Here is a 72,089-nt window from a genome sequence, read left to right on the forward strand (position 1 = left end):
GTACTTTTAGTTGTGACGCCTCTCGTTCAGCGTCCTCTAATTTCTCCGTTTGAATCCTCCACGCCGTAGCACAGACCCACATGCGTCGTTGGACCCCTCCCAACAATGCTTCAGCCGGGATCCCTACGGACGACAATACCTTTTTAACATCATGCGCAGTACTGTCCCCTAGCGAATCCTTCCATGGTTCGGGGCGACCACCGCATTCGCTCAAACACGACGCGATTCCGTTCCACGGTTCTTTTTCCCAACCAGGAGTTACTACCGTTCCATCGATAGACTCCTCGGATTCTTCCACAATAAATTTTCGCAGCTTCCTAGACATCGTTCTTCGCAATTTCTTAAACATCGCCAATCTGTTACGTCTCACTCAGTATTATTTTAAGCAAAATACTTTGATCCTGCCGACAACGCCAAAATGTTTTACGAAAATGTTTTACGAAATTTCCGGGTCGCCAAAATGCCTCAAAACAACCCTGACACTGCTTATGATCAATCACAGTATCAACGAAAATGAACAGCAGCGAGGCTGATACCCAATCACCAGGCTACAACGGGTTACTCTGTTATATCCAATCAGACAAGCATTCTTTGAGTAGACACTGCTTATAATCAATTACAGTATCAAATAATGTCGGCGACTTACAGGGAAATTTCGTAGCGGGTTTCGTATAATCAGTTTTTTATACGAAGTGATCGAGATCACACTTTCATGGAAGATGAAAGAAACTTCGTAACAGGTTCGCAGTGAGTAGAATAACAGGCACACTTTTGCTATAATAGACAATGTTTATTGAATAGAAATTGTAAATAGATGAATAAATGAAGAAAACAAAAGAGCTACACAAAGCAGTTAACTACGCAAAGCAGTTAACGGTTACAAAGCTTCAATTAACGGAATCAAGAATAACTCTTAATTGATTACAGTCCCACAAAAGCAAGCAAAGACAAACTCGAGAATAACTACAACGCTAGGTCTGAATTGTCAAAATGAATTGTCAAAAACCCTTACGAAGCAGTTAACAGAAACAAATCACAACACACATTACAATGGCGCTAGATAATTATTTGTCGAAGCTACAATATCTTAGCACCAAAGCACAATGAGTTCCTTTATGATATTGAAATCAAGCTCTTACCTTGTCGACAATGAACGGAGGGCCACACAACGTTCCTGGTTTGAGCAGAGGAAACTCCGGGCGAGCGACTACGCGTGAAGTCCTACAACCGACCCCCAAAGTGCCCTAAAGTGTGCCCAGAAAAGTCCGCTCTTATATGCCTAGGTCACGTGAGAACAGAGGGGCCAACCCCTGATCTCAGGAGACACACTGCCTGTCCAATCATAGTTAGGCTCTTTATTGTCGTGTCCAATCATGGTTAGGCGCTTTATTGTTGTGTAACAATGATGGAATAAGGAAGGAACCCATGGTGCTTTAGTACACAGTCGTACTTTGTTATATATATACTTTGTTATATATACGTGCATTAAATAATGGTGGAACCAGTGTGGGTCACACAAAGGTCACAGGGGTTTTTCCCCGTACATCTTATTAATGTCCCGTCCCCAGCAAAAAGTGTACCTACATGCAGGTTATGCTGTTATATCGTCCCTACAGATGTTGAGACCAAACCTATGCTCTTCCAAAGTAACGGCGGTTGTTGTGGTGAAGGACAGGCGCAAGACCACAAACAGTTTTCATTTCAATCTTATAAAAAAAAAAATTAAAAAAAGAGCTTAGACTAAGAAAAATACAATAGAATATTTAAAAACTAAATTTTGGCCTTAAATAAAATATTGTTTTTCTTTTCACACTTTTTGTTTAGCAATCTGTAATAAATTGATTAAAGTATCAGAATTACAAGTTTTAAAAACAACTGAATATTTCACTAAAGGTCAGAATAGAATTCTGTGGTTTTGTACACCACTCTTTACTCTCATTTATGTTGCATGAATTATCGCAAATGCATGTTATTTTCTTACTTTTACGTATCGATAATATGTACCGTGTGTGCGTGTTTTGTGAAGAATGCTGATGAGATATGAAATAACCAGTAGCCAATTGAATAAGCTACCCTTTTTGGTTTATATATTTGGAAATCTGACACTAAAGGAGTCAGTGCCTCACCAACCATGAACCTCACCGCACGTCACTGGGGTTGACACTGTTGTACCCTCGGACTGCAGGACAGCTTGAACTTGTTTGGATGTTAGTCGAGGTTCTTTATCCACCATCACAGTCTTTCATTGAAATGTCTTGTCAATTTTTCTTTTGCATCCACACCTAGGGAGGTTAGCCACGGTGCCATGGGCTTTACACATATTGATGGCACTGCGCATGGTAGACACAGGAACATTCAGGTCTTGGGGGATGGACTTGTAGCCTTGAGATTGCTCATACTCCGTCACAATTTTGCTTCTCAAGTCCTCAGACAGTTCTTTGGTCTTTTTTCTTTTCTCCATGCTCAATGTAGTACACACAAAGACACAGGACAGAGGTTGAGTCAACTTTAATCCATTTTAACTGGCTGCAAGTGTGATTTAGTTATTGCCACCACCTGTTAGTGCCACAAGTAAGTAACAAGTGTTGTTAATTACACAAATTAGAGAAGCATCACATGATTTTTCAAAGGGTGTCAATTAGGCTCGAGCGTATGACGTGGCACTCGCGAGGTTTCCGCCGCTATCGCCATTTTGGAAGCGGGAAACATAAACAGTGAGGCATTTCAACACAGGTCGCTCTTTTAAAATGGTTGGAAATTATTGTGCGGTAAAGAGTTGCAACAACCGACCGATTAGAAAGTAGAATGTACAGCTCGACAGAACACCATTGAGTTTCTTCCGGATCCCTACATGGAGAAAAGGCGAGGGAAAGGTCATATCTGAACTTACCAAACGTCGAAGAATGGCACGGGTGGCCTCGATCAGAAGGAAGGGCATAACGTTCGATTCTCCAGTTACACACAGAGTTTGCTCTATGCACTTCCACTCCGGTAAGTTAATTTAGTTTGTTTACGCAAATTTCTGTAACTTTATGCCCTAAGTCGGCCTGTTGTTAGCTATAGCTACAGCTAAACAACTAGCATGTATACATGTGCATTGTCTTCATAAGACACAATTCCTGTCGTTGCTAAATGAAAAAGCTCAAATATTTTGACGTGAGTGAGTGGCAAAGAATTTGTACACAGGCTACATTTTTTGCAACAAAAAATTTGTACATCCAGGGTCACAGACTAATGTAAACACACATTGCCTACCTTTGCTAGAAAGATGGTGTTGCCGTTTGCTATGGTCATAATGTGCAGATCCTGCACCCATCCGCAGCAAAACTGTTCGTAGCTTTGTAGTGATTTGTAGTTTCGGAATTGCTGATGAGTGTAGTAACTTACACCAAACACTAAATATAGCATGATGTCCATTTCGCGTAGTGGTGGAAGCTTGTCGACATCTTTATTCCATTTGTGTTCGGCTTGCTCGTAAGGGTCAACATTGTTCACATCCTTAAAATTGCTAACATATCTGTCCTTCGCCGTGGTAACAAGTTTGTCTTTGTATCGAACTGACAAGTTTTCCAGCTTCCTTCCATGGTCTACGGTTTCTTTCAGTTGTCTGTATGCACTCCTTTAGCACTCTGTTAAATCTTTCAACAGCGCCATTTGCTTTAGGATAGTACACACTAGATCTCAGGTGTTTTATCTCTCTTCCTTACTTTTTTTCCATCTTTGGCACTCGTAGTTGAATTGTATTTGCCGTTAAGTTTAAATGTCCTGTGATGCAGACGTGCTTCCGAAATGGCTGCGTTGTCGCAAATCTCGCATGATCCCGTGCTGCTGTGACGTAAACGCTTGAGCATAATACTTTTGTCCGGCCCATTTTTGTAGTTTTGTGTAAAATGATAATGATTTTTTTTTTTTTCATGTCTCTTTTGTGTTTTTTCATTGCAAGCAAAATAAATTAAGGTATAACTACCAAAGCATTTGTAATTGCGATCATTTTCTAGGAGAAATTGAGCATTATCTGCCAATACTTTTGGCCAGCAGTGTATTGGTATTGTTGGTTTTTTTGCTGGTTTTTTGCTGGTGGTGTACCTTGAGAATTTTATAATGAAAAAAATATTGCCTTAGCTCAAAAAGGCTGAAAAACCCTTCTTAAAATCGTGTAGACGTGGTACTTCTACAGAGTTGAGAGCACATTCTTCCACTACAGCGAAACGAGATGAGTCGTTGGCTAAAGGCTGGGTTTATCCCGCCCATTGGACGCCGTGCGTCTCTGGGGGTCTATAAACAGTGGGTGGTGCTCGGCTGGCCCGGACGTCTAGCTCTGTATGAAGATTGGATTATCTGTGTCAGGCTGAATCCCTTTTTTATTGACAGTGAGAATGAGTGAATCAGTGATTTTGTCATATTAACCTCCGCGGGAGGCGTTTTTCAATTTTCGTTCCATTGTTCTGAATTGACCTATTTATTATCCTAGCAACAATTGCTTTGTTAAAAACGACTAGCAAAAAATCGAATTTATTTCAGTTGCTGCCTGTGTTTGGAGACTTGATATCGGCACTGATGTTTCTTTCCCTACAGAGCAGCGAGTGCCGCTTAGCCCGTCCACCGTCACAAAGCACTCACAGGCAGACACACCTTGTGCTTCCCCTCATTGAAAGACAAGCATCTGGAATTCCTGGTGTAACTCTGGTTAGTTGGCATTTGAAAAAACTAACAAAACAAAAATCAGTCAGAATATTAAGTGGATGTTTGTGGCCTGCTTCCAACACCATACTAGAAATGACAGTAATTTGCCTGCGGCCTTATGATTTTAGAAACAAAATTGAATGGCTACACCTCTGAGGATAGAGCGAAACGCAAACGTCCTTGGCGACACTCTCCCTTGCTCCCGAAAGCGGCAACAAATTATCGTTGAAAATAGCAGAGGTAAGATTATTCCTCTCGCCAATTTCCCCAAGGTAAAGTTGATTGTGTTTAAGTGTATCTTGTGCCATGGCAACACAGATGAAGATCATTTATTTATCGGTTCGGGAACAAATTGGGCGGTGTCCGTGCAATCCATGCCTGCTTAGCCTTCACTGTGGGACGGACAAGCTTTAGGAGGTATTTCTTTGTCCTCTTTTGATTCCGAATGGCACACGGTGAGCTGCCCTCGTAATTAGCTGTCAGCTTTTTTAAGGCGCAGCTCATTGATTTGGTCGTGACTGCTAATAGGACGTGAAAGGTGGTTCTCTTCTCTATAGACCGGATTTAAATTGCTTGCTGTTAAGTAGTTGAATACGCAAATATATAATGACACTGTTGATTTTTATAGAGTCATTTTAACATGCTGTTTTTAATCAAACGTGTTGATTTGTGTCAGTTAGTCAGACATTTGTGAAGGAAACCAAGTCTTGTTTGTTTAATAATTTTACTCAAACCTGAATTAATAAGGTGAATGGAATAAAAATAGTAATTAGCAATGTATTTTTAATACAAGAAATATTAGAATAAAATATCTATTCTTCTTGATGTAAAAATGGATAATTGAATCATTATTATTATTATAAATAACAATATAATAATATAATATAATAATTAGTATATACTTAAAGTGCGTATGACACCAAAAAGCATGTTTATTTCGTATTTCACGCAGTGTTTTATGCTCCTGAATGAAATGAACCGCTTGGATGTGTGTGGAAGCGATCGTTTTATGTATTAAATTTTTATGTCCCGCGCCATGAAAATGGGTTACTTCCGGTTCCAGTTTCGGGTTTAAGACGAATGCGAATGTGACGTCACCCGGGTAAGCGTCGTACAATACAGCATTGCTTTATAGCATGCAGATGGACTGCGGATTCATCTGATTTTGCGGATTAATTTGTTTATTTTTCGCATCACGCCAGCCAAAAGGCTGCAAAAAAATGTTGCTGCACCAGGGAGAGGCGTGTGAGCCTTTTTGGGGTGTCAAAAGGTTCCCATTCACCGGCTGATATTGGCCAAAACAAGCCCTACAACTGTGGGACCATTGGACTTACGAGGAAGTGAGTAAACATCGTGTTTTGTATGTCAAATACTGGGATCATTTTAATACGGAGGTGGCTTGCACATTGTGGCTGACATGCTCCTTGTCCACTCGGCCGACAACCAGCAGCTTGTCGCACATCGCCCCGCCAGGAGAGCACAATACTCGGCTTATTGCCCTCTTCGTGTGCCCGCTGTTCTGTCAAATTTTCCACCCGATCAGAAATGGCAACTTTGTGCTAAAAATGGCTGCGGATACAGCGATTACAAAGTAAGCACTATAAACTTTCTTTAAATAAAGGACTATTTACTTACGTTTGATCATGGATGGGCATGTAGAAAAGCTCTTCTCAGACACATTCTGCCATGTTAGCTGCACAACAACTGCAGCAGCTCTCCTATGACTCCCTCGCTGTTTACGTCTTCGCTGTGTAGTAAAGTATTATTTTGCCATATTCGTGTTGATCATGTGGCAGCTACGCGCTCCTCTGACATCGGCCGGTTTGTCTGGTGGTCATTGTCCAGCTGCTTCCCTGCAAACGAGCCCTCTGCCCTCAACAGGGGAAAGATAAGCTCTAACTTGCTCGCCAGTCGACAACCCCGCCACCGTGTGAAATGATATGGGCTAGTTATGTGTGATTTTTCGCTTCGAAGACTTTGAAACATTACTCGGTTCGGGTTAGCATGTCGGCTAGCTGTCACGCCTCTTTGTTTGTTTACATTCTCCAAAGACAGGGCAGGGAAATGACAAAAGCCGGACTAACTCCGGTGGCATAAAATATCGTTCGGGAGGTGCAAGAAGTTGAAAGTTTTAACCGTTATGGAGTAATTTTGCCATGTCGTACTGAATAAATGCATTTTTATTGTTTCATATTGTTATATGTCGTATTGTATCGTATTGTAGTCAAATACTTAGGGTGAGTTTATGTGATTGTTATTGATGATGTGCGGACGCTAACTTATACATGCTAATCGTTTGTTATTGCTTTATCAGTAGCTAGTTGTCACAGCAAATTTGAATTGCTGTTATTGAAGATGAAACTGATTTAATTTCATTTTTGTTTTCGTTTCATTCTGTGAGGGTTTATGTCATGTGCAGCTGAATGCAGTCAGCAAACCAAATGGAGGTCTGACATCGTCATTTCAGAGCTTAGCTCGCTGTCTAGTTATGAATTAGCTCCAACGTCTAGGCGAGGACAGTATAATGACGTATAATATACGTTTTTGGATATTTTTTTTAGATTTGGGGGTATATAGGGGTACTTATAAGGTTAATTCCAACTTACGCGGAAATTCGTGTTATGTCGCCAGCGTTGGAACGGCACTCGTTTGTAACCCGGGGACTACCTATACTTTTTACAGCTACGGTGCTCTCAGGGTCCCCTCAGCAATAACATTTACGCAAACGATCATTCCAAATATAATGTGGAAATACAAATGAAATTGACAGAACACCAAAAACAATATAGCTAGTGAAAATAAAGTCTGCAAAGAAGAACAAGAAAACAAATGATCATCATTTTGATCATGCTTTTTACCCAAGCGTCATTTAAACTTCTTATCTCTGTCAGACTGAGATAATAAGGTGGACTCATCTGCGGAGTTCTGGCAAAAAAAAACTTTATTAAGAAAACAAAGGTTCTTCCGCTGGCATGTGGGGATAAGGAAAAGTACAAGCATAAAACACTCCAAACGGAGGAATAAACCAAGACAACTATGATCACAATTTCCAACACAAAGCACTCCAAAAGTACAAACATAAAACACTCCAAACAGAGGATAATATCTAGACAACTATGATTGCTACCAAACAAGGCTGACGTCATCTACATGGGTATTAAGACATTTCTGCACAAGACAAGGGAAACTCAGGCAATATATACACATAAGGTAATAGGGAACAGTTAGAAACAATAGGCGACTAGGCGACATGACGAAGGGCAAGTACATAGACACGAGGAGGGTGAAGCCTTCAAAATAAAACAGTAAATGACGTGACATGACAATCTCCCACACTCTATGTTGTGTCGTCAAGGCTAGTGACAGGACTTTGACCAATGAGATGAGTGGGATTTCGTATTTTCATTGCTCTGTTAGCTCATTGGTCCAAAAATAGAAGAGGTGGGTACCTTGACATACAAACGCATCGACATACAATCCTTTCGACATCCGACGTAGAATTTGACTCGTCATTTGTCTTGACAATTGACGACTTGCTCGAAATTCGATGATTTATGGCAGCCTCGCAATTTAATTGATTTCCCGCAAGACGGACGCACAGTGGATTTTCTTGGGAGAGAAATCAGCATGGGTCCCAAGAAGGCCAATTAGTGCAGGTGGTGAAAAAGGGAAGTTAATGTAGCTTAGCATTTAAATTAAGACGGAAATGTTAGAAAAATTTGAGCGTGGTGTGCACGTCAGTAATAAGGCTTGACAATACGGGCGTAATATGTCTTTGAGCTCGACGTTCCTCCGCCTATCTTCCTTTGACAGTCTTTGTGAGTTAAGGTGACAGTTATTTTATTGTAACATTGGCAAAGAAATTGCCCGCTTCGCCATGTTTTTAATAATTTATTTCAGATCTTGTGCAACACAACATGGCTACTGTTTGAGGTAACAACATGAAAAGAGTATGTAAAAACTGACCTTTCTCACTCTGTAATCAGTCACACTGTGCTTGCATAAACAGCATGCAAAACACAACCACCACATTAGAACCTGATTCTTTACATTCTCATTAATATTATTATAAATATTATTATTATTCCGATTTATATTTATAATGTATTTATTTTGCTATGTGTACTTGCCATTTTTAATTGTTCAAGCAATATTTATTAAGGATTTAGCATAGGTTTTTGGGCTGCGAAATCTTCGTTCAACAGTCTTTGTAAGTTAAGGTGACAATTATTTATTGTAACATTGGCAAAGAAATTGCCCGCTTCGCCATGTTTTTAATCATTTATTTCAGATCTTGTGCAACACAACATGGCTACTGTTTGAGGTAACAACATGAAAAGAGAATATAAAAACTGACCTTTCTCACTCTGTTGTCAGTCACACTGTGCGTGCAGAAACAGCATGCAAAACACAACCACCACATTAGAACCCGGTTCTTTACATTCTCATTAATATTATTATAAATATTATTATTATTCCGATTTTTATTTATAATGTATTTATTTTGCCATGTGTACTTGCTATTTCTAATTGTTCAAGCAATATTTATTAAGGATTTAGGGTAAGTTTTTGGGCTGCGGAATTATAATGCATTCTTATGTGAAAATCTCGCTCATCATACGACCATTTCGACTTACAAACCAGGTCCTGGAACAAATCAAATTCGTATGTAGAGGTACCACTGTATAATTTTGTTAAGCACCATATCAGTATTCGTTCGTTCTGCAAATAGGACACTATTTTCGAGTTTCATGATAATACAGCACACCGAGTCCCTTGAAAACTCAATATGGGACGCGTACTTTTGTATCTGAATACGGAAAATTCAATTTTTCATGGGACAGTTGGCAACCCTAATTTATACATTCGAGATGTGCACCATTTTAAAGAAGCGGGGGGTGTGGATCCAAATGCAATTTAAGTTTTTAATCATGCTATGTGGTCATTCATGTGGGTTTCTAAACCATTCACCTACCTTTGAGAAGTTGTCGAGTCTCTCATGTCTGGGAGGGGGTTGCTGAAATGTCTAAATCAGCCTAAAGTACAAAAAAGTATCTGAAGCTTTTGGAATTTCTCATATTTCTGCATCAAATCACCATCAAATGAGATTGGATTTTCACACAAATGAAGAAACAGTGTCTGCTTTAACTAAAACCACCCAAATCCAAACATTTATATAGTATGCAAACAATGACAGAAGGGGGAAAAATAGGTAAGTTAATCATCATTTTGTGGCCGCCCCTTTGGCAGCAAAAACTTCAACCAGAAGCTTTCTGTAGCTGCAGATCAGTCTGGCACATTGATCAGGACGAATCTTGGCCCTTTCTTCTCTACAAAACTGCTGTAGTTCAGCTTCAGATTCCTGGGATATCTGGCATAAATCGCTGTCTTTAGGTCATGCCACGGCCTCTCAATGGGGTTCAAGTCTGAAATTTGACTTGGCCACTCCAGAACGTGTATTTTGTTCTTCTGAAACCATTCCGAAGTTGATTTACTTCTGTGTTTTGGATCATTGTCTTGTTGCAGCATCTATCGTCTTTTTAGCTTCAACTGACAGACAGACAGCTTCAGGTTTTCCTGCAAAACATGCTGATAAACTTTTGAATTCATTCTTCCATTAATGATTGCAAGTTGTCCAGGCCCTAGGGTAGCAGAAACAGCCCCAAATCATGATGGTCCCTCCACAATGCTTCACAGTGGGGATGAGGTGTTGATGTTGGTGAGCTGTTCCATTTTTCCTCCACACATGACGTTGTGTGTTACTCCCAAACAATTCAACTTTGGTTTCATCAGTCCACAAAATATTTTGCCAAAACCTCTGTGGAGTGTCCAAGTGCCATTTTGCGAACATTAAATGAGCAACCATGTTTTTTTTTTTTAAACAGCAGTGGCTTTCTCTGTGGAGTCCTCCCATGAACACCATTCTTGGCCATAGTTTTACATTTAGTTGATGTGTGCACAGAGATATTGGACTCTGCCAGTGATTTCTGTCAGTCTTTAGCAGACACTCTAGGGTTCTTTTGACCTTTTTGAGTATTCTGCGCTGAAGTCTTGGCATCATCTTTGGTGGACGGCCACCAAAGAAGCAACAGTGCCAAACTTTCTGCATTTGTAGACAACTTCTCTGACTGTCGATTAGTAAACATCCAGACTTTTAGAGATGTTTTTGTATCCTTTCCCAGCTTTATACAAATCAACAATCCTTGATCGCAGGTCTTCAGACAGCTCTTTTGACCTTTAGTTAAAGTAGACACTGTTTTTTTCAACTGTGTGATTTTGACAAAGATATGATCACATTTGATGGTGATTTTATGCAAAAATGTGAGAAATTCCAAAAGGTTCAGATACTTTTTCATACCACTGTACCTCCACTTCTTTCCCCAAGCTCCTCCTCTGCTCTGATGTGTGTCGCAATGCTGACTGTTGCACTAACGAAAGCGAAGGCTAGTCATTTGACTGAAAGGGGCTTCCCTCTGAGGCCAACAGAATTCTGCTCTTTGCACATTACTTCTGCAAAATCTTTGATTTTCATTTTGGATCAGTGACTGACTACTTGAGGATACCGCTTGCCAAGAATAACTCTACTATTCTCATCATCTGCTACAGTATGTCCCAACTGTGGACAGAAAAAAACACTGTCTATAAGTTTGTATCACCCTGTATGCTCAACCCTGAGGTCTAAAAAAGTAATCCTCCTTGTAGAGTTCAATGCCGAGACTCCTTGACCTGGTGTGGTGTTCCAGGCCATCATTGTGTTGCTCGCTCTGTGCTCTGAACAGCTTGTCGTCACCAACTCGCTTTTACAACAAGAGGAAAAACACAAAATTTACTGTTCTGGCAACATCCACATTCTAAGCAATGGTATTTGTGTGCATATTTACATCACAATCCGTTACAACATTAGTGACATGTTCTCTTGGCCATGCTTGCTGCATGCAACTGCAACACATGATAAAGTTTAAATTCTATTTGACATTTACGTTCTGAAAAAAATCCAAATCTTCTTTGGCTCATGTTGATTTTCTCTCGGGGAATGTGACAAGCATGGATGAACAGGTGGGCCCACGCCTGCAGGCATGTGAACCCAAGGCCTTCGCAGCTCCACTATCCAGACTTTGCACTCGGGAGACTTTTGGCGGACACGCAGAACTACCCTCCCCCTCTCCCCTTCATCGCCACGGCTCCACAAACACAGTTGTTCATGAATATGGATTGCAGGCAAGGCTCCTTGGCAACATTAACGTGCCACAAGCCAGTATAAATCACATCACCATAAAACCTCCAAATGTTCTGATAAAGAAAGTAACACGATAACAACTGGCACAAGTCAAGAAGACAAACACTGCTTGACAGATACATCCTACATTGTTGATTTGTTGCATAGTGTGCTCTTTAATGGAGTCTCTCATAACTCAGAAAGAGGCACGTGACAAATATGTTCCTATGTACCAAAAGTGTAATGGCATTTGTATTCGTCCCGTACCGTCACAGTATGGGCATCAAGGTTCGGTGGATGCAGTCAGTCGAATATGTTTGAGTTAATAAATTTTAGAAAATGAAATGAAACAAATAAAAACCCATGTAAGAGTTAAGTCCTTTAATCCAGGGGGCAGTAGAGGTAATATGCGCCTAAACCAACAACCGACATTATGAGAAATAGAAGATAAACCAAAACGGCTGAAGACGTTATCAATGATCACTGCTAGGCTGAAGTAGTTGAAACACTGAGTATTTATTTTTATACTATTTCAAGAGATTTTCAATTTTCTGCTTTGGAACTATTTGGGCATTTTATTTTATTTTAGCCGATATAAAAATATCTTATGTGGGAGTCTATGTTCACTGGTCATGGTTTCAGGCTGATTTATGCTTCTGCGTTGTGGTGACCCGATTTGGACTCTACACCGTAGACTGACGTGCGCCTCCAAAAAATCCTGACTACGCGTCACGTCAACGCATCGTGATGTGAATGTCAAAGGACTGTGAAGCCCCTTTCAGACATACTCTGAACTCCGGTTAAATCATCCCCGGATTCAAACGAGTAGCCCTTATGTGTGAAAGCAATTTCCCGGGTCGACTGATTCGGAGATGACATGGACATTAACCGGTGTTCGGCCATTCCTTACTACGCGCGAAACGTCCTACTCAATGCTCAGCGCGCTTGCGCAACCATCCACACGCATGCGCACATCAGTTAGAAGCGGAGAGTACTCACTATTTTTGTTTTTATTTAGTTATTTAGAACCTTTTCACTGCCTCAAAGATGCTTTTTGCATGTATTACCCTCTCATACTTTTAACCATTGTGTTTTTTGTGTTACTTCAGATTCAAATATTTTCAAAATCAAAGCTGCTACCGATCTAAAACAGAAACAGGCCTTACTTTACCTTACCCTACCTTAGCCATATATGAGTGTCCATGAGCAGCGTCATAAAAAAGTTCAAAGTCGTTCCCTTATAAAATCCCGATTAATTATTTTTTTATATCAGTATAACACCACTTAAAATGGCTATAAAAGTCTCAAATTTTACACTAGATGCACAAAAATCACCAAAAACAGACAAAATCACCTATATTTTCAGGATCAATAGCAATAATTAACATATCATAGTTTTTGACCAAAATAACAATGTTTTTTTTTTAATTTGCTGCAAGTTTTCAACAGCTAATAAATCACTCAATTTAACATCAAAAACTTAATACTTGAGGAAAACATGCAGAATCAATTATACATAATTTTCAAATAAATTATAAATTCTATATATAATCACAACTTGTTATAGAATACAATAGCCCTTTATAATAATTATGCACGATATACTGTTAGCGAATGAGGCTAGCGGCCGCACCACGTAAACAGAGCTTTTCTGGCGAACATTCTTGTGAATAAATGCTTAAATCCCTGAATTCTTCATAGATATGGACGTAAAATCATCTCGATTCTTGGTTAAAAGCAAAGAAACCATGCAGTTAGCGTTTATCTTACGTATGTTGTCGAAGTACAATGCTACTCTGTTAGCGAATGAGGTTAGCTGCCGCCTGGTGTAAACAGAGCTTTTCTGGCAAAAAATCTTGTGAATAAATTCTTAAATCCCCGAATTCTTCATAGATATGGTCGTAAAACAGTCTCGATTCTTAGTTTAAAGCAAAGAAACCATGCAGTTAGCATTTATTTTACGTAAATATTGCCAACTATGAGGCTAGTCAGTTACGAAAATTAGCCGCCTCCATGTGTAAACAAAGAAGAAAACTCCTGCGAATAAATGCTTTAATCACGCATCCACGGTACGAAAAATATATTATTTACCTTGAATCCTCAAGCAAATCACTCTTGAGACAATCCTTCTTGTTCGTATGCGGTACAGCTTTCGTAGTCCTTCAAAAATCCAAGCTTAAATCCGACATGAGCGTGTGCCGTCTTCTGCACACGCTCATTACGAAATGTAGCTCGGCCCCCTCTGATAAGGCGTTGCGCAAAGAATGACAAAGTGTCACGTCACTAGGTAATGAAGTCTATGGTCAAACTATTAAAAACGCTCCTTTTTTAATGTCTTTTTTTTTTTTTTTTTAAAGAGATCGTTTTTGTTTTTTTAATTGCAGTGCTGTTAAACAGTCTTGGAATACACTCGTGCATTGTTTCCTCCAAAAGACCTTCTAACCATCTGTAATGTTATTGAATGGGAACCTTTATGACTTCGGTTTTATGATACACGTGAACATCCTGTGTATTCTCAAGCCACATATTGAACATGATAGCTCTGCGTCGTAAACTCTTCTATTTAAGCGAGATCTCTGTTGAAGGGGAAATGATCTGGGCCGCGGTCAACTTGCAATGCAGCATCAGCTGGCCGCGCACTAAAAATGCCAATCCAATTAGGCGTTAACACACAAGTCCAGGGCATTTGTAACATCATGCTAATTATTCACTTTATCTCACATCAGTGTCTGATTAGTGGTAAATTTTTAACTCTAATGTCAGTTTAGCTATTTAGCTGTCATTTTGGTAGCCAAATAGAGTTTAAAAACAGTACATTGCTTTAGTTAGCATTTCGCGTGTTGTGTCATGGCAGCATTTAGTAAGAACCACCGGATTTTGCATGTCGTTGGACTGGGGGTTTGGAGGAGGTTTTAGTGAGGCAGATGGTTCATGCTTTGTTTTTTCAAATTCCCACCTAAAAGGACCTCCAAAAATAAAAGCAATAGACAAGTTTCCAAGGTACTTCGGCTTTACTTCCTTATTTTTGCAAGCTATGTCCGTTTTAGAATTTCTCCATTCAAAACAACGGTGGAGTTGGAGTAACATTACTCATCAAATCACTTTAAAAAAACATTTGGAAATATCGCATCCATCTGCCATCATCACGACAGGGGAGGACTATATGTTCATGAAGGCAGATGTGGAACCAAGCTTGTGCCACCACAAAGACCAGGTGTTTTTGTAGCCACGTTGCCACTGTGTTATGGAAGGTATGTCTGCATTTTCATGTGTCCGGTGCTAAAAAAATATTAAAGCTAAAGTCATGCGCATGAAACGACTTGTTGCCTTTGATATTGTTATTACAATGATTGTAATTATGATGATCTTTAATATTATTTACTACAACTACTGTATCTGATGCTAGCCTGTTGCTAATCAGTACGTGTAGTTGGCACACGTATTATAGTTTTTTGTTCATTTGTTTGCATGTGGAAAACATTGTTAGGCAAGGGAAGATAAGTTGAAATGCGTCAATTACTGTACTTTGATGGACATATATCACTACGTGCGTTCTTCCCATGGGCTGCCGGGAGGCTGGGGCTGCTGGAGATGGTGGGTCGCCTCGATCCCGAGTCCAACTACGAGCAGTGCTTAATTTGTAAATCATAAGGTGCCGGAATGCAAAGTACATATGACAGCGCAAAGATGACAAGACGGGCATAGGTCCCAGAACATATACAAAAAATGGTGCTGAAAACAACACACAAATGCCCACTTGCCATGCTCTTGCACTTACAAGCCTCAATTTCAGATAAATACTAAAAATGTTATGGAAACAATTTACAATTATTTAGGCTATACTCTCCACAGCTCGGGCAATTGCCCACATAACCATAGTTGGGACTTACAGTAACGTACAGCCTAACTTGTAAAACATTAAAAAAAAAAAAAAAAAAAAAAATCAAAATTAGAGATTATAATAAATAACACAAATCCATTCTTTTGTGAGTTTCGCCCCCCCCCCCCCCCGTCTCCTCTGGTCCCAAAGTTTCCACCGCCTTGCAAATTGTGCAGCCCAAACCTGAATTTTCCATAATGGTACTGGTGTTTTGCTTTGCCTGTTGGTGGTCCACCTGGCTGACTGCTGGCACTGTAGCTGGCCCCCACTCCGGGTGGTGCTGAACCTGACCAGCTGCTGCCACGGTAGCTGCCTTCTGCCCCGGCTTGGCTGGCTGTCCGTGAACCTGTCTAGCTGCTGCGGCGCTAGCATCCTGCTGTTAGCATGCCTCTTCCGTTAGCATGATCGCTGCAGCTGCCCTCATCGCCGGTTGTTGCTTTTCTGATTCGCTTTGAACCATCTTCCTTCTTTTTGAAAAAAAGGCAGTAAATGCAACTGTCTTTTTGGCATGTTGAAATACCATTTGATACTGGCAGCTTGCTCCCCAGATGCCGCAAATTTCTAAAGTTTAAAAAAAAAATTATTTTATTCACACACCTTTCTTTATTATTATTATTATTATTATTATTTTCTATACACAAGAGGTGCCAGATCTGCCCAAATAAGTCCCGGAACACAGGGAGGCCAGAATCAAGAGGTGCCGGATCTTGTTCCGACAGGATCCCCACAAATTAACCCCTGACTACGAGCTTTTTAACTACAGCAACTTTAAGATACGCTATTCGAGCTGGAATTATCGAGGACAGCGGGAAAACGCCCGTCTGTAGGCCGCCAAGGGTCTGCGTAATGTCGGCTCAAAGTTTGACGAGGCTCTCAAGCCGCTCCGGAGCTCTGCTGACTGATATATCATTATGTATGCTATTTTTTCTTATAATTTTATAAATTGTGATTTATTGACCTGTTTTGCACATGCACCGATTGTTTTAAATAAAACAAGAAATGCAATCACCTTGTCCAAATGTTTAATTGCGATCAATATCTGCAATAACAAAGAAGGACATAGTATTTTTGATTATATATACATACCTTGTAAATATTTCCTTGTAACAAAAAAATCCGTGTCAGCCCGTCTGCATTCGGCAAATGTAATGTAGTTTATACAGTGGGGAGAACAAGTATTTGATACACTGCCAATGGGTTTTCCCATTGACTGTGTATCAAATACTTGTTCTCCCCACTGTACCTATATATACTATACCACACAGGCTGACAGGTTGTTATAATTTTGTCCACAAATGATCAACAGAGTGATAAGAGCAATCATACAATCTAATCTACGATCTGGTGAATCCATTTTTGGAGATTCCAGGGATTTCTCTGGCTTGATTTGGCTGTTTTAACTCCGTCAACACACTGCTGACTTCGACCGCAACTCATGTTTTTTTTCTCTGAACCGAAAGTTCGATGCAGAAATTTTCCAAGATGGTGCCGCCTATGTTTCGCTCAGGAAACTTGTCTTATAGACACCACTCACCAACGTCACACAATGACGTGTCGCTGTATCCGGCCACCATATTGTCCGTCATTGTTTATCCGTATTCTCAATGGTTTCAATTTGTCGTGCAATTTATAGTGCAATTCATGGAAGCCCCGGTGATTTCAGACGCTGTAAACTCATTGGATGCGTTGCATAAAAGGCGTTATGTGGAAAAGCTTCAGTCTATCCATTCGCCAGAGCCATATTTGATGCCTAAATCGATATTTTTCGACCCGCTGTCTTCGCCGTCTCTGCCTGACATCTGCTACCCTGATATCTACAAGCAGCACTCTAAGCAACATTACCCAGTGTGACCCTTTACTTTCAATTTTCTAAAATGGCGACAATCAATAAAAAAAAAAAAGTTGACTGCAATGGCCGACGCTTCAAGGATAGGTGAATATTGGACTATTTCTTCAATACAATATGCAACAACTGTGTCTGCCTCATTTTGAAAGAGACAGTCGCTGTTTTCAAAGAGTTCGATGTGGCGCGATATTACCAAACTAGACACGCTGACATGTATGACAACATTACAAGGAAGATACGCAGCGAGAAATTATAGCAACTTGAACCTAGTTTAATTTCACAGCAGCAGTATTTCGCAAGAGCCCGAGTGTCAAAAGAGAACGCCACAAAGGCGAGATTGTTGAAATTATGAATTTAAAAGAAAAATAATAAAGCAAATGTGACACACAGAAGGGCTTGCTAAAAATTGTTGAAATATGTTGTTCTACGTACATCAGCCAAGGTAGCCCCCCACATTTTTACCACACCAAATCTGGCCCCCTTTGCAAAAAGTTTGGACACCCCTGTTTAACTGATGATCCGTAGACGAGGCCAGCTTCTTTCACTTGGTACCAGCTAAATATTATTCAAAAAATAATGATGGCGGAAGAAATAAACATCTTGAATTTGAAACTGTATGTTGTCGGCGATTAGCCTTGCAATGATCTTAATTGTGGTTGTCAGCCCAAAACTATGTAAATATATATTAAATGCATCTTACCAGGTATAAAATGACTACTACATAGTCTGTGGTGATCGTTTGGTGCCCAGTTTTCTCGTCGAATTGCAGCAGTCCATCTCGCTCTCCTCTCCGGGTCTCTCGGAATACGGTAGAACTTCAAGTCTCTCCGTCTGTCTTCTCTGTTACTGCAACCAACCGCCACACACGCCTTCACCATTTTGATTATTAATGTTAACGAGCAGAAAAACACGCCATTATAGGAGGAATTTACGTAGTGGCAATACGTAAACACGACGAGCTGATGGACAATATGGTGCGGAGGCATGGTTGTGACGTCATTTGAGTGGGGTCTATAGCAGGAAATTAAACTTAGTTTAACTTATTTTTTTTGTTAGCAACCTGTTAATTTCTGTTTTTAAAATTTTTTTTCTCGAATACCTTTTTTTAAACAAAATATCAATTCTTGGCACGAGGATATCATTAACCTTCTGGGATGCAAAGTATCGTGATACATCACTATTTCAATATAGTATTATAGCACTCGAATGATTAAAACTGTCTGTCGCGTCTTCACTGCATGTTATGTTTGTGTTATGTTTATATTCTCACTTGTTCTTTTTTTCATTCCAGCATCTGAAGCCCCTTTACAAACATATCCCGGTAAATTCCCGTGTAAGGTGACACAGTATTTACTCGGATCATTGCTTTCACGCATGTAGAGCAGCCCCGAGAATGACGTGGACACTTTCACAGACTTGTCCGAACATTACGTCATTTTTGGTCGGCATCGGCTGTTGCAATTTTGGTCAAATCGTGTTTTGTTACAGAGCCGGTTGTGGGAGCGTTCCCATACCTGTCAAGTTGTACGGTTTCGGCGTAATTTGTACATTGAACACTGATTTTTAAATGTGTACGCCGTACGTTCAAAATCTGTACGTTTTCCGTGCATTACATTTTTTTTTTCTGTTCGGATTTTGTCACCGTTTCGACAACGAGACAATATGCGTTACGTTGCTTTACTACATTGGTTGAATGACGCGAAAAAAGTCAGAGACATTGAGAGAGAAGAGCGGGAGTGGGAAGGAGGGAAGAGTGTTGTGATGCTGTTGCAAACGTGATAATCGGCTAGGTGGCTCCAATATTTCCTGACTACGCCTAGATATCAAATGCTTATAAAACTACATGCAAAATGACAGACCACGGCGTTAATAAACAGCCACCATTTCGAAGCAGGACACTTCTCAGAAACGCTCTGTTGTAGTGAACCTTCCTAGCGAACTTAAGTAACATTTTATCTAAAATACTTCTAAATCGGCAAAATCTCGACTTGAATCTATCTTTATATGATGAAACAGTTTTAAAACTTTAACATGTTGAAAGTAGACGGAAGGGAACTAATACAAAAACGGTAGCAATTTTAACAACTTTAACAGTTGATTCACAACATAAAACGATTTCAAAACATAGCAAAGGTTACTATCTTTTTTTTCTTTTTCTTTTTTTTTTTTTTAATGAAAAAAAAAACAAACATGAAAGGTAACACCACTTACTTTGCCAAGTAACTAATTACTCTTACCTTCAGGAAACTGACTTACTAACTCAATAACTTTTTGGGAAAGTAATTTGTAACTAATTAATTACTTTTTAGAAGTATGATTAACAACACTGTTCATAAAGATGAAGTCTGCAGAATGAAAAGTGACGAAAGCGGAGATTTCATTCTGCCAATTTGTTGCCGAACACAATTTGCCTGCAACTATTGCTGATCACTTCTCAGAATTAGCAAAAGAAATGTTCCCTGACTCAAAGATTGCATCGGTAAGTTCATTTTATCAATTGACCTTTTTAATTTATAACTGGACACACTAACGAACTACCTTCAAGTCAAAGTGAATTGCGAGCTGAAGTGCCATGAAGTGCAGCCATCAAAAGACATGATAGAAATTGCCAAAAGTGCTACATACAATTATAAAAAAAGTCACTGTTAAATTTTAGTAATCATGATGTAGCTGAAGATATTGATTGTTCTTTGATTGCACCAGGTTATATGTTACAATATCACCAATAAATTCATATTATTTTAAAAATGGAGTTTAAGTTTTGTTTCACATTGCACACTATCTAGAACGTTGTAATATTAGTCACCAATTTGGAAGGGCATACGTCACTACTTGTAAGATTGCCAATGGCCTCGGGTTGACAGGTATGCGTTCTTGACGTCGTAACTGCAGCCAATTCAAGCTCATCAAAACAGTATTTTAAGCCCAGGTGAACCAAGAGAAGGGTGCCGAGATATTAATTTGCTGGGCACCATTCGACACCTCTGCCGCCCTTGTTTCGAAATTCCCTATGTTGTGCTGGTATTTGAGTGTATTTGTTTTGTTGTCTTATTGGCTCTCTACCTACCACTTAGGTGAGTATTATTGATCCCGGTCGACCTACTATCACGGACCCATTGTGTTATTCCCCCTTTTCCGCGATCACTTGTATTTTTATTTGTATTTAATAAACCCTTGAACGCATTCCTCTGTTGTTTTCTCCTTTGAGGTACAATCTTGTTCCCTCAGTTGCGGACCCTAATATCGGCAACAAAATAAGCAGCACATTTCCAAAGATGGATGATGGACTCTCTTCCTCGGCTCTACGACCCATTGATTTAATTTTGTTATGTTTTCAATTTAATTTAGCTATATCCAGCTTGCTATGCTGATAATTGCAATGTTTATTTACCGCTTTTCGTCTTGCAGGGGAGAAAGAGGAAGTGGCAATCGGCCTGGCATGATATTTACATCATCAGCCATTGTGCTTTGGCCTGGGAATTTAATGCCTGCTTTCACATACGCCTCGTCCCGGGACTTTGCCGGACATTATAACAAGACGCGACTCATGAAATGACCGCGTAATCTCCGTGTCGGTCGACCTGGGAAACTGCTTTCACATACAGGTCCATCTCAAAAAATTAGCATATTGTGATAAAGTTCATTATTTTCTGTAATGTACTGATAAACATTATGCTTTCATATATTTTATATTCATTACACACAACTGAAGTAGTTCAAGTCTTTTATAGTTTTAATATTGATGATTTTGGCAAAAAAGTCAAGAAAAAAACGAAAATCCCTATCTCAAAAAATTAGCATATCATGGAAAGGTACTCTAATGAAGCTACTAACCTAATCATCTGAAATAAAGAATGTACTCAAAACCAGTGTTGTTAATAACGGCGTTACAATATAACGGCGTTACTAACGGCGTTATTTTTTTCAGTAGTGGGTAATCTAATTAATTACTTTTCTCATCTTGGCAACGCCGTTACCGTTACTGAGGACGGAAAGGCATGCGTTACTATGCGTTACTATATTGGTCGAAAAGTCTGAGGGAGACGGACTCACCGAGACGACAGAGCAGAGCAGTAGCGGGGAGAAGGCAAGAAAGTTGTGACGCCGAGCAAACGCGATGCTAGGTAGCTCCAATAATACATGTTGTAGCCGATAGCCGGACAAACTACGCCCGCATGTTATGGTAGATATGGTAGACATGGTAGATATCACATGTACTGTATATAGATATAACTAGATGCAAAATGACAGCCGCCATCTTAAAGCAGTAGGCTTTTTAGGACGGCTCTGTTGTAGAGAACCTTCCTCGCGAACCTAAGTAACTTTTTATCTAAAATACTTCTAAATCGGCAAAATCTTGACTTGAATCTATCTTTAAATGATGAAACAGTTTTAAAACTTTCATATGTCGAAAGTAGAGAGAAGGGAACTAATGCAATAATGGGAGCAATTTTAACAACTTTTAACAGTTGATTCAGGGTAAAGGGTAAATTAGGGTAAAGAATTGGGCTCGGGCCAATTGTACCAAAAACCTCCACAAAAAACTTCACATAGTGTGGCCAATGTTTTTTTTTTTTTTTTTTTTTTTTTGAGGGGAAAAAAAAAAAAGTAATTATCACCAATTACTTTGCCAAGTAACTGATTACTCTTACATTCAGGTAATTGAGTTAGTAACGCAATTACTTTTTGGGAGAAGTAATTTGTAACTATAATTAATTACTTTTTTTCAGTAAGATTAACAACACTGCTCAAAACCCCTGCGAAAGATTCCTGAGGCTTTTAAAAACTTCCAGCCTGGTTCATTACTCAAAACCGCAATCATGGGCAAGACTGCCGACCTGACTGCTGTCCAGAAGGCCATCATTGATACCCTCAAGCAAGAGGCTAAGACACAGAAAGAAATTTCTGAGTGAATAGGCTGTTCCCAGAGTGCTGTATCAAGGTTCCTCAGTGGGAAGTCTGTGGGAAGGAAAAAGTGTGGCAGGAAACGCTGCACAACCAGAAGAGGTGACCGCACCAAGAGAAAGATTGTGGAGAAGGGCCGTCCAGACCTTGGGGGACCTGCAGAAACAGTGAACTGAGTCTGGAGTAGAAACATCCAGATCTACCGTGCACAGGCATGTGCTGGAAATTGGCTACAGGTGCCGCATTCCCCAGGTCAAGCTGCTTTTGAACCTGAAACAGCGGCAGAAGCGCCTGACCTGGGCTACAGAGAAGCAGCACTGGACTGTTGCTCAGTGGTCCAAAGTACTTTTTTCAGATGAAAGCAAGTTTTGCATGTCCTTCGGAAGTCAAGGTGCCAGAGTTTGGAGGAAGACTGAGGTGAAGGAAATGCCAAAATGCCCGAAGTCTAGTGTTAAGTACCCACAGTCAGTGATGGTCTGGGGTGCCATGTCAGTGGTCACCATGTGTTGGTCTACAGCAGTACTTCTCAAATAGTGGGGCAAGCAGAGCGATGCCAAGGGTGGCGCGTGTGACCTCGGGGAACATGCTTTTTTTTTTTTTTTGCGCCGTACTAGTATAAAATGTACTTGCACATCCACTCAGTGGGTGGCAGTAGTGCTCTCATTTTCAAAGTGCGCGCAGTATTTTTGAAGTAAGTAAGAGCACACGGAAACGACTCATGAAGAGCTGGAAATTTTAATATAGTTATGGAAAAGAGCTGGAGTTTTCGAAAGCCATTTTCCGGCCGGACTCACGCAGCGACCCACTGTCTTCTCCGGTTCTCACGTGTCCGCCCGAGAAGTGCCATTTTCGGCTTGGGATCGTCACGACGACCGCCCTCACCTACGGTTCTCCCTCGGCCGGCAAGAATGCGCTTTTTTCAGGCCGTTTGCCTTTTGGCTTTGACATTTAATACAGTGGTAGATTAGAAAAGACCACTGTTTACTGTGTCTAAAAATGATTATAGCGGACAGCCGGAAGCCAAATCAATAAGACGCCACTTAAAGACATTAGACCCCATTCTCATTGAAAAGCCGCTTGGTTGTTTTTTAGCGAAAACGTGCCGAATATTGTCAACAATCGTCCCGCTTTGTCAGTGTTATATCAGTAAACCAGTGAGCACTGTTAGCATGCTCAGTGCAAAATAACCCCACACCATTGCAAACTGGAGGTGATACTGTGAGCAGCGAGCAGCGAAAATAAAAACTGTCCTTCTGTCCAAAGACACATTTTTTTTTTTTTTTTTTTTCTATTCAGTTTTGTTTTTACGGTCTTTTTTTTTTTTTTTTTTCGGCATATTGTCCTCATGAGTTCATGTTTCTAATCAATTTGAATTTGTTATTATTTACTGATTTTATTTTTCAGTATCAAATGGTCAAAAATGTACCTTGAGTGTATTTTTACAGTTTGTATGTGACTTTTTTTTTTTTTTTTTAGTTCAGGCAAAATGATGTGCGTTAAGTCTTTTCTGTGACAAACAAAACAATGTTAATAAAGTTATACTTTATAAGTTTATCTCTGTTATTTTCTCTCATAGAAAAAAAGGATACAATGTGAAGCAGAGGCGTACTTATAATCGTACTATTATAGACAAATGATACTATTTACACTGGCGGCAGAGTTGGGGGGGCGCGAAACATTTACGTCTTCCTTGGGGGGGCGTAACAGAAAATAATTGAGAAGCACTGGTCTACAGTGTTTCATCAAGGGCAGGGTCAATGCTATTAGGAGATTTTGGAGCACTTCTTGCTTACATATGGAGATAAAGATTTCATTGTTCAGCACGACCTGGCACCTGCTATCAGTGCCAAAACCACTGCTAAATGGTTTACTGACCATGGCCTTACTGTGCTCAATTGGCCTGCCAACTCTCCTGACCTGAACCCCATAGAGAATCTGTGAGATATTGTGAAGAGGAAGTTGAGAGACACCAGACCCAACACTGTGCATGAGCTTAAGGCCACTATCCAAGCATCCTGGGCCTCCATAACACCTCAGCAGTGTCACTGGCTGATTGCCTCCATGCCACGCCACACTGAAGCAATCCTTTCTGCAAAAGGATTCCCGAGTATTGAGTGCATAGCTGATATCATGAATTGAAGGTAGACCTTTTTTGTATTAAAAAACACTTTTTTTGTAGTGGTTGGATGAAATATGCTAATTTTTTGAGATAGAGATTTTTGGTTTTTCTTGACTTTTTTGCTAAAATCATCAATATTAAGACAATAAAAGGCATGAACTACTTCAGTTGTGTGTAATGAATCTAAAATATATGAAAGTCTAATGTATATCAGTACATTACAGAAAATAATGAACTTTATCACAATATGCAGATTTTTTGAGAAGGACCTTTACAAGGAGTGCCCTTTTAAATCCACGGATTTTAAGAGTGTTATTCGGCATATGTGAAAGGAGCTTGAGTGAGTTGGATGGGCGGGATCATTCTACGCTCCCTTTGTGACGCATTAGGATCGCGCTGTATTTAAGGACGCCTGAGTCTATCAGCTGTGTCGGACGATTGCCTTGCTTACCGCTGTGTGAGCCGTCATCTTCGTGCTTTCCAACGTTTCCTACGGTTGTTCCCTACTTTGAAAATGTTTTTGTTGTTGTTCTATTTTCTATTGGACTTTGTGCTCCCTTAGTTGTACTTTGTTAAATTCACCTATTTCTTGGCGTGCTCCCTTGGTTGTACTTTGTTATATTCGCGTACTTTATGACGTGCTCCCTTTTTATTACTTTTCATTAATTGCAAACCTGTTCGCTATTTCTGGTCTCTGAGTCTGTGATTGAGATCCACATAAACAGCTTGCCGTTCGTCACAGTTTGTGACTTTGCTTTTGCGCTGAAAATATGTCAACTAAATTCCTCCTATAGCAATGCTTTCAAAACGAAAAGGTTCAGTACCGATCAATCAATCGATTGGATTGTCAGATAGGCATGTGAGGGTATGATAACCTAAAGCCAAAATATTACAGTTTCACGGTATTAACAGCTCAACATTATTACTATCAGAAAAAAAAAATTGAATAATTTTCCATAAAAAGCACATTTGTATGACTAAAATCATGTTTGCATTATGCCAGTGCTTCTCAATTATTTTCTGTTACGCCCCCCCAAGGAAGACGTAAATGTTTCGCGCCCCCCCCCCAACTCTCTGCCGCCACTGTAAATAGTATCATTCGTCTATATTACTATTATAAGTACGCCTCAGCCTAACATTGTGTCCTTTTTTTTCTATTAAAGAAAAAAGTAACATAGATCAACTTATAATAAAGTATAACTTTTTTAACATTGTGTTGCTTGTAACAGAAAAGACTTAACGCGCATCAATTTGCCTGAAGTTAAAAAAAAAAAAAAAAAAAAGTCACATCCAAACTGTAAAAATACACTCAAGGTACATTTTTGACCATTTGATACTGAAAAAGAAAATGTAATAAAATCAGTAAATAATAACAAATTCAAATTGATTAGAAACATTTACTCTTCAGGACAACATGCCAAAAAATTTGACCGAAAAAAAACAAAACTGAATAGAATGGGGGGGGAAAGTCTTTGGACAGAAGGAAAGTTTTTATTTTCGCTGATTCACCACAGTGCTCACTGGTTTACTGATATAACACTGACAAAGCGGGACGATTGTGACAATTGGCAATATTCGGCACATTTTCGCTGAAAAACAATCAAGCGGCTTATCAATGAGATTGAGGTCTAATGTCTTTAAGTGGCGTCTTAACTGATTTGGCTTCTCCGCTATAATCATTTTTAGACTCAGTAAACAGTGGTCTTTCCTCATTTCCCACTATATTAAAAGTCAAAGGCAAACGGCCCGAAAAAAGCGCATTCTCGGCGGCCGAGGGAGAACCGTAGGTGAGGGCGGTGGTCGTGACGATCCCAAGCCGAAAACGGCACTTCTCGGCCGGACACGTGAGAACCGAAGAAGACAGTGGGTCGCTGCGTGAGTCCAGCTCTGCATGAGTCTCTTCCGTGTGCTCTTGCTTACTTCAAAAATACTGCACGCACTTTGAAAATGAGAGCGCCACTGCCACCCACGGAGTGGATGTGCAAGTACACTTTATTCTATCTAGTACGGCAAAAAAAAAAAAAAAAGCATGTTCCCCGAGGTCACTCGCGCCCCCCCTGGCATCGCTCTGCGCCCCCCTGGGGGGGCGCGCCCCACCATTTGAGAAGTACTGCATTATGCACACATGCTCTTTCTCACCACAAACAGTTGCCAGAGAGAAAAAAAAACACGTTTTACCACCGCTAGGCACACTAAACACGCTGGAGTTAACTCTCGTACCTAGTGGGAAACGTTCATGATAGTGTTTACTAACCTTTCATTTTGTATAATTGCGAAATCATATTGGAGGTATTGCCTCCTCGGCAGCCACCCTACGCAAACATGTTTTACACGTTGTTTGTCCCTCCTCCTCTAAGCCGCGGCTGTGTAACTTTTCTGTAGCCGAAGTATTCCCATACCAGTATGGGGCGCCATTTGTAAAGCAGAACATGCTGAAAATTACGACAACATTTTCTCAATTTAGCGCCACACAGTGTTAAAAACGTGGTGTGAAATGTTTACAGTCCCTTTTTTTTTTGCACACTTACAACACTTGCAAATTTCAGATAAATATTTAGGATATACACATCAGATTTACATTTACGATTTAAATAAATATTTAGTCCTGGATTTACACATTTAAGTCCAATACTTATTATTTAAAAATAAATATTTAAGTTGCTAAACAATTTTGTAAATGTGCAAAAAAAAAGTGACTGTAAAAATTTCACACCACGTTTTTAACACTGTGTGGGGGCTAAATGTGAGAAAATGTTGTCGTAATTTTCCGCATGTTCTGCTTTACTACGGCGCCCCATATACCAGCGATTATGTTTTTTTCAATGGGGGAAAATGTTCAGGAGTTTCACCTCATCCAGCCATTGTGTAGCACAGCTGACTCACTGACACTGAGCAACAACTGTTGGGGGAGAGTTGAGCCTTACAGTTGCAAGGGAGGGATTTCTCCATGCATTTTTGGGACATGATAAATAGCTAATACCTTAGGAACGGTATGATGGAAAATATTTGCGGTTTTGAAACCTTGACGTTTTCATACCTCGGTATACCTTAAAACTGGTAATCTGCACATGTTTAGTCAGACTGTAATAATTATAGAAACAAAAGGACGGACAATTTAAAATCAGAAAAGGACAACATAAGAAAACACAGTTTTTGTTATATTTTTCTGGTGATGTTCCCATGCAGAAATCAAATAATTTCTGCTATCCCCCCAAAAAGTGGTGCTTTGTTAGATTTTCCCCCCTCTTCTATTTCTGTAGTGTTTGAGCATGGCTTCCCTGAAATCGACACATGAATATGGAGGAGCCAGGCCTCGCCGCGCCGTGCAGGCATCTCCTCTCTTCTTCAGAACGGCTTCAGATGAGCTTCTTTGCAGGGGGTCTGCATGAATTCTGGGGGGCAGCACAGTGCCTTCACTTCCAACGCAAACGTGCCACTTTTGTCTTGAGAGGAGCACTGCAAAATTCATAGTTGCAGACCTCAAAGACGGAATGGATACATATACGCTTATCTGAAGAAAGAGAAGATGCCTTTCAGCGTTGCTGCCAGAAAATTCCCTTTCTTATTTTAATAAGGCCGATGTGAATATATTTCTACATGCGTCAAATTGATGATCACTCACTAAAAAAGTGAAAATAATACGATATTTTCTGCACGATAAGTCGCACCTAAAAGGCTAAAAGTGCGCCTTGTAATCTGATGCTATTTATTAATGGATCAATATTCGTTAATCATGGTGTTACATTCCCTATAGTGCAGCTCAATTTTATTTTCCTCTCCTTCCGATACTTACTTTTTTAATGATGTACTGAACCCAAATGAGGGGGACATACAGTGGTATGAAAAAGTATCTGAACCTTTTGGAATTCCTTACATTTCTGCATAAAATCACCATCAAATGCGATCTAACCTTTGTGAAAATCACACAGATGAAAAAAAAGTGTCTGCTTTAACTGAAACCACCCAAATATTTATAGGTTTTCATATTTTAATGAGGATAGTATGCAAACATACTATAAGTGAGGGGATAAGTGACCCATCACGTTTAATATTTTGTCCCCCCCGGCATCAATACCTACAACCATACACTTCCTGTCACTGCAGATCATTTTGGCACATCGATCAGGACTAATCTTAGCCCCTTCATCTCTACAAAACTGCTGTAGTTCAGTCAGATTCCTGGGATGTTGGGCATGAATCACTGTCTTTAGGTCATGCCACAGCATCTCAATGGGGTTCAAGTCTGGACTTTGACTTGGCCACCCCAGAATGCATACTTTGTTCTTCTGAAACCATTATGAAGTTGATTTACTTGTCTTGTTGCAGCATCCATCCTCTTTTTAGCTTCAACTGTCTGGCAGACGGCCTCAGGTTTCCCTGCAAAACATCCTGATAAAGTTTTGAATTCATTCTTCCATTGATGATTGCAAGTTGTCCAGGCCATGAGAAAGCAAAACAGCCCCAAATCATGATGCTCCCTCCACCATGCTTCACGCACATGACGTTGTGTGTTACTCCCAAACAGTTCAACTTTGGTTTCATCAGTCCACAAAATATTTTGCCAAAACGTATGAGGAGTGTCCAAGTGCCTTTTTGCGAATATTAAACGAGCAACAATGTTTTTTTTCAGATCGCAGTTGCTACCTCTGTGGAGTCCTCCCATGAACACCATTCTTGGCCATAGTTTTACATTTAGTTGATGTGTGCACAGAGATATTGGACTCTGCCAGTGATTTCTGTAAGCCTTTAGCAGACACTCTAGGGTTCTTTTTACCTCTCTGAGTATTCTGCGCTGAACTCTTGGCGTCATCTTTGGTGGACGGCCACTTCTTGGGAGAGAAACAACAGTGCCAAACTCTCTCCATTTGTAGACAAATTCTCTGACTGTCAATTGATGAACATCCAGACTTTTAGAGATGGGTTTATATCCTTTCCCAGCTTTATACAAATCAACAATCTTTGATCGCAGGTCTTCAGACAGCTCTTTTGACCGAGCCATGATGCACATCAGACAATGCTACTCAACAAGACAATTCTTACCATGTGTGTGTTTTATAGTGGGTAGGGCAGCTTTAAATCACTCATCAGTGATTGGGCACACATCTGACTTAAATTGTTTGGTAAAGATGGGTTCCTCTTTAGGTCTCCTTAGGCAGAGGGTCACTTACTTATTTTTCCCCCTTCTGTCATTGTTTGCATGCTATCTTCAATAAAGTATAAAAACCTATAAATGTTTGGGTGGTTTTAGTTAAAGCGGACAGTTTTTTAATCTGTGTGATTTTGACAAAGATCAGATCAAATTTGATGGTGATTTCATGCAGAAATGTGAGAAATTCCAAAAGGGTCAGATACTTTTTAATACTAATGTAAGAAAAGTGACAGAAAACCCTTTTTCAATTCCAGTATACTTGTACCATTGCAAGCTGAATAGAGTTAAAATTATGCAGTGGTGAAATATTTCTGCGCGTAACAAAGACAGTTATCTGTTAGTTGCTCTTCTATTGTAAAAACAGATGGAAACAAAAACACGCTTAGCTAATTATTGATATCGGCTTTCTATTATTTGTTTTGTTTCATGACTGATCAGCTTCTGATTTCCTTGGGGAATTTCTTCCCCAGAAAACCATTCCTCTAAAAGCCAAAGAAATTCAGTGAATTCGCTTTAAATGATAGCATGTAACCCAATTGAGAGAGCATGGAGCAATGCGCAACCGCGTCTAACCAAATTAACAGTTGGCGAATGCGGATATTAAAGTGATGTAATTACAAGTGCATTTTGGGTGCTAAAGCAATTACCAAGATGAGTGGATATCCACAAATCATATTACAATGGTGAACTTTGACCTTTCCACGTTTAGAAGAACTTTAATATAGAAAGTAGTCGAATTTTTCTTCTATCTAACACTTATGCCTTCATCAGAGAGTCAATCAGTGACTCTCTGATGAAGGCGGAAGTGTAATCCGAATCATGTCAGGAATTTAAACCACCAATAACTATTGTCTGGGATAAAAGAAAAATTCGACTCATCTATAATTGTAGACAAAATGAACTCAATACTACTACTATAGAGAGTAGTATCCATTTTCATTAAGGAATATCAGGAAAAAATCGCTTACTTTGTTGCAATCTTTAATTCATAGACTCTCAACTTAGGCTACTATTGGTTGATGGTTTTGAGCACAATCCTTTTTTATTTGGCCTTAATCTACATTTAAGCATTGCTGAGTAAAACTATGTACTAATGCTGTCAAAATTATCGTGTTAACGCGCAGTAATTAATTTTTTAAATTAATCACGTTAAAATATTTGATTGACGCAATTAACGCACATGTCCCGCTCAGACAGTATTCTGCCTTTTGGTAAGTTTTACAGCAAGGCTTTTTGTGCTGTCTAACAGCGAACTCTTGTGGTCGCTTTGCGACATGGTTTATTCTTTTCTTGCCAGTTCAATATGGCTGCAGGACGTCTCGGGCTGACGCCTACGTTGTAATGTTGTGCTTATATGATCCTTGGACAAGATTTGTCCGTAAGTATGGTCATTGTAAAGAATGTACATATTATGTTAGTAAGCGAAATGTTATATTTTTTGTATGAGACGCTTTTTGTTTATGTTTAGTGAACCTGTATAGCGTGCTAAGCTAACTTTGTTGCTAATGCAATGCTTGTGTACTTTTTTTTGTAGTTTTACGACGGTCTAAAGAGGACAATGGTTTGAGGCCATTTTATTAATAAATCAGATGAAAAAGGAAGAAGTCTGATTATTAAGGCGTCGTTCACTAGCTGTCTAGCTTTGGAAAAAGTAGACGCTTCGGAGTGAGGACAGCATAGACAGATTTAAATGACAGTAGAGTAAAATGCCCACTACAGTCCTTATGTACCGTATGTTGAATGTATATATCCATCTTGTGTCTTATCTTTCCATTCCAACAATTTATTTTACGGAATATATATAGAATTTACAGAAAAATATGGCATATTTTATAGATGGTTTGAATTGCGATTAATTGCGATTAATTTACGATTAATTAATTTTTAAGCTGTAATTAACTAGATTAAAAATTTTAATCGTTTGACAGCCCTACTATGCACGCTTTAGGTGGTGCCGATTGTTTTTCCTCATGAAAAAAAGCGCAGGTGCAAAAAGCTTCAAGGAAATAAAGCAGTAAAGCAGCATTTAATCTGTTCCAAATGTTTCTAGTCCTTCCAGAACATAAAAAGCATGTCAGAGACGATTGCAAGGGAAGCTCAGCTTCTGCCAAAATGTCAAAAATAAGCGATCAAATGTATACTGTTGTGTGTACATGCCAATGACTAAATATGCACTACAATGCATTCAACGTTTGTTAAGAATTAGCTTCTGATCACTGGTTACTGTTAGGGCCTCCGCCTCTCCTTCCTGATCCCTGCCTCAGGTAAGGGGAGTTTGCCCGATTACAGGCGGGTTGTCAGAGCGGAGCGGCCAAAGCTGAGAGCGATTATCATCAGCCAGCTTGAAAAGCACAGCAGACGCACCACGACGTCGCCCGATCAACCAGTATGGTTTCTCCGTCAGTTGGTACTTGCAGCCTTCGTATATATATCTTGATTTTTGACTCCTGGCTCATGATCTTTTTCTTGCTTCCAGGACCTTATCAGCGTGCCCCTAGTCAGATACAGTACCTTCAGCTAGTGGCACAGCTCCAACGACCCGGCCCAGCGAGATCCCTACAACGCGTCCAAAAGGCCGAACTCCACGCGTTCACCTTAGTCTTAACCCCTTGTACTGACTCCATTTTGAAAGCTGGAAGAAGGCTTCGAAGCACAAGTTGACAATTTATTCAGGTCGACAGGGATCAAACGTCAAGGCGAAAAAGAAACAGACTCAGGCGAGGACGCACGCTCGCTCCAAGGTCACCATATCAAAAGTCAAGAAAAGCTTCACAAGAACAATGACAATGATTAGATCATCTTTTTGAAGGCTCTCATGTGGTGGGCTCTGGGCAGAAGAAGGGTGTGCTTGGGCATTATTTAGGATCATTGTCTGTTTGTGGATTGGACAGGAGGATTTGTGAGTTATTCTTGTCAGGGCAACGAGGGTTGTGGATTTTGCCACCTTAGCGTCAAAGGGGCTCTTGGAGTCTTATCAGTCGTGTTATCAGTTGGATATCAGGTATTCTGCAGTGTTCCTTGTGTTGGGACAGGAAGTCCGGCTATTTGTCGTGGACCGTCCGGAAGAACTGTTTGCGAGAGTTGGTGGTGCAGACGTGGGCTTGTAGATGTCTTGCCTTGACAGCGTCAATCTTGTCCAGTAGGTTGCATGAGGCACACGTTGGGCTTCCGTGATAAGAAGGCATCATGTATCGCTAATGCCCTATATTCTGCTTGTTTTCCTTAAACTATGGTATAAATGCTATTTATTTTATATTGGGTGTTTTAGAGTAATACAAACAGTAAATACGAGAAAAGCTACTATTCCCTGATTGATTATATTGAGTGTGTTAGAGTAATACAAACAGTCGATCAGTAAATACGAGAAAATATAGTATTCACTTCAATTGTCAGCTACTGTACCCACGTTGGCTTCGCCTGTTTTGAGACCCAAGTAAAATAAAATGTGACATTTCCCCACTGGGGTGTTTTCCCTTGTCTGCGTTGGAACCCCCCCCCCCCTCCCCCACCGGTTCCGCGATCTTAACAGCTATGATGCTGTTGAGAGTACCCTATTCCACCACAGCGAAACGAGACGAGTCATTGGCTAAAGGCTGTGTTTATCCCATCTATCGGATGCCTTACGTCTCTGGGGGTTTATGGGTAGTGGGCGGGGCTCAGCTGGCTGTGGTTCTCTGCATGAAGATTGGATGATCTGTCTGATAGGCCGAATTGTCTGAGCGAAATTGTGTTGGTTCATTCCACTCAAATGGATCTACATGAACTCTGCTTTATAATATACAGTACATACGTTGCTAATTAGTTCCCCCAAAAAAGTTTTACTCATGGTTTCAAGTCATTTTTTAGTAATTAGCGCTTTTGTGTCAGTCTTTTTTTTTTTTTTTGCAATGGTTTCGAAAACAAACAATATGGCGTCGACTGCGTCCAGCTCCAACAGGTGTGAAGATGGAAAAAAAGATAAGAAATCCACATTCGAAATTGTTTTAAAGGAGGGAGACATGGAAAACAAGCTGGATTGCGGCTCTCGAGGACCAGGTTTGGCCACCCCTGTGCTAGGCAATTCTCGAACAAAACTTTTTAAATTGTAAAACAATCTAACATAATAATGTTGACTTCTTAAAATGACAATCAGTTACAAAAGACCCCCTACCAGTTACTTAATGGCAGTGTTATACAAGTCTCAAACTTTTTGCTCAATGTAAAACAATCAAACATAACAATGGTGACTTCTAAAAATGACATCATAGTTAGAGCCCAGAATTCACATTTTAAGTCTTAACTTCATTTGTGATCTGATCAGAAGCCCCACAACCACCATTATTATTCACAACAAAAGGCGTGCGTTTGGCTTACCTGTAGTCAATGTCGTTAAAAATCCCAGTCGACGCATTTTCAGCAAGATAATTCGACGGAGCCTGGAGAGAAAGACGTTGTCTGACGGAGGCTCTGCAAGTTTCCCACCGTTACGTCTAAATTCCTGCACTTTTCACCCTTGGACAGATGAGAGATGAATAAAGCATCCTTTCGATTTCTTTTGACTAAATTTCGAATGCTATCTTCTTATCTTTTGTTCATCTTCGCTCGTGTCGTAGTTAGATGTCATGTTGTTTGTTTTCGAAACCATGGCAGCAATCCTCGTCTACTATTGGTACACGTAACCTAAAAAAGCTTCACACACTGACGATACTAGTCGTACTACACCGTATCAATATCACTTCGCCACGGGGGGAAAAAAAACAACACAAAAACGCTAATAACTAAAAAAATTATTGGAAACCGTGAGTAGTACTTTTTTTTGGTATTAATTAACAATTAATATATATTATAAAGCAGAGTTCATGTAGATCCACTTGAGTGGAACGAAATCCATTTTCTAAGCACTTTTTCCATGTTCTCAATACAGGCTATGAGGCTGATTTCCTTTTTTACTGAATACAAAATTATCAAATCAGTGATTTTGTCACATTTAACTTTTCCGCGAGGCATTTTTCAATTTTCATACCGTTGTTCTGAGTTGAAACGGAGACTTTCCTAATCATCCAAGCGACAATTGTATTGTTAAAAACGACTAGCGAAAAATCAAGCTTATTTCTGGTGGGTGGGTTTTCTATTGTAGCTGCTTTTGTCTGGAGACTTGATGTCTGGCACTCTAGTTTCTTTCCCCACTAAGCAGTGGGTGCCGGTGAGCCCCTTCACCGTCAGAACCACTCACAGGCAGACACAATTTGAGCTTCCCTATTTAAAAGGCAAGCATCAGCCACTGAAAATGAGCGACTGTAAATGGCAACTTTGCCCATTAAGCAAACCCAATACCTGCTGTTGGTTTTTAGTAGATCAGCTTTCCCATCTATTTCTTTGTAAAGGCTTAAGCTGTTGTTAAATCTCCCAATATGATTCCTTGAATATTTCCTGTGTAATTCATTCACCTTGGATCAGTTCATTTCATTTTCAATTTTTACCAAATGGAAAATTGAATCTAAATGTCAACAAATTGGCAGTTAATTTTGCATTATTATACAATTGGTAGAAGCATACAAAGTCAAGTTCTGTAGTTAATTTTTCGTTGGCCAAATGTTTGCCTCGTGGGCAGGATTATGGATGTGCTAATACCAGGACATGCACTGGGTTGGAGGTCTGCTACTGGAAGAGCTTGGATTGACTCCTTAATGTAATTATACCCACTCAGGGGAGAGAGGGAGACAGAAGTCGGCCGTGAGAGATGTGACAGCATTACAATGGCAAGCAAGAGAATGTCAAAAGACCTAGCTCTCCGGGTTGAGGGTTGGTCTCATGGCCTCGGGCTAGGTGCGACAGATTAAAACATTCTGCCCATAGGCCCTGGAAACCACACATCCAAACGCAGGACCCAGAGACTTGCATTAGAATAATGGTACAAGGGGATTATGCATATAATTCATTGGTATTCCAGTTCAGTGTCTTTCAATTTTCCAACTGGTCGATTGTCAGCAGAGGTTGGGGGTAAAGTGTTACATTTACTTGAGAAACTTTTAGAGAATGTACTTCTAAGACTACTTTTACCACACCATACTGTTTTGTGGACTGAACTTCACTTGAGTTGATTTGTGAAGAAGAAACGCTACGTGTACATGTACTATTGGCTACACTACAGTCATTACCTTTTTCCTCTTTATTTGTCAAACTCATTTTGGATCACATCATTTATGGCAATTACACTGCTAGCCAAAAGTATTGACACCCTTGCAATTCTGTCAGATAATGCTCAATTTCTCCTAAAAAATGATTGCATTTACAAATGCTTTGGTAGTAATATCTTGATTTATTTTGCCTGCAATGAAAAAAACACAAATGAGAATGGGGAAAAAAAATCATTATCAGTCTTCACAAAACTCTAAACAATGGGCCGGACAAAAGTAATGGCACCCTTTGAAAAATCATGTGATGCTTCTCTAATTTGTGTAATTAACAGCACCTGTTACTTACCTGTGGCACATAACAGGTGGTGGCAAAAACTAAATCACACTTGCAGCCAGTTAAAATGGATTAAAGTTGGCTCAACCTCTGTCCTGTGTCCTTGTGTGTACCACATTGACCATGGAGAAAAGAAAGAAGACCAAAGAACTGTTTGAGGACTTGACAAGCAAAATTGCGAGAAAGCATGGGCAATCTCAAGGCTACAATTCCATCTAAAAAAAAACTGAATGTCCCTGTGTCTACTATGCGCCCTGTCATCAATAAGTGTAATGCCCATGGCACTGTGGCTAACATCCTCAGGTGTGGACGGAAAAGAAAAATTGACGAGAGATTTCAACAAAATATTGTGTGGATGGTGGCTAAAGAACCTTGACTAACATCCAAACAAGTTCAACCTGTCCTGCAGTCCAAAGGTACAACAGTGTCGAACCGTACTTTCCGTCGGCGTCTGAATAAAAAGGGACTATATGGTAGGATACGCAAGAAGACCCCACTTCTGACCCAGAGACATGAAAAAGCCAGGCTGGAGTTGACCAAAACTTACCTGAGAAAGCCAAAAACGTTTTGGAAGAATGTTGTCTGGTCAGATGAGACAAAAGTAGAGCTTTTTGGGAAAAGGCATCAATATAGAGTTTACCGGGGAAAAAACGAGGCCTTCAAAGAAAAGAACACGGTCCCCACAGTCAAACATGGCGGAGGTTCCCTGATGTTTTGGGGTTGCTTAGCTGCCTCTGGCACTGGACTACTTGACCGTGTGCATGGCATTATGGAGTCTGATGACTACCAACAAATTTTGCAGCATAATGAAGGGCCCAGTGTGAGAAAGCTGGGTCTCCCTCAGAGGTCATGGGTCTTCCAGCAGGACAATGACCCAAAACACACTTCAAAAAGCACAAGAAAATGGTTTGACAGAAAGCACTGGAGCCAATACTTTTGTCCGGCCCATTTTTGGAGTTTTGTGTAAAAATGATAATGAGTTTTTTAAAAAATCATTCTCTTTTGTGTTTTTTCATTGCAAGCAATATACATTTCAATATTACTACCAAAGCATTTGTAATTGCAATCATTTTCTGAGAGAAATTAAGCATTATGTGACAGAATTGCAGGGGTTCCAGTACTTTTGGCCAGTAGTCCAGATCTCATACGGGCACAATTAGATTTCATATGGACCGGACTACTTTATTTTGGGCCAGACAAGTTAACTCACCAGCGAGAGAATGAACATTTATTCGCCCCTCCCAGTCAAAATGGATTCCTCCCAGTTTAAGTCAATTCTTTCTCAATGAATTCATTTTGCGTCACTTGCACATAATTTTAAGATACTTACAGGTTGCTCGCGGTAAGATTATGTCCCAGTCCAAATTGATTGGATGTCGCACGCCGCCAATGGTAGCCAGTGAGTTAACTTATTTGGCCAAAAATAAACTAGCCCCAAATGTAATTGCCATACATGTGGCCCGTCTACAAAAATGAGTTTGTCACCTGTGATATAGATGACATGCTTAATGCTGTTTTTAAAAAAAATGACATATAAAATCCCATGCTTTAATTATTTTAAAGGGAATCTCGGACTTAAAGTCTTGTAGGCTCTCATATGCCACAATTGTTCTCTTTTACTAAAATATTTTATTAAACACACATATTGCCATTGATTTACAAATCTATAATATTAAGTACATGTTTTGACCTACGGAGGGCGCCATGTTTTTATACCTGCAACGGACGCTCGGGGTGATGACGTAGATTGTCACTGTCACTTGATGAATACTCCTGGGTTACTGCAATTCCTTCTACTCGGTGAAACGTCCAACACATGCGCTAATCGGTTAAAAGTGGCGATTACTTACTATTTGTCTTTTCATTGCCTCAAAATACATTTTGCATGTGCTTCCCAGCCATACTTTTAAGCATTGTGTTTTCTTGTGGTAGCTTTGAAGCAGATTATTGATCTGTTGATCACATTAGTCACTTAGCATATTTAAACCATCCTTATTTGATATTACTATGTTTAAGTATTTTCTTAAGGCATCTTTAGTATGTTCTTTCTGTATGCATCTAAACAAAACAAGCTGAAAGCGCACAGTATTACTTTGGGTGTCAAATTTTCCTCTTGTATATGTTTCGCCGATGTAGCACATTTTGGCAGAACACAGTTTTCTTTTTCCTACTCTCGTCTCGTCTTATCCCGTCTTTCCTGTTCATTTTGCTTTTGCTGCTCGTTTTGTGAAATATCAACAGTGCTGTTATGCTAATTTGTTATGTCCCAAGGACGGCTCGCGATGGGCGTAACATAAAACAGGCTACACAAGTTTACAAGTGAACACAATTTATTCACAATAATCGCAATGAACAATATATACAAAATGCGGAAGAAGCGCGGCTTCAGGCGTAAGCCCAGGCCAAAACGACAAACAAAAGGGACTACACTTAAACCCCACCCACTAACTAAACCCTGATCGAAAAAAGGAAATAACACCTAACACTACACCTGGCTTCCTACTCTAAATAAAACAGGAGAAAACGGGTTGAACAGAAAATGGTAGCTTACCCCTACTGCTTCAGTGCTCTTATTTACAGTGGTGAACAAAAACGATCCAATAACAAATAAACACAAAAGACCTAACTGAAAAACGGGAGTGTAACAAAGTAGTGATCAAACGCACACGAGAGTGAATGGCGAGCAAACAGCTGGCGAGGAGGATGGTGGCACGAATGCTGTCAAATGCGACCTCAGCAGTCAGTTGGCAGCTTCTGACTTTTCAACCTTGGCACCCTTTTTCGTGGCCAATCAGTGGCGGCGACGTCGTCTGTTTATCCGGCGTCAATCAGCTTACGTCACGTTGGGAGGGGAGGCAGCCAGCTGGCGGAGGGAACGATCAGCTGACTGAAAGAGTGTCAAAAAACAATAATCAAACAGCCAGGGCCTCTTGGGTTCAAATTGAAAGGGTTGAACAGATTACATGTTTATGTCATAGGCAAGCCCGGCAGCATAAGCATGTGACGTCACCACCCTGCTACGTCAACAACAATGGCGACTTACTAGTTAAAGTAATTTTACAACTTGTATAACAACAAAAACATCAAGACAGGTTTCAATTCAAACTAGGCCTGCAAGCAGGACTGAACGGGCCCTCGCAATCTAGCGCAACTCGGACGTCACGCAACTCGGACAGTGTGCAGGTCAGGTTGGTGGCAGATCGTCCTCTCTAATCATCTCATTATAACCTAAGATGCTCGAAAGTTGCCTCTTTACATTCACACACCTAAAAGATAAAAAACCCTATTGGAGAAAGTACTACAAAAAAGGAGCGAATAAAGGGTGGTCACGGCAACAGACAGAGACATGTGGACATGGGCCGTAAAATAAGTATTTCAAAAGGTCTTGAAACTACAATGAACAACCTGAAAAGAACTGGACATATATTAGAAAAATGAGTGACTTTCTATTGCCACTAGTTGGCGCTATAGGGTTGATGCAAATGACCCCTACAGGACCCTTCAGAGTATGACTCAACAAGCACGAGATGTTTGGCGCAGATATGTTATAGAAGTTATGACTGTTCAGAACTTGTGGTGAGACGAAATGGCTTCAGTCATTTTCACTTCTCCTGTTGGACTCTTCTGCTTCAACCAAACCTCAGTATTTTTCATCAGACACCTGAACACATGTCTTATGGCTCCCCTGATGCAGGTTTCAGGTGAATATATTTTTTTCCCTTGGAGGAGGAGGCTGTTTAGTAAAAAAAGGCATTTCCTGTTCCCACTAGGGGGCGCTAGGCCTAATGGGTAATGTTTCAATGCACTCGTGTTAAGGGTGGGATCCCGCACATACATGTCAGATATGAAAAAGATTAAACGTTGTGTCAAGGAGCTATTAGTCTTTTACTGAATTTGTAATTTTGCCTAAAAAATGGCCGACTTTGGCACCACGCCCAGGTCAGACCCATGAATGAAAACGCACCATTTTGAAAATTTTAGCTCTCCTATGTCTCCTGAATAGTCTCACCAATTTTGAAGATGATCCAACTAACTCCCTCTGTGACAAGGTCTCAAATGTGCACCCTGTTAATTGATAAAAATTTCACATTCGATCCAAAATACCCATTTTCCCGTTGGGTTTGGAATATGGGTTCAAGAGACTTTTTGGAGCAGTTTTGCACAAGGTATCGGCTCCCCAAATTTCATGTCTCTACGTTAAAAAAACCCAATAGGAAACGCCTTTTTGAAAAATTCAAGGGGGCGCCACTGAGCCATTTTATTACATTTTTTTGTAATGTTGCAAGATTATCGAAATCCATGCAAAGCCGCATGTATGTGCAAAATTTGGTGAGTTTTCGTGCATGTTCAGGCCTCCAAATGTAAACTATACTACAAATGGATAAAATTTTCACATTCGATCCAAAATACCCGATTTTCTGTTGGATTTGGAAAATGGGTGCAAGAGACTTTTTGGAACAGTTTTGCATAAGGTATGGACTCCCCAAATTTCATTGCTCTACGTTAAAAAACCCCAATAGGAAAGGCCTTTTTCAAAACTCCTTTCTTTCGCCACTAGTTGGCACTGTAGAGTTGATGCAAGTGACCCTTACAAGACCCTTCAGGGTATCACTCTCAACAAGCACGGGAATTTTGGCGCAGATATGTTGTATATCTGCTGAGTTATGAGTATTCAAAGTTTTTTGCGAGACAAATTGTTGACGGTCATTTTCACTTTCCTGTGTGAACCCCTCAACGAAACCTCAATATTTTTCATCAGGCACCCAAACACAGGTCTTAAGGCTCCCCTGAGGTCAACAGTTTTTTTTTCCCTTGGAGGAGGAACCTGTCTCGCAAAAACAGGCATTTCCTGTTCTCACTGGGGGCGCTAGGCCTAATGGGTAATATTTCAATGCACCCGTGTTAAGGGTGGGATACTGCACATACCTGCCAGATATGAAAAGGATTGAACGTTGTGTCAAGGAGCTATTAGTCTTTTATTGAATTTGTCATTTTGCCGAAAAAATGGCCGACTTTGGCAGCATGCCCAGGTCAGACCCGTGATTGAAAACGCACCATTTTGAAAATTTTAGATCTCCTATGTCTCCTGAACAGTCTCACCAATTTTGAAGATTATCCAACTAACTCCCTCGGCGAAAAGGTCTCAAATGTGCACCCTGTAAATCGCTAAAAATTTCATATTCGATCCAAATTACCGATTTCCTGTTGGGTTTGGAATATGGGTGCCAATGCTTTTTTGGAGCGGTTTTGGACAAGGTATAGACTCCCCAAATTTCATTGCTCTACGCTGACAGACCCTAATGTTATAGGCCAATTTTAAAATTTCAAGGGGGCGCCACTGAGCCATTTTGTTACATTTTTTTGCAACCTGGCAAAATTATCGAAATTTACAATTTTCCGTAAGTATGTGCAAATTTTGGTGACTTTTCGTGCATGTTCAGGCCTCCAAATTGGACATTTTCATTTGCCCTGAAAAAATAAAATAAAATAAAATAAAATAAAATAAAATAAAATAAAATAAAATAAAATAAAATAAAATAAAATAATCCTTTGCAAAACAATAGGGCCTTTGCACGCTTAGTGCTCGGGCCCTAATTAACTCATAATAATGTTTATCTTTTAAGAACTACTAGTCTTTTTATCAGTGCATCCCTTTAAGTAAATATTACTACTACTACTATTACTACTAAAGGCAACCAGAGAGTGTGTTCCAACTATAGGGGGATCACACTCCTCAGCCCCCCCGAGAAAGTCTACACCAGGATTCTGGAAAGGAAGGTTCGGTCGATAGTTGAACCTCAGATCGAGGAGGAACAATTTGGTTTTAGTCCTGGCATTGGAACCACGGACCAGTAATTTACCTGCGCAAGGGTACATGGGAGTTTGCCAATTCAGTCCACAGGTGTTTTGTTGACTTGGACAAGGCTTATGACAATGTGCCCAGAAACACCATGTGGGGGGTACTCTGAGAGTATTGGATGAATGGTCTCTTGTTAGTGTCCATCCAGTCCCTGTACCAAAGGAGCATGAGTTTGGTCTGTGTGGCAGGCAAAAAGTCAGATCTGTTCCTTTTAAGGGTTGAACTCCGCCAGGGCCGCCGTTTGTCACCGGTTCTATTTGTGACTTCCATGAACAGAATTTCTAAGTGCAGCCATGTGGTGGAGGGGGGTGAGTTCGATGGTGGGAGGATCTTATCTCTGCTTTTTGAGGACGATATGATCTTCTTGGCTCCATCGCAGAGCGACCTCCAGCTCTCGCTGGGGCGGTTCGCAGCTGAGTGTGAAGTGGCTGGAATAAGGATCTGCACCTCCAAGTCTGAGGCCATGGTTTTCATCCAGAAAAGGGTGGATTGCTCGCTCTAGGTCAGGGGTGAGTGCCTGCCCCAGGTGGGGGAGTTCCAGTATCTCAGGATCTTGTCCACGAGTGACGGTAGGTCAGAGCGTGAGGTCGACAGGCGGTTTGGGGCAGCTTCCACAGTGTTACGAGAGCTTAACTCGGCCTGTAGTGGGGAAGACTGAGCGGAGCCGGAAGGCGATGCACTCGATTTACCTGTCAATCTATGTTCCTACCCATACATATGGCCATGAACTTTGGGTAATTACTGAAAGAACAAGATCACGGATACTGGCTGGTATTAGTTTCCTTTGCAGAGTGGCTGGGCTCAGCCTTAGTGATAGCATGAGGAGCTCGTTCATCTGGGAGGGACTCGAAGTAGAGCCATTACTCCTCTATGGCGAGAGGAGCCAGTTGAGGTGGTTCAGACATCTGGTTAGGATGCCACTTGGAGGCCGCCCTCGAGAAGTGGTTTCAGGCATGTCTGACTGAGAGGAGACCCCGGGGCCAACCCAGGACACGCTGGAGGGATTACATCTCTAGGCTGAGCTGGGAACGCCTTTGGATTCTCCCAGACGAGCTGGTGGAAGTGGCTGGGGTTAGGGCTGTCTTGGCCTCTTTGCTGAGGCCACTGCCTCCGCGACCTGGATTCGGACAAGCAGGAGATAATGACGCCGCTGCCGTAAAACTGTAGATTTATGTGACCAAGTGCCCCTTGGCTCACTTTCACATCCACAGTTACATTTGTTCATTCGCCCCCACCCAGTCAAAATGGAATGTACGCAGGGGTGAATGTGGCTAGAATTTCTTGCCGGAACTCACCGACGTGAACGTCGCCATGGAGCCAGAAATTTTATTTATTCATGTATGTTTTTTCTTTCATTTTTTGGGGGGGGAGTGGGGGGGGGTCAAACCTCTTAAACCTCTTAAACTACTGAAATGCAAAGAACTGTTTTAGCAGTTATTTCTGTAACACATCCAAAAACTGATTTTCATTCAAAATTTTTTTTTCACTGATTTGCAAAATAAAAGTTAACAAAAACAGTAATAACCCCAACCTCCATCTCCTAATTTTTATTTTCCCTCATTTCCTCACATACTAAATGCCAAATCTCAATTTTAACTACTTAAAACATAGGATATATATTCAAATTGAAGTTAATGTAAACGTTTACCTTTTTTTTAAAGATATAAGTAACATACATTCAGAAAAATAAGTAAAAATGACTTATATTATGCAGAGTGAAATGGAATATATTTATATTTAGAAGATTGCGCAAACATTGACTTTTTTAAATCATAAGGAAATTAATAAGTAGCCTGACATAAATGAACAAATATAAGTCTAAAGTGCACATTGACAGCTAAGATGTTCTGAGCCTCCCCATCAGGGGAAATAAAACAAAATATGATAAATAAGCCTCCTCAACTCTTTTGTTGCGCTTAAAGATTTGATTCATTTTATGTTGCATGGCCTTTTTTTTTTGTTGTTGCATCAATTCAACAAGCTTTTTTTTTGCTGTTCCAGAAAACATGCACATTTAAACCAATCAGAGCTAACCATCTCTGCTGATCACATGTCAGTATGTCAGCCAATTGAACGGATAAATGAGTTCAAGCATTTGGCTTTGCTGCGTGCATTCGCACATTGACGTGACTCATCATCGTCAGAATCAGATAACTGCAGCAGCTGGGGAAACCTCCATGCCATCGGTGGAATAAAATCAATAATAAATATTGGTGGAAACGGATTACGCTACACAAGCACTTTGTTATGCTTGTTGTTAACACTTGTGTATGTAAATCTGATGTTGGTAGATTGTTTTCTTCTTGGAGCTGAAATGCATGTGTGGCAGCTTAGCTTTTTTTAAATTTATTTATTTATTTATTTTTTACATAGCGTTTTGACAGTTGCTGTCATATTTTGTAATCAATGCACCATGTACCGGAACAGCATTCCGCCCCTGAATCTTATACCGGAACTGTGTTCTGGCCCCGAATCTTATACCGGAACTGCGTTCCTGACCGTTCTGGCCCACTTTCACCCCTGAATGTACGTCCAGCACAGTCAATGGCAGCCAGTGAGTTAACAAGTAAGTGACCCCAAAACCAACATGAGGTGATACCAAATCAACAGGAAGCAGCCGGGAAATGTCTGAAAAATCAATAGGAAAGGGTAAAAAATTGTCAGGAAATGACCCGTAAGTATCTTAAAATTACACGAAAGTGATGCAAAACAAACTCATTGCCTGCCATTGACAACAATAGACGTCCAATTCACTTATACTTGAAGGACTGGCTAGGGATGCTTGACTATTCTTTTTACCGAATAGTATTCTACCTTTTTGAGTGAAATTATTTTTGAAATAACGCTAATCTTAGTTGAGTAAAAATTTTGGCTATTCCACCCACCTCTGATTGTCAGTGCTGGAAATATACGAGTAAATCTGAATGTGGACCGACCTATCAGACACAAATTCCTTCAGTGTTTCTTTAACATACAGTAGTTGGTAAATAAAAAGAATTCGGATGATACTTCTTTTCACTTTCTATGGCGCAATCACAGAATTGAGTGCACAAATGGTTAGCACACAGAGAAAAGAGGAAGAAAAAAGTCCTTTGATGAAAGGACTGCAGTCAGACCCCCACCCACACTCTCCTACTCTTTTGCGTCCTTGCCCTCTGGAGTTAATCTGGCAAAGAGGAGGCAGCCTCAACCAATTTACACCAGACTGAATCCCCTTCTTTTTGTGCCATACCTCTCCCTGTCGGTTGCCTCGCTTGTACCTCTGCTCTCATTCAGTTTACGGTTCTTTGTGTGCGCGTGTATTTGTGTGTTGTCGTTGGATTTTGGAATAAAGTGATGTACACGAAGGAGCAAGCGACTCCAAGTGAGGCTGACAATATGTACGTATGTCATGACTTCCCATCTGTGTATTCTGCTGTCTTGGATTGCCTATCTTGCTTCAAATCTATGCCATCTTTTACATCGCTTTACGCCAACCTTTTAAAAAAGAAGCATTGAGCTCAATGCATTCCATTTGAACTCCAATCCATGGTCACACCTTCAAAAAAGAACCAGATAGAACATGTTTTATTTGCTTTCGGGCTCGAATGGCAGCGGAATTGCTTGCTTGAAATGGTCCTGTGTGTGCTCCCCGCATCATGGAGAATGAGCAGTGTTTACCCTGTTCATCACTGTGTCTGAGCAGTAATTGGCCAAACACAAACAGGGTTTTTTTGTTTTGCGATGGTATTAGTCATGCTGGTGGAAGACGATTGTTAATGCCGTCTGCTGTAATGTGTTCGATCAATCCATGGGACGCACTGATTCTCGTGAAGGTTTGGAAGCAAATCCAAACATTGTGTCCCGTCAATTTTCTCTCCTCCAGGGTTGACCAGATCAATTAAATCAAAGTTCTGCTCAGCCGGACTTTAATTATTAAATGAACATCATCTGGATCCAGTGGTGGATGCTGGTCTTTCACTCAAAGTGTGTGTGCCTGTGAGTGCTTCGTGACAGTGGAGGGGCTTTCCTTCACCCGCTGCTCCATATGGAAAGAAACTAGAGTGCCAGAAGTCAAGTCTCCAAACGCAGGCAGGTACAATAGAAAGAAAACATTACAAATAAGCTTGATTTTTCACAAGTTATTTCTAATGCAGCAAGTGTCGCCTGGATGATTAGGAAAGTCTCCGGTTCAACTCAGAACATCAGAATGAAAATTAAAAAATGACCCCTCCAGACGTTAACACTATTAAAGACCTTGGGCCAAGTGACTCAACACCCAGAAAAAAAATCTCTGCCTGTTCAACTTACAGTGTCGTGCTTTCATGACTTTCCCCAAAACTGCTTGTTTTACCTCACTCTATTTTTTCAATTTCGAAATTACTCCCAAAAATTGTCATTTGAAAATCATTTAAGCCTTACCATATTCAAAAAACACATTTTTTTTTTTTAGGCTGCTGTTCCAGTTACACCCATCAGATGTCTCCTTTCCTTCTCACCCTCCGATTCTTCTTCTCTCTCCCCTCACAGAGAATGCTGGCCAATCATTCAGTCAAAAAGCCAACAAAGTCAAAACAAATTGTAGCTAGCAGTCTTTACCTTTGAATATGATAAAAGGCTCTGGCTAACCATGAAAATACCTGCCTACTGCCATTAACGTGTTAAATGTTTTCTACAGGTAGTTGGGTGTGCGGTGTTGAAAATGAATGAATGATGAACTAATGTATTTATCGTCTCAAGAACTATGCAGTGGGGCAAATAAGTATTTAATCAACCACCAATTGTGCAAGTTCTCCTACTTGAAAAGATTAGAGAGGCCTGTAATTGTCAGCATAGGTAAACCTCAACCATGAGAGACAGAATGTGGTAAAAAAAAAAAAAAAAAAAAACAGACACATTGTTTGATTTTTAAAGAATTTGTTTCCAATTAGAGTGGAAAATAAGTATTTGGTCATCTACAAACAAGCAAGATTTCTGGCTGTCAAAGAGGTCTAACTTCTTCTAACGAGGTATAACGAGGCTCCACTCGTTACCTGTATTAATGGCACCTGTTTTAACTCGTTATCGGTATAAAAGACACCTGTCCACAACCTCAGTCAGTCACACTACAAACTCCACTATGGCCAAGACCAAAGAGCTGTCGAAGGACACTAAAGACAAAATTGCAGCTCTGCACCAGGCTGGGAGGACTGAATCTGCAATAGGTAAAACACTTGGTGTAAAGAAATCAACTGTGGGAGCAATTATTAGAAAATGGAAGACATAAAAGACCACTGATAATAACCCCCGCATGGGGCTCCATGCAAGATCTCACCCCATGGCGTCAAAATCATAACAAGAACGGTGAGCAAAAATCCCAGAACCACACGGAGGGACCTAGTCAATGACCTACAGCGAGCTGGGACCACAGTAACAAAGGCTACTATCAGTAACACAATGAACCGCCAAGGACTCAAATCCTGCACTGCCAGATGTGTCCCCCTGCTGAAGAAAGTACATGTCCAGGCCCGTCTGTGGTTCGCTAGAGAGCATTTGGATGATCCATTAGAGGACTGGGAGAATGTGTTATGCTCAGATGAAACCAAAATAGAACTTTTTGGTAGAAACACAGGTTCTCGTGTTTGGAGGAGAAATAATACTGAATTGCATCCAAAGAACACTATACCCACTGTGAAGCATGCGGGTGGAAACATCATGCTTTGGGGCTTTTTTTTTCTGCAAAGGGACCAGGACGACTGATCTGTGTAAAGGAAAGAATGAATGGGGCAATGTACTGAGAGACTTCTAGTGAAAATCTCCTTCCATCAGCAAGGGCATTGAAGATGAGACGTGGCTGGGTCTTTCAGCATGACAGTGATCCCAAACACACAGCCAGGGTAAAAGGAGTGGCTCGTAAGAAGCATTTCAAGGTCCTGGAGTGGCCTAGCCAGTCTCCAGATCTCAACCCCATAAAAAATCTGTGGAGGGAGTTGAAAGTCCGTGTTGCCCAACGTCAGCCCCAGAACATCACTGCTCTAAAGGAGATCTGCATGGAGGAATTGGCCAAAATACCAGCAACAGTGTGTGAAAAGCTTGTGAAGAATTACAGAAAACGTTTGGCCTCCGGTATTGCCAACAAAGGGTAAATAACAAAGTATTGAGATGAAATTTTGGTATTGACCAAATACTTATTTTCCACCATGATTTGCAAATAAATTCTTTAAAAATCAAACAATGTGATTTTTTTTTTTTTTCCCCACATTCTGTCTTTCTGGTTGATGTTTACCCATGTTGACAATTACAGGCCTTTCTAATATTTTCAAGTGGGAGAACTTGCACAATTAGTGGTTGACTAAATACTTATTTGCCCCACTGTATATAGCTATCTATAACAAACTCTCTAAATATGCGCACAAAATGACTGAAGTAAGAGTCAATAAATGACATTCTAGAATCTAGATGGCAGAATTTTTTTCGAGGTTGAAAAAGTTGCTGCAGTTAAAAAGCTCACAGTTGGATCTCGGGATCGAGCTGACGGTCTGCCACGAGGCGAGCCACCGCGTCCAGCCCCAACCTCTCGGCCGCCCCCCGGGTAGAACGATGCAGTCTACGATGTAATATATGCCCATCAACATACAGTTAGTGCTGCTGTGATGCTTATAATTTTTCCTTCCCTTGCCTAATAGCGTTTGCCAAATTTGTAACACTTGCATTTAGCGTTGACATAATTGTGCCATCTACACATGCTGATTAGCAACAGGCTAGCAGCAGATACAGTAGTTGTAGTAAATAATATTAAAGATCATCAAAATTACAATCATCATCATTGCAATAACAATACAGGTCCTTTCATGTGCAAGATTTTAGCTTTAGTATTTTTTGAGCACCGACCACATGAAAATGCAGGGATAGTAAGAACATACATTCCATAGCACAGCGGCAACCTGGCTACAAAAATACCCGGTCTTCGTGGTGGCACGAGTTTGGTTTCACATCTGCCTTCATGAACATGTCCTCCCCCTGTCATGATGATGGCAGATGGACGCAGTATTTCCAAATTTTCTTTTTTAAATGATTTGATGAGTATTGTTACTCCAGCTCCACTGTTGTTTTGAATGGAGAAATTCTAAAATTTAAGTTGCTTGCTTCGGATGTCCGTAGCAGAAAATGTCAAAGATGGCGCTGCTCATGTTTCGCTCAGGAAACTTGTCAATAAAGCCTTTAGGGAGACACAGTCAGAAGGAGGGGAGAGGGATTATGCAAGATTTGGGAGAGAGAGGGGTAGGAGTGGTAACCTCTTGGTACCTCACGATACGATACGATTTGCGATACAAAGCTAACGATAACGTTGATTTGATGATATGGCGATACAACGATTATTGATATATTTGTCAGGAAATCATTCTAGGATATTCTACAAACAACTAATAAACAGATAAAACAAGCTTTCGATGTGAATTGGAATGAGTGTATCACAAGTAGACGTCCAATCCATTTGAACTGGGAGGGTGGCAGCAAATGAACATTTGTTCATTGAACGTCTATGGCCGTCAGTGGCCTTTTCGGCCATTTGAGGCCATTTACCTGTTGATTTTCAGTTACTTCCTGTTGATTTGGGGTATTGTATGGGTCACTTCCTGTTTATTTTGAGTTACAGAACAGGAAGTGACCTGGGAATCAACCAAATGAATAGGCAGTGACTCAAACTTAACAGGAAATAACCTGTAAATACCCTAAAATGAACAGCAAGTGACCTGTAAATGCCCTAAAAATCGGACAGAATGACTGAATTCTCTGGTTTTGAATGAACGAATGGTCCCAGTCTAAATGGATTGGGCGTCGAGCATCATCAATGCAGCACGAGAGTTAACTGAGACACTATTATGGTGGAAGATTTTGGTAGCAACTTGTTGGTTCCTTTTTATTTTTTTTTTTTTTTAGACATTGACACCTTTTTAAAACGATATCTCAAGTCTTGGCAGGAGCATATCGATAACCTTTTGGGATACGAAGTATCACAATATATCACCATTTCGATATTTTGTCACACCCCTAGAGACGAGCTGAAACCCCTACTGCGTGGTCCAGGGGTACAGGTCATTTGACCCACCTTGGCTGAAAACAACTTTTTTCTCACCCAGAGCTCAGTGGGTATTAATACAACAAGATCATTGATTCGCTCATTCGCTGTCAATGTCCAGCCCTGCCGAGCCCCACCCACTGCCAGAGACGCATGGCGTCCGATGGGCGGGATAAACCCAGCCTTTAGCTAATGACTCGTCTGTTTCGCTGTGGTGGAATAATGTACTCTCAACTCTGGAGACTCACAGCGTCCACACTGTTTATAGGTCTGTGAAGCAGCGGAAAGAAATGAAAAGCAAGCCGCATCGTAACCAGTGATGAAAAACTAATTCTTGTTGTGATCCAGGGCTATACAAATAAAACTGAATTGAATTGAATTGGGGTGGCACGGTGGCTGAGTGGTTAGCATGTCTGCCTCACAGTTCTGAGATCAAGGGTTCAATCCCGGGCTTCAGCCATCCTGTGTGGAGTTTGCATGTTCGCCCCGTGCCTGCGTGGGTTTCCTCCGGGGACTCCGGCTTCCTCCAACATCCCAAAAAACATGCATGGTAGGCTGATTGAACACTCTAAATTGTCCGTAGGTAGGAGTGTGTGCGTGAATGGTTGTATGTCTCCTTGTGCCCTGTGATTGGCTGGCAACCAGTTCAGGGTGTCCCCTGCCTGCTGCCCATAGTTAGCTGGGATAGGCTCCAGCACCTCCGCAACCCTCTTGAGGAAAAAGCGCCATGGAAAATGAATGAATGAATGAATTGAATTGAACAAAAGTTGAGTGCGTTGTACCGTATATTTCGTCAATGACAAATACAAAACAGTATATTTTTTATCACGAATCTTTTGACATTTTGAGGGAAGCTCCTTGCAGTCTTAGAACAATCACATCTGAGTCACAAAAGCGCAGTTGAAACTTTCTTTCTTTCTTTCTTTCTTACAATTTGTTTGAATTGTCAGATGTCTATGAGGCTGTTTGAGGTATATGTTGTCTTGAATCAGCATTATTGAATTGTGTAGTTTCACAAGCTCTTAGACCTTTCTCATCCCAATTTACACAATGATGCATCAGCACTTTGGGCGCCCTCGGTCAATGTAGGTCTGTCAGCCCCTCCTGTGGCCCGTCACACTCAATAGACTGGCTGACATGACATGTCCTGCACCAGTGATTGAATTACTAGCCATTTGTCTCCCATGATTGTCTTTCCATCATATCAGCGTTAATCTCATTGCGGGCGTTGTCATCATGCATTACAAAGCGAGAAATTTTGTACTGCCCTCATGTTTGCTTTTGGCATCCCTTCACCGTTTTGTGTGATTTTGTATAAATCAATATTTGGTTTCAAACGAAACCTCTAAAACAAACACCAAAAATCCACCTTGTTGTTCTTTAATTTACTGTACATACAGTTGAATCGCGCTGCTTGATAAAAAGCTCACTCCGTCTATGTAAACAATTTACAGTATGTGATGAGCTCTGCATGTTCATATGTTCTTTGCTGCTCATCCACATTTGCAGTGAATTAATTAGCAGCAGTGTGCAGCGTGGAATAATCATGCAGGAGCAGGCGCCGACTGAATTACGATTAGTACGTGAATAAATCTTCGCTGGGGATGTTTAGCTGGGGAAAATGTTCCTAGTAAACTGGGATGTACCCCAATGATAAACAAGGGTTTTCTTGTATTGAAAATATGTTCTCTCCTCTGGAATAAATAATTATCTGCAAGGCACAGCTGCAACGGTACAGTCTACTGCAGGGGTCCTCAAAAGGGAACAGTGTAATGTGTTGGTATGATTCCACGCAACAGATTTGTTGCTTAAGAATTTAAGACAATTTAGGGTATTTCAAGAGATATTTGTCCAATTCCATACAGAACACGGAGGCCTAATGAAGTATTTTTCAAACATTTATTGGATGAAGGCATCCCTGAGTGCTTGAACACTGAACTGAAGACGGTAAATTTTTAAAGAATTCTACAGAAAAATGGGAGCACACTTGTTCCTACTGGAAGGCAAAATCTGATTTTTAGCCCATCCAGATTAAAACTGAATGGCTCTTTTGTAGTCTGAACTGTCGCAGGGCACAGAATCTGATTTTTGCAAGACGGCTTGAAACCACAACAGATTTCATACCGGTCAGGGACATTTCTGAACAGCTCAGATGAGTTTTGACTGTCTGTGACGTCACTCCATACTGGATCACGCCTTCGTTGCCATAGCAACAGATCTGATATAGAAACTTGCTAAGTAGTGTGAATGGTCAGCCCTTAAAATTAGATTTGAGGATGAATCTGATTGGAATCGGATATGCCTGCAATCTGATATTCCTGTGCGAGGTCTGCATGTTCTAATTCTGTGGTTTGCAGGTAGTCCAGGTCTGCGTGTTTTCAGCATGTTCTTAAAAAAAGAGCAGAAATGTTAGAAATCCTTCCATTAGTTAAATTAAAAAAAAAAAAACTACCAATTGGTAGGTGTCTGCGTAAAAGGTAGCCTAAGTTTATCAACAGCTGCGTAGAGTATGTTTTTTTATTTTATTTTTTTAACATTTTTATTCAAGTAACATTTAAAGTATATTTAACAAGAACAAACCTTTTAATAATTCAAAACATATTAGAATACGCATGATTTTTCTCCCATAGACTGTTAAAATGCACAAACATTTAGACCAGTGGTTCTTAAACTGGGTTCGATTGAACCGCGGGAGTTCGGTGAGTAAAGGCGCTTTCCCACTTTGGTCTGTTTTAACAGACCAGAGTGCATTTTCTCACATAGCCCGCTTCGTTTTGTAAACGTGACGCACATTCGACTTCTAGTTCGTACTGAACAAACGAACTTGTGGAAAATTGTGGGTCTCTGTCCATTTTTATGGAGTCACAGGAGTGCCAAAATTAATGGGAAATACAAAGACAACCAATAAAAGACAACATTTACACAAGTAGTCATATTTATTGATTGCTGTTATAACAGCAATCAATAAAAGAGAACATTTACAAATGCAGTTATACACTGCTGGCCAAAAGTATTGGCACCCCTGCAACTCTGTCAGATAATGCTTAATTTCTCCCAGAAAATGAAAATAATTACGAATGATTTTGGAGTAATATCTTCATTCATTTTGCTTGCAATGAAAAAGTACCAAAGAGAATGGCATTTTTTAAAATATATTATCATTTTACACTTTTTTTTCATTCTCTTTTGTGTTTTTTCATTGAAAGCAAAATAAATGAAGATATTACTCCCAAAGTATTTGTAATTCCAATCATTTTCTGGGAGAAATTGCGCATTAACTAACTCACTGATTCACTTGCAGGGGTGCCAATACTTTTGGCCAGCAGAGTATCAAGACAATCAATAATAAACAACATTTAAAAATGCTTTCCAAATTGTGCTTTTGCTTATTCCGTTTTGTAATTGCATGTACTTGATGACTGGCGCTGGCTCAGAAACACAAAAGCCCCACCCCTACCAATGGCCCTGGGCGGAGCATTTGTTTTCCCGATCGTGTGTTAGGTCATACGCAGATACCCACGTTGGCTCAGCGCCAGGAGCAGAAGCAGTGTCACTCACAGGCAAGAAGTAGATACATATTCATTGGAAATAAAGGAGGGAAATTTAAACATTGCCGACGTGGACGAATTGAGAAGACTTAGAATTCAATTAGAACTTTCATTTTGGTTTTGAATAAGGGTGTTGCTGCACAGCTAAGTAACATCTCCTTTTTGTAGGGCTCTCATTAAAAGAGTTTTTTTCACCCAGGTGTGTGAATGTATTTCCCATGTCAGGTTATACAAAAATATCTCTGTCAGCCATCCCCACAACACAAAAGAAGTTTCACACAAAAAAAGAAGTTTTGAGCACATGTTAGTTTCTCATGAGTTGATGAGAGGAGGAGGATCTGCACTGAGCCGTCCGAGTTGCGCAAACCTGCGGGGGCCCATTCAGACCTGCTTGCAGGCCTAGCTTCTAATTGTATTTCATGCAAAGACCTTGCATTCAGAGTACTGCAAAAAAAATAGAGATGAAAATTATCGTTCTAGACTTTTTTTTTCTTGGTTCAGCATTGTTTGGTAATTTACATAGTGGTAATTTCTGTTGCATTCTGTAATATACAAAGACATAAATTCTCTCAGCAGGAGCTTCGAGCATCACACTAATCTATCCACACAAACGGCCTTGCGCGTGTAAATTTTTTTTTACTGCCTGTCAGGCTTTTGCAATGCGTTCAGTGACACAACTTCACAGCAACTCACTGATGGCAATAATTCATTGGTTGCAGTGTTCAAAACCTCGTAGTTCACATTGCTGCTGTGATGTGGACTCGGACCGGCGCATTTATATTTAACGGGAAGATAAATGGGAGGTCGGGCGCAGCTCATGTGTCATGGCGTGAGTCACCATAAATAACAGCGGCCGATTGACGGGACACGGGACAGTAAAGAGTTGAGATATCAACATCAACACAGGCTCAACCGACCTCGGTGTAATTTTGCAAGTCGTTAAATCACCAACGAAGAAATATGAGCCCAAGGTTATTGAATGCATCAGAAGTGACAGAGCCTCGGAGAGTGCTGTGCAAGGCTCATGTTGTTGTGAAATTTGATTTAAAACTGTGTTATTTCCATTGGGTATAGAGAGATTGTTAGGAACACTAAAAACAGTATGTCTACTGTATTTTCACTACCGTAAGGCGAATTATGGCATTAAAAGGCACAATCTCAGTTGTGGGTGCAATTTCTGTATTTAAGGTGCAACATATGGTGGCACGCAAACACGCCAGCGTGCATGCACTTTTTGATCAGTCATCCACAAATCCATCAAAGTCCTTACCCTATGTACAGTGGTAGCTCTACTTACAAAATTAATTGGTTCTGGAAGTAGTTTTCGTAACTTGAATTATTCTGACCCATAGGATGGCTAAAAGGTAAGATTGTTTGGCCTTTTTGACTGTTCTGCCCTTTGGAGAAATGTGCATTTGATTACAATGTTGACTTTTGTTTTGTGATGCATGCTTTTATTTTGGCACAGGAAGCGTAGAGCAGGTAGTACTACAGCACGCGAGTAAGAGCGCATGTACACACAAAGAAAAACATATTTGCGTACACGAAGAAGATATGACCAGGCCACGCCCATCAATGACCTGTATGATCAGGCCAAGCACCCCAAGTGTTCCAAAATGACCTGATATGACCAGGCCACGCCCCCCAAATGTCCTAAAATCAAAAGGAAGTGACCTCATATTGTCCCCGAAATGTCCCCAAACCAACCTGGGCGGGGCTAAGATCTGTATCTCCACACAGCAAAGACCCAGAGTAATTTCTCCAGAAATTGCAGTTTCTAGTTTTACATGTTTTTAGGTATTAATCAATGTAATAATTTACTGTAAATAAAATATTAGGGAGCTCAAACTGGTAATGAAAAATAAATGACTGAGTCATCATAGCATTCTGCTGTTTTCAGCTAGCTTGCATAGCTTTCATGAGACTCACACATCTGTTGATTTTGGTGTTGCTTGGAACTTAAACATGCAGATCATTCATCAAAGCAGGGCAAGATTGACACAACAACTTCTACTTTACAATGAACAGTAGTTGCGGGTTTAGAGTGACTGGGATAGATTAGACGATATAAAAGAAGGTGGGGGTATGCAGTGTACATCCTCCCAATTTGTGGTATACCAGATGCTGTCCCCTCAAGCAAAGAATTTTGCCCCAAACGACACCTGTAAAAATCTCCATCTGTTGCATTGGGCCATAGAATATGTCAGCACTGGCTGAAGGCTCTCTTACTGAGCCGAGTCTGGCTGTCTGGCACCGAGGCGCTCGACTTGTCAGCTGCACCTCGTCGGCTGGTTGAGGGAGAGAGAAATGCTGCTGTGGCAGTCTGACAGCAGCATTGTGCCAATACCGCCTGTGCCATCTCTCCGGGTTGGGTGGAGTGGGAAAAAGATTCTACCGTAACATTGGAGCTTGTGTTGAATGCCATTGTGGTGGCAATATTGAGACTGGCCTCATCTACTAAATGTCACAAAAGGTGCTCTGTGCTTACAGCTGCTGCACAAAAAAACGGCAATCAGGCAGAGGAACAGATGTGACCTAAAAGTGTGGTTGTTGATTTTGAATGTGGTGATAATAAAAAGTTTATGTGCTCACAAACAAACACTGATGTCTATGCAGTTTTACTATTCCTCAAGTGGAAGTCAAAAACCATAAAGGCTATTTTGTCCCAAAATGGTGCCTTGGTTTTACACTTTTACAGTACTTTTGTTTATTTACATACACATGTGCCATAGTTTTTGGTGGTGAAAAGGGTCATTCTTCTCTAATCTCTCCTTCTCAATACTTTGTTGTTGTTGCTTTTACTTGGTTGCCTGTAAATGAATGCCTTTCCCATTGACGCAGTAAAGACAGGAGCTCTTAGGATGATTTTTTTCTTTAAAGACGACCTTGGTTGAATTCCAGTTTTTTTTCCCCCAGTTTCATGCATAAGGTGCAGTGGGGCAAATAAGTATTTAGTCAACCACCAATTGTGCAAGTTCTCCTACTTGAAAAGATTAAGGAGGCATGTAATTGTCAACATGGGTAAACCTCAACCATGAGAGACAGAATGTGGAAAAGAAAAAGAGAAAATCACATTGTTTGATTTTTAAAGAATTTATTTCCAAATTAGAGGGAAAATAAGTATTTGGTCACCTAAAAACAAGCAAGATTTCTGGCTGTCAAAGAGGTCTAACTTCTTCTAACGAGGTCTAACGAGGCTCCACTCATTACATGTATTAATGGCACCTGTTTTAACTCATTATCGGTATAAAAGACACCTGTCCACAACATCAGTCAGTCACACTCCAAACTTCACTATGGCCAAGACCAAAGAGCTGTCGAAGGACACCAGAGACAAAATCGTAAACCTGCACCAGGCTGGGAAGGCTGAATCTGCAATATGTAAAATGTTTGGTGTAAAGAAATCAACTGTGGGAGCAATTATTAGAAAATGGAAGACATACAAGACCACTGATAATCTCCCTCGATCTGGGGCTCCATGCAAGATCTCACCCGGTGGCGTCAAAATGATAACAAGAACGGTGAGCAAAAATCCCAGAACCACACGGGGGGACCTAGTGAATGACCTACAGAGAGCTGGGATCACAGTAACAAAGGCTACCATCAATAACACAATGTGCCGCCAGGGACTCAAATCCTGCACTGCCAGACGTATCCCCCTGCTGAAGAAAGTACACGTCCAGGCCCGTCTGCGGTTCGCTAGAGAGCATTTGGATGATCCAGAAGAGGAAAGGGAGAATGTGTTATGGTCAGATGAAACCAAAATACATTAGAACCTTTTGGTAGAAACACGTGTGTGGAGGAGAAAGAATACTGAATTGCATCCGAAGAACACCATACACACTGTGAAGCAGGGGGGTGGAAACCTCATGCTGTGGGGCTGTTTTTCTGCAAAGGGACCAGGATGACTGATCTGTGTAAAGGTAAGAATGAATGGGGCCATGTATCGAGAAATATAAAGTGAAAATCTCCTTCCATCATCAAGGGCATTGAAGATGAGATGTGGCTCGGTCTTTTAGCATGACAATGATCCCAAACACACAGCCAGGGCAACAAAGGAGTGGCTTCGTAAGAAGCATTTCAAGGTCCTGGAGTGGCCTAGCCAGTCTCCAGGTCTCAACCCCATAGAAAATCTGTTGTGGGAGTTGAAAGTCCGTGTTGCCCAATGACAGCCCCAAAACGTCACTGCTCTAGAGGAGATCTGATATGGAGGAACGGGCCAAAATACCAGCAACAGTGTGTGAAAAACTTGTAAAGAGGTACAGAAAACGTTCAAAGGGTACATAACAAAGTATTGAGATGAACTTTTGGTATTGAACAAAGTTATTTTCCACCATGATTTGCAAATAAATTGTTTAAAAATCAAACAATGTGATTTTCATCCCCCCCCCCCTCCCCACACACACATTCTGTCTCTCATGGTTGAGGTTTACCCATGTTGACAATTACAGGCCTCTCAAATATTTTCAAGTGGGAGAATTTGCACAATTAGTGGTTGACTAAATACGTATTTGCCCCACTGTAAATTTGACTCAGTTTACAATTTGAGGTGTTGCAAATGAACAAATTTCATCACCCCCTGTTGTAATATGCATGTACCTGCCCACTTTGTGCGTCCTGCACACCCACTCGCCATGTATGGAATCCCAAAAGGGTCAAAATAGGGAAAAAAAAAAGAACAACATTTTGAAATAAATACTCTTTGATAAATAACAGACAAATTATGTAATATGGCCCTTAAATTGTAAAATAAGGTAAAATTATTACAAATAAGATTTTACAAGATATAAAGTGTTTTTCACAAAGTATTTATTTACTCTAATTGTATGATAATATTTTTTTCTACAATAGTCTTTTATTTTCATAATGTCATGTTTCAGCACAATGAGATTTTACAAGATAAAATGCAATTTTCACAGTCATTTTTTTCATAATGTCTTTTTCCACAATGGCCTTTTTATTTCATAATGTCGTTTTCCAGCACGATGAAGGGTGTGCTGCAGTAATAGGGTGGGTTAGGTGGGTCCCACACTTTTTCTCTATGGTGTGGGTCCTAGGGCGTGGTCTCCCCTCTGCCTGGGATGCCGGTCGCTGGAGTGGCGGGAGATCGGGGCCCCAGTCTCGCGTCGCCCTGCAGCGGGTCCTCTGCGTTCTTCTGCTTCCGCCCTCTTCTCTGCCTGGGTATCCGTCCTCCACTCCAGCGCGTGTCACTGGCTGGATGCCACTGTGTCGGCTGGGTGTTGTCTGCTCTGGTGGGGGGGCCTGCCCTGGGTTTGGTGGGCTGTTGGGGGTCCCGTGTTGTGCCATGCCGGTTGGGGGGGGGTGCGGCGGTGGCTTGTGGGCTGGGTGGCCGGACGGGGGTAGAGGTTGGTGTGGGTGGCCTGGGGGACGATCCTGGATTACTGGGGGGTGACGATGGCCCCTCTGCTGGATGCTGGAGGAGGGATGGGCTGGTCTGGCTCGCACTCCTGGGTTGGCTGGATGGAGGCCATGGCCCTGGGATGGCGTCCCCACTCGTCTGTGTGGCTATCGCATGTTTGATGGGATTTGCGCATGACGGGATACGATTGGGCGTGCTCGGGTGGAGGACCTCGGTGCCGGGATTAGCGATGGAGCGGCGTAGGGTGGGTTGCCAAAGGGCTCACACTCACAAAGGATTCACACGATTAATGGGTTCGAGATCACAGGGCTGATTTGTGTATACTCCACTCCTCCCAATCACTTATCTTCTAGATCCCCCCCCCCCTTCCCTGGTTAACAGGCCCCCCACATGGTGTCAACCGGAAATACATCTAGTTGATGATAGCACCAACATATTCGTAGTTAGTGTAGGCGTTCAATGTATTTCTCGTTGTTGTTTGTGTTTCTTTTGTCTATCCTTCTTTTCTTCTGTTGCCCCATAACCCCTTCCTGTTCGTTGTTTTGTCTTAATAAACGAGGTATGTTGAATGATCACAATGGGCGTATGTCATACTCGAATGTGAAACATTAAAACTGTTCAGACCAACCGAACACTCAGACTTCCATTCTTGGTGTCAAACAACTGAACAGAAAAAATGAACCAAAAAAAAATGGAAAGGTGAGCTATCAATGAAATGCATAAGACGGAGTCAGATAAGTGACTGGATGGATGTTGGAGTCTGGCTAGTTGCGCTAGCATTTGGTTGCGCCACTATTAGAGTTACTCAGAGAAGTTGTGAACCAGTTGGATAGTAGTGAAAGGCTTTTACCTCACCCTGAGCGATGATTTCAGTAGCAGTCTGCATTTGTTTGGATGCTTTCTGGAACTTTACCTCACAGTTCATCGACGCTACCAAATGCGAGCGAAGCTAGCCAGACTCCACGATTTATCCAGCCAGTCACTTAACTGACTCCGCCTTATGTATTTGATTGACAACACACGCTTCATTGTGCTGGAAAACAACATTATGAAATAAAAAGGTGATTATGGAAAAAGACATAATGGAAAAAATCACTGTGAACAATGAATGAATGAATGAATGAATGAATGAATGAATGTGAACAAATTGTTTTATCTCGTAAAATCTCGTGCTGAAAAACGATCTTATGAAATAAAAAGGCTATTGTGGAAAAAGGCATTATGAAATGGAAAAAAATACTTTGTAAAAAACGCCTTTTGTCTTGTAAATCGTTGTCATTACATTACCTTATTTTACAACTGAAGGGCTATATTACACAATTTGTTGTGTATCAAAGGGTATTTATTTTCTATTTATTTAATTTGGACCCTTTTAGGTTCCATAGCCACTTGAGATTTCAACATAAAAATTGGCGCACATACACACCCACTCGCCAATGGCCAAAGGGAGCAAATACTTTAAAATTAAAGCACATTCACATAAAGTTGAGAATCCTGCTGTGTGTGGAGGCAAGTAAAAATAGCTTGAAAAACAACTCAAATTGTAAGGATCACCTTTAAATTCTATTGAGATTAATAGTCTCATCCGTAATACCTCTCTATGAAGAAAAGCAGATTAACTGTGGTTGTAAACATCTCAATCAAGTTTGGTTTCGAGGCCACGTCAGCTCATCATTATGTATATTCTACTTGTAAATGACCTGTCAGTTCCAAAACAGTTCTGTCAAAGCTAGCTACTCATTGTTCACATTCAAACAAATCACAGCTACTAAACCATGATCCTTGAGCAAGTCATCAAAAGTACACCTCTTTTCTTGGAACAAATCAGTCCTAATATGAGCTGCACCCTAAGATAAAAAGAAAAAAAGAAAAAGAAATAGCAAACCGAATTTTTTTTTTCCAAGGATTAGCTGCATATGCAAACACGAGAGAAAAACAAAAACAGTATAAAGCAAATAAAAGAAGACGGCATAATGCATTCATTCATTTTCCTCACGAGGGTTGTGGACGTGCTGGAGCCTATCCCAGCTAACTACGGGCAGTAGGCGGGTTAAACTCTGAATTGGTTGCCAGCAAATCGCAGGCCACAATGAGACATACAACCATTCACGCACATACTCATACCTACCAGACAGTTTTATAGCATTCCGTCAATACTGCCTTCCCATACCCGGAAGTGTGACGTATTTTACAGAAGGCACCAGAAGACATGGCAGACTTTATCCATAGCAGCACAAGAGATGGTCATATTTCCAGTAAAAGTACCTGCTAAGGATCGCCTTTTCGTGACGTTAGCGCAAATAAGTGCTCCCGGGAAAGATTATCTACAATTAATTTTTACATGTTTGAACCTGAGTGGTAAGATGACAACGATTTACTCGGCACAGCGCAAGGTGATGATGACGCCGATTGGCGGCTTGACACTTCACCAAAGGAAGAGTGGAAAGCCTATGTCGAGCATCGTGATTTCTCTTTGAACCTTTCTTTACCTAGTCATTCTGTGATATTACTATCAGTAATTGCAAAACAAAAAACTAGTTTTAATAGATCTGGTAATAAATGTATCAGATTCAAATGAATAGACGACCTGTTAGTTGTCCTGTCTACTTATGACAGGCACAACAACAACAAAAAAACAGGCCACACTTCAACGTACAGGCAATAGGATTTGCCCTCTTATATCTATATCTACTGTATATATGATAGAGCAAAATTCGAATTAAAAAAAGTCGCGGGGAAGTTCATCCGCTTGACTCTCGCAAAAGATGTCCAAATCCTTGCAGAAGAATGTCTTCTGGTCAACTGATTGAGTCTCGAGCCTTCGTGTGAGCAATACATATCTACACATCAAGATGGAATGATGAAGCTGCTTCTTCCTGCATTTGACGGGGGTGAATGTGTTTCCTCCCTGCTCCTGCTATCTTCGTCAGTCTAGTCTCTAAGGATGGAAATTGATGGGATTTTTACGATTCTGATTCCATTATCGATATTGCTTAACGATTTGATTCTTTATCGATTCTCTTATGAGTTCTAATTTGGGGAAAAAGAAGAACAAACATTTTAATTGGCATCGAATTTGTTTAATCAGAAATCAAATACAACAGAACAGTGCGTAGTGCAAATGTGCAAAATTGACAATTCTTTTGCAGAAAAATAAGCATGTCTGCTTTTTCAGGTAGGATACGTGATCTTTCTGGACTTATGGTGTCTCCAGCAGTGGAGAACACCCTCTCAGATGGGGTGGAGAAAGCCTGCACACACAGAAATTGTTCAGCTAGTCCAGACAGCAGGGACAGAGTATCTCTTTTGTTGTCCCAAATATTTACAAGTTTATATTTAGGTTAGTGGAATTACATAAGGAGGCTTGGATCACAATATAAGAGGAATTTTAGCAAAATCCTCCGTTAACTTGGATTTGTTAACTTCCTAGTTGGGGTACTCTATGGAAAGGCCTTTTTATACTGAGTAGAATAAAAGTGGTTTGGGACCAATGGGACAATCCTATCTCGAATTACGGGCGAAAATACGCTGATTGGCTGTAGTGGTCAGGTGCATTTTGGGAAGTCATTTGGAACATCCACTTCTGTTAGTCGTTGCAACACAAAAATACCACGATCGGATGCGGAGGTGTTTGTGTGGAATCAGAAGTCAGATTGGCCCTATGACCCACCAAATTCAAATTATTCCGAAAAAAAAAAACAGTGATTGGCGGACTACCGACCGAAATGAGTATTAAAATAGCTAATAAAATTGTTTAGGATTATTTTAGATGCATATATGTTATATTTTTCTTTTTGAGTATACAACGAGGAATACGATGGACCCATTAATAGACTTTTTTTTAAAAAATATCACCATTTCGTTAAGTTGTCTCATGAATAATGACTTGGCCTGTGAAAATCATTGCAAAATCACACGGCAAGACGGCGAGCTCCAGATGATACTTAGTGAGTGAACCTTCTTGCAATAATGACATAGTCTTATTTGCTGAATTTCGTCACAATTTCAAGACACAATTCGTGCTGCTTGGAATCTATAAGAGAATCATTAGATCCCATCCCACGAGTAAAACCCAGCAAATCTTTATGAGTAAAACCCAGCAAATCTTTGCAATATATGGTGAAGATAGCGTAGTGCTATACAGTACTTCCGTATTGGAGTGCTGGCGAGGTCTTCTGTAAATGACGTCATCAGGTAACAGAGAGGCGCGCCCCTCGTTTCTAAGGTGTTGCTATGGCAGTAACTCAAAAACTATGCGGTCAATTCAATTTTTTTTGTAATATGAGTTTTGACACAGCGAATGATGCATTCAGTACAATATAATCGAGTAAAACGCTGAAGAATTGAACTCTTCATCTGCCCTTTAAAAATGGCTAGTTGCTATTCAAAAATTCAGATGATAAAATGCAAGTAGAATTTAGACCTCCTTTTCCGAGGTGGCTTAATTATGTGCTATATTTTGTAAAACTGCCGGTGGCTGTTTCCTGCCCAAATGAGATAATGCTGAATATTCATCAGGCTTTAGTATTTGACATAATTAAACTCAAGTGGACTCGTGTCTGCACCTCAGTTACTCATCTGAAGAAGTGTTTACTGTCGTAAAGAAACAACAAAACGCAGTGTTGCACACACAGTAAGTAGCCTACATGATAAGTGGACAGCACTTTATATGCAAATAAAACAGGATGCAACTAAAAAAACAGAACAATTAAGAGTGATATGTTTAAGCCAGCTGGATTTAAACTAATCCAAAATCAAACGGGAACATAAGGGATATACAGTTGAGTCTCCCTCATTTGACTTTGATGGCCAACCAAAGCAAGCCAAAGCATATGGTGGCCATTTTCAAGTTCGTAACACAGACCATCGTCATGCTTCATTTAAACCCAAGTGGATGTTGCTTAGCATAAATGCGACATAAGATTGGGGAGTGGCTAATCGTTTGCCATGTGCACTTGCAGTATAAAGCCAACCCAAGTGCAATTAATTTGCACATCTGAGCATCTTTAACGCAAATGTCATTTCATCCTTCGCAGTCTCATGTGTATAAAACAAGCGCATATGTTTGGTCTCAACTTTGGTAGGGACAATATAACAGCAGAACCTGCATGTACACTTTTTTCTGGGGACAGGATATTAATAAAATCAAATAGATTGGGTGAACGGGGGTCAGGGCAACATTTCTCATAAATATGAACCTAATTAACTGATAGGCTAAATGATCAATACAAAATACATTTACATTGACTTTCATATGTACTGGTTCAGGTGATACAACATTTTTTTTTTCTCAAAAATTACTATAGAAACATTTTTGAAAACTTCCAGAGTGAATGTCTGGATTTTTTTTAGCAAATTAAAATTGCAATATTTGAACACAACCTAAATTATATCAACATACACAATAAATACTTAATAAACAATAATCACTTAAAGTGCACACAAACGGGGGCAAAAAGCCTTAAATAGCATTATTATGTGGATTAGAATCATATTTTGAGACGATTTGATACAACAATTTGGCTAAGCGCAGATGCCGAGATATTAGTCTTTTAATCTGCCGTTTAGCCACGCCTACCATTATGTGCTCTAGCGTCCCCAACAGGAGGAAGACGTTGGCAGGGTCATGGTTTCATCTGATTTAGAATTAAATCCATTGAAGGGAGATTATTCAGAACGAGGAAAATGAGACGAAGAGAGACGCAAAATGTCATTGTTTCAGTCTCTCTACCCCAATACTTTTACAGGATATTCTTCTTATCGAAGTATTTTCCCCCAATTCCTAAATAAATGGTATGGTCATGACAAATAACAGTCTTGTGGTGAATAGAAAAACAAACATTAAAAATGTATTTATTCAGTATGGCATGGCAACATAACTGTCAATATGGCCTTTACTGTCGCACCTCCCAAACGATATTTTATGCCACCAGAATTAGTCCGGCTTTTGTCATTTCCCTGCCCCGGCTTTGGAGAGCGTCAACAAACCAGGAGGCGTGACAGCTTGCCGACATGCTAACCCGAACAGAGGGATGTTTCAAAGTCTATTCTCGGATCATTTAACACGGTGGCAGGGTTGCTGGTTGTATCCGCTAATCGGCAACCCGCCCGGCGGTGAGCAAGGTACAGCTCGTCCCCTGCTGTGAGCATGAGAGCGTGTTTACCAGGAAAGCAGCTGGAGAAATACCGCCGGATAAACTGGCCAACATCGGAGGAGGGCGTAGCTGCTACATGGTCAACACGAATATGGCGTAAATTAATGCTTAATAACACGGCGAAGACGTAAACAATGAGAGAGGGGCGTTGTTGTGCAGGTAACATGGCAGGATGTGTCTGAGGAGAACTTTTCTAAATGTCTGTCCATGATCAAACGTAGGTAAATAATCCTTTATTTAAAGAAAGTTTGTAGTGTTTACTTTGTAATCACTGTATTCGCGGCCATTTATAACACAAAGTCGCAATTTCTGATGGGTTGGAAAATTTGACAGAACACCGGGCACACAAAGAGGGCAATAAGCCGAGTGTAGCGCTCTCCTGACGGGGAGATGTGCAACAATCCGCCAGTTGTCGGCCGGTGGACAATCAGCCACAAAATGCAATCCACCTCCGTATTAAAACATGTGCCATGATCCCAGTATTTGACATAATACAAAACACGATGTGAACTTACTTCCTTCTAAGTCCAATGGTCCCACAGTTGTCGCACACTTGTTTTGGACGATCTCGGAGAGAACGGGAACTTTCTTAAACCCCAAAAGGCTCACAGGCCTCTCCCTGGTGCAGCTACAAAAGCCTGTAGCTGTTTGGCTGGCGTGATGCGAAAAATCAACGAATTAATCCGCAAAATCAGCTGAATCCGCAGTTCATCTGCATGCTCTAAAGCAATGCTGTACTGTGAGATGCTGACTCGGGTGACGTCACATTCACATTCGTCCTAAACCCGAGACTGGAGTAACCCATTTTCATGGCGCGAGATTCAAAAATTAAATATATAAAACGATCGCTTCCACACACATCCAAGCGGTCCATTTCATTCAGGAGCATGGTTATGGTTATGGTGTTATATAAAACACCGCGTGAAATAAAAAAAAAATAAACATGCTTTTTGGTGTCATACGCACTTTAACTATCCAGGAATGCAAAAAATAAACATTTGTCTTAAGACGGCTCAACATTGTCTGTCTAAATATAGAAGTTGAATATAGCTGAAAAAAAAACTTCTTAGTCCAAGAATAACAAAATATAATAAATAGAAATGGAGCCTTCCTCCAGGTAATACACTACTGCTTTTGTCCACAATCACGGCCAAACAACAAAAAAATGAAAGCTCCTTTGGGCTGCTTTAAGACCGTATAAATGAAATAAAATTGAAAATTGGGGAGAAGGGGGTAAACCTCGATTCACTACATTTCTCACAGTTTAATTAATATTAAGAGTAGAAAACACATACAGGAGGACACATCTTTCTAAGCAGCTTCCTACTTGAGTTTTGCAGGTTAGCAAATTCACACAGTTTAATGTTATACAAACCCCAAAATATTGACATCTTTTTACAAGGGCTGTCAAACGATTAAAATTTTTAAACGAGTTAATTACAGCTTAAAAATTAATTAATCGTAATGAATCGCAATTCAAATCATCTAAAAAAGATGCCATATTTTTCTGTAAATTATTCTTGTAATGGAAAGATAAAACACAAGACAGATACTATATACATTCAACATACGGTACATAAGTACTGTATTTGTTTATTATAACAATAAATCAACAAGATGGCATTAACATTATTAACATTCTGTTAAAGCGATCCATGGATAGAAAGACTTGAAGTTCTTAAAAGTTAAATGTTAGTACAAGTTACAGAAATTTTATATTAAAACCCCTCTTAATGTTTTCGTTTTAATATAATTTGTAAAATTTTCAATCAAAAAATAAACTAGTAGCCCGCCATTGTTGATGTCAATAATTACACAATGCTCATGGGTGCTGAAGCACATAAAATCAGTTGCACCCAAGCGCCAGCAGAGGGTGACAAAACTCAAAAAAACAAAAGTAACAAGTGGACATTGCACTTTGCTGTCATTTTAATCTGTTTGAGCGGGGCATGTGCATTAATTGTGTCAAATATTTTAACGTGATTAATTGAAAAAAATACCGCCCGTCAACGCGATAATTTTGACAGCCCTACTTTTTACATTTCACTGATCCCTCGTTTTTTATGGTTAATGGGGTCAAGAACCCACCTCGATAAGTAAAAAAAAAAACGCGAAGTAGCGCGCCCCCACCCAAAAAAAGAAAAACATGTTTTTTTTGTTTTGTTTTTTTGTTTTCGTGTGTGTTCAATGTATTAATTCAGATTTAGCTTTGGAAAGAGATACATCCATCCATCCATCCATCCATCCATCCATCCATCCATCCATCCATCCATCCATCCATCCATCCATCCATCCATCCATCCATCCATCCATCCATCCATCCATCCATCCATTATCTTCCGCTTAGTCCGGGGTCGGGTCGTGGGGGCAGCAGCTTTAGCAGGGAAGCCCAGACTTCCCTCTCCCCAGCCACTTCAGCCAGCTCCTCCCGTGGGATTCCAAGGCGTTCCCAGACCAGCCGAGCGACATAGTCTCTCCAGCGTGTCCTGGGTCGACCCCGGGGCCTCCCGCCCGTGGGACATGCCCGGAACACCTCTCCAGGGAGGTGTCCAGGAGGCATTCGAACCAGATCCCCGAGCCACCTCAACTGGCTCCTCTCAACGCGGAGGAGTAGCGGCTCGACACCGAGCCCCTCCCGGATGACCGGGCTTCTCACCCTATCTCTAAGGGAGAGCCCGGAAACCCTGCGGAGGAAACTCATTTCGGGATCTTGTTCTTTCGGTCACGACCCACAGCTCGTGACCATAGGTGAGGGTAGGAACGTAGATCGACCGGTAAATCGAGAGCTTCGCCTTTTGGCTCAGCTCCTTCTTCACCACAACGGACCAGTGCAGAGTCCGCATCACTGCAGACGCTGCACCGATCCGCCTGTCAATCTCGTGCTCCCTCCTACCCTCACTCGTGAACAAGACCCCAAGATACTTGAACTCCTCCACTTGGGGCAGGATCTCATCCCCGACCTGGAGAGGGCATGCCACTCTTTTCCGACTGAGGACCATGGTCTCTGATTTGGAGGTGCTGATCTTCATCCCAATCGCTTCACACTCGGCTGCGAACCGCCCAGTGAGAGTTGGAGGTCACGGCTTGATGAAGCCAACAGCACCACATCATCTGCAAAAAGCAGAGATGCAATGCTGAGGCCACCAAACCGGACACCCTCAACGCTTCGGCTGCGCCTAGAAATTCGGTCCATAAAAATTATGAACAGAATCGGTGACAAAGGGCAGCCTTGGCGGAGTCCAATCCTCACTGGGAACGAATTCGACTTACTGCCGGCAATGCGGACCAGACTCTGACACCGGTCGTACAGGGACCGAACAGCCCTTACCAAGGGGCTCGGTACCCCATACTCTCGGAGCACCCTCCACAGGACTCCCCTAGGGACACGGAGAGAGTTACATATTACAGAATTTTTTTTTCACTTTTTTTCCCCAAAGTACAGTGGTACCTCGACATATGATCGCTTCGACACACCATCTTTTCGGCATCCGACATATAATTTGACTCGCCATTTGTTTTTACATCCGACAACATGCTCGAAATACGGCGATTTATGACAGTGCCGCAGTTTCTTTGTTTTCCTGCAAAAAATGAACATGGGTTCCAAGAATGTTAGTGCAGGTGGTGAAAAAAGGAAAAAAGGTGAGTTTTACCATTGAAATAAAGATGGATATGATAGAAAAATATGAGCCTGGTGTGCACGTCCGTGAACTGGCTCGATAATACGGCCGTAGAATGTCTACGATCTTGATGGTCCTCCTCCGACCTCCGTTCGCCAGTCTTTATAAGTTAAGGTGACAATTATTATTGTGGCAACATCGCCAAAAAATCCCCAGCTTCGTCAGGTTTTTAATTCAGGACTTGTGCAACACAACATGCCTACCGTCCGCCAAAACTGAACAAAGTGAAAGTAAAAAGTCCTCCCTCACTCCTCAAGTCAGCCACGTGGTGCGTTCAGGTACACCACACAAAACACATCCACCAAATTAGAACCATATTTGTTACATTATTAGAGGTTGTTCCTCGCGACAACAACCACGTGGTGGCGCTGCTTTATTTATATTGAATGGTTTCTTCTTCTGTTGCTCCTTACTTTTTGTTGGAATTCATCTGCGAACGCGTGTGTGCGAACCGCTGAGCTCCCGAGTGACGAGTGGTCAAATTGGATTTTTTTTTTTTGGTTGATAAAAGTGCATAAGTGGAAGCCTGTCCCCTTTTTGTTACTTTTATGCACACGTCCTACCTGTCACTCGTTACAAGGTATTATTATTATTATTATTACTAGTATTATTTTTTATTCCGATTTTTATTCATAATGTATTTGTTTCGCTCTGTCTAATAGCTATTTGCAATAGTATCAGCACCATTTATTAAGGATTTAGTGTAGGTTTTCGGGCTGTGGAACGAATTAATGGAATTAAAATGTAATCTTATTGGAAAATCCTGCTCGACATACGACCATTTCAACTTACAAACAAGGTCCTGGAACGAATTAATTTTGTATGTAGCGGTACCACTGTATAATTGAAAAAAAAAAAAAAACATAAAACTTTTGTGTATTTTAATAAAGGTTTAAAAACCTTTATTAAAATACACTGCACTTCAATGCACTTCAAATGTTATAATTATAATATTTAAACATGTAACTGTCCCACCAAATTATTTTTAAACAAGAATAAACTATAAATTTGCTTGTCTTTATCAAATGTTTCATTGGTTGAGTCCACTCAAATCCCCTCCATTTCCTCACTTACACACAATGAGTTGCCACAGCAACTGTTTAACAAGTTAAATGATGATTGATGCATGTGGCGCTTTGAATCTCGGTTCTCTGGCAACATCAAACATCGTCTGTCAATCATTGTTAACTTTAATTAGCAACTCCAGTGCACTCGCTGCCCGACCAACAACGAGCAGGGAGAGGGAGGTTGGGAGAGTGAGACTACGCGATCGGCTCGGGACAGCTTATCTGTTTTTTTTGTTTTTTGTTTTTGTTCGTTTTTTTTTTTTTTTTTTTTTTTTTTTTTGATTGAAAAAAAAAAACAAAACGCGATGGCAGAGGGCACGAAGTTTGAGGCGCGAAGTAGCTGTACTGTACTGTACTTTACTGTGGCTGCTGCTTGCCGAAAAAAAAAAAAAAAAACTTCTAACATCCCTCCTCTTCGAAGGGGGCGGAGGAGGCGGCATGTTGTCGACATGTTGTATTTCTGTCGGGGATGTGAGGGCGTGTGCGTGTTGGGGTGGGGTCAGGGTGTGTGTGTGGGGGGGGGGTGGAGGGGGGGTCAAGTCATCAGCCAATCATACGTGCGTTGGAGCAAAAAAATTGACTGGCACATTCAGTAAGTGAAAAGCGGTAAGTGTAAGTCTGAACATCATGAAAATATTCACTTAATAATGGTAGGTTCAATTCTACCTGACAAAAGCCATTATACATTATAATGCAAATAAGGTAGCTTCAACGTTGGTGGGGACAATTCGAGCATCCTGAAAAGTTGGTAGTGTCATGCCGCTACCGTCCCAGCGCAAACCTATGCCCTTGGTATGAAATGATGCCCAAAATTGGAATTCAATTGGAGAACTATTGAACCACTATCACAACGGTGGCATCTAATACAGCTGGATTGCCACAGCTGCAGTGAATTTTGATGTTCTCTCTTAATGAGCGACCCGGAAAGCTGGAGGGGATGACAGTGACACTATAGAAGTGACTGTCGCTGTTATGGAAATGTTTAAAACATGATGGTAAGACTCAGCTTCCCATGTGTAGACTGACATGCTAACAGCACCAACGGACTATTGAACAAATTAAAGCTGATCTCAATTGTGATTGAATAGCAGATTTTGAATTTCTCATTTAGAGCAGTGTCCTGCATTTTTAGCTGAGAATCTGTTGAGACAAGAATTTCTTTTCCTGTTCTTCTCCCTTCACCAAAAGGTTGCACAAATTGGAAAGAGAATAACTATCATTTATATGCAAACAATATTCAGGTTAAGGTCAGTATTCCATATTTTTCGAATGACATTTTTACATGTGAGTGTCCAGAATTGTAAATCAGTTGGTAAATGGTAAATGGTGTTATATGTACTTGGCATATTCCTTTCACATGGCAAAGGCATCCTTCACAGAGAGCATCGTAATGCAAATTGATTATGAAAGGGTTATTGGCTACACGTACTGTGAATGCATTAAGTGCCCTAAATACTGTATAATCTCAATTGTACAAAAACTGGTTGTGGTTGGAAAATTCTCATTCGGAACTTTTGACAACATATTTTTGTTTGACTACTGGGAGAATCAGTAATTATCAATTATTTTTTAATGATGCGGTTCTTTACACAAGCGGTCCCAACTGCCTAGCCAACTGCCTAGCAATGTACCAGTCTATTGGTGATTTCAGACTGTCATGCAGAAAAAACCTGGACAAAATAGATTTCATTGCACAATTATTTGAAAATAAGTAGCGTTGTCCAATAAAAGCATTTTAAAATGATATCGGATAATATCGACATTGGTTTTGCATTATCGGTTTTGAGCCAATAGGCATGTGCATGTGTGATATGGTAGTGCCTTACTGGTACTTTGCACTTGCACTTGATCCAAAAAACTGTTGTTAGCATTACTATGATTTCAACAATAAATATAGAGGTGCAATGTAGGCCCTTTCCTCCCGTAACTTCAGTTGAAGTTGTTCTCTTATTTTTCACAGACTTTTTATTTGGAAAACCTTGAAGTTGTTACATTTATCATTATTAAAGCATCCAGTGGGGCATCACGGTACAATTAGCCAAAATATGTCCATGACCGCATATACCGGTATTGGTTGGATATCAGCAGGGCTGTCAACAGACTTGCAGGGGCC

Source organism: Corythoichthys intestinalis, chromosome 15 (genome assembly GCF_030265065.1).
Source record: "Corythoichthys intestinalis isolate RoL2023-P3 chromosome 15, ASM3026506v1, whole genome shotgun sequence".
Taxonomy (NCBI): Eukaryota; Metazoa; Chordata; class Actinopteri; order Syngnathiformes; family Syngnathidae; genus Corythoichthys; species Corythoichthys intestinalis.